We start from the raw sequence: 71311 nt of genomic DNA on the forward strand, positions 1-71311 counted from the left end.
TAGATCCAAGTTAAGTGCACAGTCTTGTCGTACAGACCACTATAGGTGGTTCTGACTCGTAGGTGACCCGTGATCATTCTCACAGTCTTCACGTGGTCATAGCACTTGAGCGTATTTATTTACACCCAATCCTGTCGTACAAACCACTTTAGGTGGTTCCGACTCATGTGTAGACATACTTGTTGAGCTATTGGTTTAATCGTACAGGTGATATTAAGTGACTCCGGCTGACATATCATTTGCATTGATTTATATTACCTAGCTTAAATATTTTATGCTGAGATATTTGACATGGCATATATGTGGATTTTGCTATTCTGAGCATGGTTTTGATATATGTATGTATTCTATTTTCTAAGAAATCATACAGGTTTTACAGTAAGGGGTTATTACCTTTGATAAGTGAAATGGTTTTGAAAGCTTTATTTTTGCCCACTCACACTTTCTGTTTTGCTCTCCTCAAGGTTTTAGGTAAGAGTGCTTGTTGGTGGCTTACGAGGAATTGACGGCAGTTCTGACAAATTATCACTAATGTAGGACCACCTTTGGTATTGTATAATTAATACTTGTCCTGTTGGACTGCACTTAGGCTACCTATGCTCTGATTATGGCGAATCACACTTAAATATCAGGATTTGCACTTATTTTTGCTTTGTGTAAATTAGTTGGCTTGGTTCTTAGTTACTCGCATTTCTTTTTATCAATATCCTTTCCGCATTGCACACATGGCTACGTCACCCTCACGTGACGGCCAACACGCCTTGATTTTAGTCGGGGTGTGTCAACTGCAACTTTATGTGCCAGTTATAGAATTTCATATGAATAAAAGCTTACACATGACATTACATGATTGACACGAAATGCTACAATGACATTGTACTCATGTATATAAGTCCTTATGCGTAGGTGCTCACAAACAAAATGAAGATATACAAAATTGTTAGAGTACTAGTTCTATGTCCAACGTCTAATAGGTCTTCAATACAAGTAAGGTTAGAATTCAATTAAGAACTATTGCTTTGTCACTAAGAAAAACTAATATCTGGCTGCTTAAGAATTAAGGGCTTTTAATACTATCTTATTCGTGACTAGACATTAATGGATTAATCTTAACCCTAATGACATTATGATAGGAAGACTCATTAGAGTTAAGCTAAATACAAGACTAAAGTCTCTACACACACCATGAAATATAACTCAAAATACCGCCCCATTAAATTCAGTGCTACCGAGCAGTGAATGCGCATAACAACTTGGCCAATTAACATGTTTTCAGGACTATGATCTGTTTTGCATCTTCTAACCAGCCTGCACTAGTTTGAGCAGAATAGGAATTCCTATCCGGATCCTCATTGTGAGGATCCTAAGGATCAATTCAACTTCATCATATCCGTTTATAAGTCATTATGCGGCTAGAAATTATTTTGAATTTCTTTTATTTAAAATTGAACATAAACAATGCCCAACAAAAAATTGTTGCATGATGTACGATAAACGGCTAAGATGAACTGATCCCTAAGATCCTCACAAAAGGATCCTCATCCAGTTTGAGCCTATGCCGCATAATTATCTTTTTCTCATGCCATGTCGACGTCAAAAACATAATCTATAAATGTCTAGCAAAAATGACAAGGATCTGAAAAGTAGGATACCGAATTTTGTATTGAAAACCCTAATGATATGGCAAAGCAAAAGTTGAAAACCCTAATGGCTAATGTGATGAAAGACCTTGGGTTAGGCCGGTAGAAAATTCAGCGGTCACAATCCATATAAAGTCACGAGCGGAATGAAATCAGGTGGATTCACCTCTCAAGTTGTTTCAGTTTTTCAGATGGGACCAATAGTTTGGTCACAGTACTCGATTCTCATAGGTGGAGCTGAAAGTGACGTTGCATTGCATGCCAAAATACTTTCTGGCTATCACACCATCACCAAACATTGAATGATTCGAAAAATAAATGATTCAGTTTTATGGATAAATAAAATTAACGGTTAAGTTTTACACAAATTAACGGTTAAGTTTTATGTGAAAATAGAATTTAATGAATTTTTACAATGGTTAATCTTGCATCGTACAACCAACCATTTGTATATATGAGTATGAACGGGAGGAGAAGCTTGACCAAGTGAAAAACGAAATGATAAAAGAAAATGATGGAAACACCTGGAATTTGAAAAGCCATTTGAGATATTAATATCTCCATAGATGCCCAGATAGTAATGTGCACTTGCGGTCGGTTGGCTGTTCATCAACTTTTTATATCTGTTTTTTCTATACGTTTCCTTCAATATCTGTAATTCAACCAAAACAAATCTAATAATATTAAAATTGGTGATAGGATTGGAGATATATTTTTAATATGCACATAACACTGCAGATACATCATGTGTTATTATACAAGTGGAGGAAAATTTCTTTTTTTACCAATGTTCTTCTACTTGTATAATGACATATAACGTATATGTTGTGTTCCAAGCACACTGAAAAACCTCTTGTAAGATTGTACGCAAGAATTGGTGGTCAAATTAAATTCTTAACTTTTAACTCGGTTTTCCTTTTCTTTTTTTTCTTTTTTTCCCTTCTTCATGGCAGCTCAAATAATGTACTCTTAACAAAATGTAGTTGATTGCAATATGTTCAGAAATTGAATTTTGGAAAAAAGTTTTGTTTCTACCAGTTGCTCGGCCGGAGTCGGCCAGCGTTAATGGTCGGTTGGAGTTGGCCGGGAATGGTGGTCATTGAAGGAGAATCTCGTCAGAGTTGTTGTTTATATATTGTTCGAGTTGCAAATATATAATAAAATTAAACTACGTTTACATGAATGAGTGAGTTGATTTTTTTCATTAATATCTAAAATCAAAATATATGATTTTTTTTTTTTTTTGAAAAACAAATATATGATATTTTAGTGAAAACTTTCAAGACTCTGGTATAACTCAAACCCCACTCTATAATACTGGCATGTAAAATTACAATTTCAAAGCATATTTTATGTTTGTGCTTCAAGTTGAATGGCACGTTTTGCCATATACATAGATTCTTAATTAGGTATTCGAATGATCATGGCGGTCTCTGAGATTTTGAAGGTTTTGTGCAAAATTTATCTCCTTAAGATAATTTTTCAAAAAATAGTTGGAAAATGTATTGATGTTAGACAGTAATAACTTGAATCAAAACAAATTTTAGGATTCACTGATTGTAAGCGTATAAATATTATTAAATAATAAATAAAAAGAGCTACAAACGTAACCTTAACTAAATAATCAAAAGTAATTCAATCTTAAACAATCAAACAATCAAACAAACAAAAAAACTTCAAAAACTCTAACTTTAAAGTTTCACTTGAATATATAGCATTTTATATAATAAAATTGAAAAAAAAAAACTTTTTTAAGGTGTTGTTATTGGCACTTCAAATATCTCATTATGCACTCCAATTTTTTATATTTAGAAAGGAAAAAATTTACACTTGTAACTTGTAAGGAGTACACAATAAGATTTTAAAATGTTAATAAAAGCAATTTTTTAATATATAGCATTAGTACCTATAAACATTAGATGGCAACATTTTTTGAGAACCCTTTCAAATTTGGATCCTGTGCGATAGCACATCTCGCTTCCCTTCAAAGCCGCCTCTGCGAATGATGAGTTAGACATGAGTTGGGTTTCATTTTTCTTGGTTAAACTTGGTGTGTCATTATTTACTATTTGGGAAGAGTTTTGAGAGGAATATTTACCCAACTCTTCCATAGCCATGCTATAGTTTATAAAAGGGTAAATAGGAGGACACACCATTAAATGATAAGATTATTGTTTGCACAAAGAATAACTTTCCAAAAATGATAATTACGCATTCTTGTTTAATATTATTCGACGTTTTTATTTGATTTAATAGATATAACTTTAATATTTATGCGTGGGGCCGGTATGTTCTTAATAAAAATATAAAGAAAATCAATGAAAATAGTTTGAAAACTTTGAGTTTTAACGATAATGACATAATAAAAGGTAAAGTAAATAATACTAAATTTGACTTTTTAATATAAAAATATAATTTTTCATTAAAATAAAAAGTACCTTGAATTTTTCATTAAAATTTACAAAAATATATGCTGAAGAATAAAAACTCACTTTGTGTCGACCAAATAGTACCACTAACGTAGTATTTAATATATTATTTTTTGTAAAAGATGAGTTTATTTGGCCTTGTTAATTTGCACGTAGCATAAAAGGCCAAAAAAGGTAAAGGAAAAAGGCAAAGATAATTAAATGGGTATATGTCTAAATCAAGGCATGTCACGTAGGTTCGTCATCGATTATATATCACTGCTGACAATATGACTCGTATCTGATTGGACATGCACAGGTCAGAGATGCTCCAAAATCCATAAGATTTTGACCTAAACTACCCAAATCTCAGTAAATATCCCAATGAAAATCTAAATTCGTGCCTTTTGTTAGTGCATTATTACATCTCACTTTCATATTTGCCATCATGATTGTGACATCTAAATCATGAGTCATCACCTTGGATTCATCTCACCCTTCTAATTGATATCTTAGTTATACTAGTATCTGGGGGTGAAGACGTAGATAAAAGCGTAAAGCTATACGAGAGTTATTATGGTTTGAATTGTTGTATTGTATTTATTTTTATATGAGAGTTTTTACATTGAATCCTTCTTATGGGAATATTGAATTTCTATCTTAGTACATTAACTCAAGCCAAAACACGTTGAATTTATATGGTACATTGACTCACGTCAACATACATTGAATATCTTATGATACGTTGGCACCCACGCCAACACTACCCTTAAATCTGGTGTGTAAATGTCTCCTAAGCCCAACTTGCCAAGTGAGTCATGAAACAATTTTGCAGACACCACATGTGTTAAAACATCTATGAGTTGTTGGTGTGTCCTCACAAATGGAATGTCTACTAACTAAACATCTAGCTTCTCCTTGATTTTTCATTGGTACCTAAACTTAAAATATGATATTTTAGCTAAAACATCTTTTTTAAAAGAAAAATAAATTGGTATTTAAACTAAAAGATCTCTAAATATAACAAGGAGAGTTTAAGCACATAAATTAAGCTACTATTGTATGGGTATTATTTCTATTCATGTGTTTACTGACAACAAAATGAATGTAAAAATAGGTGGATTCCATATTTTGGGTATAGCATACCTCAAAAATGATGTTATTCCAATTAGGAGAATGTTTATCTCATTCCTCATTCCTTTAAATACCCATTCCTTCTCATATCCAAGATTAATTTGATATCTCTTATGAGAGAGCTATAAAGCTTATGTAGTAAAACCTCAAAAGTAGTATTCTATAAAGGAATAATCTTTTAAGTCATAAAAAATTTTGACCCCAACTTGAGTCAATTTATTTATAGGAATAAATTTCACATTGTAACAAGTTATAATTCTTGTTGGTCCCATATTAAGGAAACACACATTCATATAGCAGTAACGGTCAATTAGTACAAAAAATGTAACAGTACAAGTAAAAGTTTAAGATGAGTTAAAATATTTCTCTAAAGTTGTTTGAGACAATGTTGTAGTTTCTAAAGTTAATGTCACATCTTCAAGGTTGCTCATATATATGTGCAAGAAATAAAATGCTTGGCACCCCAAGGAATCGTATATAGAAAATACAAGATTCATTAAGGATAAATAAGTAATATTTTTTAACTACGCCTCTATTAAGTAATTGGTCCCAACTTTATGACTTTATAAAGGTTTTATTGTATTAGTGATGACCTTATATACATTATCAACTTGTTTAATTTTCTTTTTGCCATGACTAATGTATAACTAAAATCTTCTCATTGTTTTTATAGCACATGACGTTACATGCATTTATGCTAAGAATTTTGAGAGAGACTTTAACGAAGGAAAAAAATAAAAATAAAAATTGGGCAATGGAAGTATTGAAACTATATGAGACATATGAATGGGTGTTTTCCGAATGCATGGTTTGCTTTACTTATAAATTTTGTTTACTATACTCGTTACAACTGCACCTGTAGAAATAAGTTTTTCAAAATTAAAGTTGATCAAATCTTATCTTCGATCAACCATGTCACAAGAAAGATTGAATGAGTGTTATTTCATCAACTGAAAAAAAAAATGGTAGAAAAATTAGATTTTGTAAACTTAATTAGTATATTTGCATCTAGAAACACGGAAAATGCGAGATGTATGATATTTAAGTAATGTTTGCACATCTTTTTTTTATTATTATTAATAAATAATGATATTTGATGTAGAAATAGACTTTTTCATATATTGAGCGAATTTGTTTTTGTATATATCAATGTGCAAAAGGTTGAGAGTCAGAGAACTCTAGGTCCTGACTTCAAAAGCTTGACTAGGGTCCCAAATTCTCAAGGGCGGCCCTGCATGTATAGCATTTTTTCTTGATCTTTTTCTTATTCTTATTAGTTTATGTTAAAGATGGTTCCATTTATGTTTAAATGAATAACATGTAAGTATGGTTTTCGGCCGTTAGATGTAGCCAAATTTGACTATGACATCATGGAAAAAGTTGAGATTTAAATTTGATCGGGAACAATGTCTCAACTTCTTATAAACTCTAGTCAGATTTCTTAACCTTCTAACTTGAGAATTCTTCGCATTTTCAATAATAATAATAATAAAAAACAAGTCCATCTCTTTGACAAAAAACTTAAAAAAATAAAAATAAAAATCCATCGATCACATATCTTCTGTTTGCTACAATGTGATTTCTATAATTGACAACTGTAATATCCTACTAGAGAGAAAAAAAAAAGTTTGCTTATTATATTATTCATTTCAATTTTTTTTTCAAAACGTGACACTAAGACCTGGTTTGGTATTGAGGTGATTCTGAAAAAAAACTGCTATAAAAAAAAGCTGGGAGCTGTTTTTGTGTTTGGTAAACACTCAGCTTCAGCTTTTTTTCACAGTTTTGGATGAAAAAAAGCCAAAAACAAGAAGCTGCAAAACCCAGCTTTGAAAAACCGGCTTTTTTTCACATCTGTTTTACATAAAAGTTTACCAAACATTCGAATACTGTTTTTTTTTTTTTTTTTCAAAAGCACTTTTACAAAAAAGTTTACCAAACACTATGCTACTTTATTTCACAGCTGCTTATTCTCACAGCACAGCAGAATTAGTTTTTTTTTCAAAACACAGCAATACCAAACCAACCCTAATACTTGTTCACATATTGTATTTAATTTGGTTGATCGAATTTTATTTATAAGTTAATAAAAATAATAAATAAATAAATAAAAGGTTTTGGGCAGAGAAACAAAAATATATAGATATATAATACAATACAGCACAGGATTATGGGGAAAAGGGTGAGGAAGTACTTGTTGTATGTGGCAGCTTTACAGCGAGGCTAGCTGGGTCTTAGCGGGAGCCAGCTGGCGAGTGTACGGCGGCGCATACGCAGCTACCGTCGCCGTTTCCCTCTTTTCGGAACGCAGCTGTCATCGAATATGGAATTGCCAACCCCCACGCCCCACACTTTTGACGAAAAAAAAAAAACACCCCACGCCCCACGCAACAAAAAAAACCCCAGCTTTTTTATTTTAAAATTTAAAATTATTTGATTGGGGAGAGAGAGGCCAAAAGCCCAAAACCCCTCCTTACACAGCTTTTTGTTCCGGTTTTGCCCTTTTTGGTACAGGCATGGATCCATCTCGCACCTCAATTGTGGAGTGTAGTCAGTGCTGAAAATCATGAAACCCCCAACCTTTTCCATTTTTTTTTTTTTTTTGTTTTTTTTTTTTTTTGTTCAGTGATTTGTTAGATACTATTATTTTGATACGACTCAAAGTATTTTATAGCGGCCTCTAATGGCACACTAAGGTCTTTTTCTCATTTAGAAAAATCTTCATTGGTCATGTTGTTAAAATATACAATTAAAGTATTCTATAGCAGCCTCTAATCTTCATTTTAAAGTTAAACAGTAAAAAATGTTTGCTAAAAATAAAATATCCCATTTATTTTAATAGCAACAACATCTAGACAGCATATTTTAAAAGTGGCTTGTATGTTATTTTTTAAAGCTGCTTTAATAACAAGATGAGTTGAGTCTTTAATGAATATTTTTAATTGATGCAATACGTTAATTAATTAAAAAATGACATTATTTATCCTTCTAAACACATTTTTTCCCTGAGTACAAAGTGACAACCACCACCTACCCTTACAAACTCTAACCTCTTACACCACCACTGCCATTACTACCACTATTGTTGCCACCACCAACATTACAACCATACCCGTCACCACTACCACCAGAATTGCCACTACCATCGTTGTTGGCACCACCACCACCACCATAAACACAACCACCACCATTGCCATCACAACCACAACGGTCACCATCACTGTTGTCGCTGCCCTTACCACCATTGTTACCTCTACAGCCCAACCACCACACCCCTTTATTGGCACCATCACAACATTACCTTCACCATCGTTGTTGTCGCCGTCACCCACACTATTACGTCCATTTTTACAATTATATACATTGCTATCATTTTTACATTAAAATTTACCAAACGCTTTTACATTGCTTTTCAAGCTAACACTTTTAAAATATAGTTTATTAAACGCTCAACTGCTTTATCTTGCAACTGATTCTTCTTAAAATACAACATAAGCAGTTTTTCAAAAAAGCACATCAATCCCAAATTGGCCCATAATAATACAAAAGTAATTCATGTGGAGCCAAAAAATAATCGCAAAAATCCAAAAGGCGACGCGTAGACCTTTTCTTAAGAAAGACAATATTGCTTTTATTAAATGGGCACGCTTATAATATTCCTCGCTAGGGGTGGGTTCGGTTTCATTCGGTTCGGTTTAATTTTCTTTTGATTTTTTTTGGTTCGGTTTTTTTTCAATTTGGTTTTGTTCGGTTCAGTTTCAATACGGTTTTGGTTTTTATTTTATTTTATAAAACTTGATACTTTTTTAATATGGAACTTAGAAAAGGCTTGCATTGGTAGACTATGAACAAGTGGAAAGTGGAAGGTAGTTGTATATATACAAGATCATATAAACCAATCCTATTATATTAACAACCTTAATTGCAAAGAAAAATGATCACCATATCCATTCAAAAAGAAAACAAACAAAGAAACTCTTTCAAGTTCCAAAGCCTTCCAAAACTTCCTCTATAACCAATAAAATATACTCCCTAATTGAACCAAGTATGCTTCTTGAAAAAGCCCTAGGTTAGTTTCAAACTTGGCAACAAAGTTTCACAAAAGAAACACCATGGGCATACATTCATAAAGTGTAAAGGGATTCGGTTTGATTCGGTTCAGTTCGGTTTCCGAACCTCCAAAACCGAAACCAAACCAATAAGGTTCAGTTATGTTCAGTTTTTTCTTTTTCGGTTCGATTTTTTTTCGATTTTCGGTTTTTCTGTTTCGGTTCGATGTTCGATCCAGTTTTGTTCGATTTTTTGAACCCACCTTTATTCCTCGCGCAGCTCAGCATCCCTAAAGGTCTAAGCAGCTGACAATGACTGCTCAAAGCTCCTTTGCTCGTGGCATGGAAAAGTCAAAGGTATTAACAATAAGGTTAATTACTAAATCCTATCTGCTAGTACATTCTAATTGAAGATCACCTTTATTAAGTAAGGAATTCCTATCACTATCAATCGGAGATATTCCTATCACCATTCTAAGATATTATCTCCTAATTGATATCTTGGGAATATTAATTCCTCGCGCATCTTACAGATGACATACCTTGGCCAATAGGATGCCGTCATGTGTAGTGCAAAACCTGAACCCCATGGTTGGCAACATTCTCCTATAAATACCTCAATCTCCACTAAATTTCAGTAAACTTTTTGCTACGCATACAAGCCCTAAACAATCACTCTTTTAAAAAAAACTAACTTAAGCATCAGAAATCTATTGGGTGAATCCCCCACTTGATGGGCATGTGAGGCTTTAGTCTTTAATGTGTTGATTGTTTTGTAAGTATATATTTGTCAAGACGGAATACAATGGATTATTGCTACCACAATTTCCACTTGTGGAAAATGAGTTGCATACTTATTCCAAATACGAAGACTACGAAAGCATCACTTAGTCTTTAGTTAACCCCCAATTGGAAGTCTCATAATCTTCCAGACAAAATAAAACTAATTATTATCCCACAATCACAAATCATGACAAATTTTACCACACACGAGTATAAAATCTTGGATTTCTCTTTAACCTCCACAAAATCTTCCCCCACAAGGGTGAAAAAATCGCCGCAGATACTGGGACAAATCCGCCATTTGGACGAATTCAAGGGCAATTGTGTCATTTTGACCACTATTTAAGTACCCACCAATTCGCATTCCTGCAACACTGGCTTCACAACGCCTCTCTCTGTAGCGCCTTTTCTCGAGCGGGTCACCCGCACCACTTTCCGGCCACTATCGCCGGAAATAGTACCGGAGATCAAACTCCGACCAGTCTCCGTCGATAGACTCAAACTGTTGGAACCATCTGAACGCCTCTTTCGACCGTTGGAGGGTGTGAGAGTGACAGAGAGAGAGCTCTCACAAAATCACAATCAAACGCCACAAACCACATAAGCCGGACCGCGTTCATGGTGACACGGTGTCGTTTCACTAGTAGGCCAACGAGACGACGCCGTTTGGCGGTGAGATTTTGAATTGGGAACAGGAGGCGTGGATAAGTCAGGGGTATGGGGAAGGTAGCGGTGGGATTGGCGGTTGGGGTGGCGGTGGCGGCGTGTGCGGTGGCGACGATGGTGGTGGGTCGGAGGATAAGGAGCAGAAGGAAGTGGGGAAGAGTGTTTGGGGTCTTGAAGGACCTGGAGCTAAGCTGTGAAACCACAGTGGGGAGGTTGAGGCAGGTGGTGGACGCCATGGCGGTGGAGATGCACGCCGGCTTGGCCTCTGACGGTGGCTCCAAGCTCAAAATGCTGCTCACTTTTGTGGATAAACTACCCGATGGGTAATAGTTTTGAATGCTCCACTTGATTTTCTTCTTCCATGGGTATTTTCTTTTATCTGTTTAATCAATTGGGTTTTGGTTTTTTGGTGGTTTTAGATGGTAATGTTGTGTTTGATGAAAATTTGGGTGGTTCTGTTAATCGAGTATTTTTTTTATTTTTTATTTTTATTTTCCCTAATTGGATTTTAATGGGTTTATCGTTTATGTTTTGTTGCGTTTCTTTGATTATTTGGGGCAAGAAAGTAACTTTATTTTAAAGTTTTGGTATTTAGGGATGTATTTGATTGGAGATGACATGGTTTGATGATTTATTATTTTGTTACAATTCTCTTACTGTCATGGTTCTTTTTCAATTTATCTTGTTACTGTAGTTTCGTTCCCCCCACTTTTGTATGCATTTCTATTGCTATCTGATGTGTGTCGTCGAATAGTTCTCTCGTTTATATTTCTTAGCGAAGGTGCTATTTTGGAATTGTTGGATATTGGTCTTCTTTCTGCCTTTCGTCTCAGTTGAACTGATATTCAAGCTCTTCGATTGGTATGATTGAACTGACATTCAAGTTCTTCAATTGGGATGTTGGTTTTCTTATTTTTTTAATTTTATAGTCGTCCTTGATGTTTTGACGTTCGACACTAATTGATCAATCCAATCGGTATTGTGCTGGGCATAAGTTTGTTTCTTGAAAATTTACCAATATGACTTCGAGAATTGAAAGGGTTCTTTCTTCCATTTCCTTCTGTTCTCACGCTGATATAGTAAAAGTCTTTATGAGTGTGGTTTTAAGATTCAATGTATTGCTCATCTAGAAGTATTTGACTTTTCATTTTGTATTATCCTAAAATCTATTGCACAGTACTTTCACATTCAGTTATGTTATGTTTGGATGAAAATTTCATCTAACTTTGGACTCGATTGTTAAATACGCACTACAAGAACTACTCAAGCGCTACAAAACACTACAAATGCAGTACAAAGACACTAAATAAAGGACTTACAAATGTCATTTCAAAGTTCCCTCTATTGTATTGCATCTAGTCATTTCCAGGTCCTTCTCGCTAACTTTTGTACTGCGTTCCTAACAATTTTAGCCTAAGTTACATGGAACTCTAAAGTCCCTCATTTAAACACACTATCATAGTTTCAACTAGGACATGATTGTGCCATTTATTGGTGATACTGTTGGCCATCAGCTTAGACATAAATATAGTTGATAAGTCATTATTTACTTAGAAATATGTACTATCCGGTTTTACGTCCATATCAATTATCCGTCCAGCTTGCCAATGATTGATGCAATGTCTTGTTGTCAATAAAAGGACCTATTGCCGCTGAATCTATAATTTGAAAATGTGTTTCAGTATTTGATGTTTGTAATGGTGATGATTTTGTGTACAATAATAGTGTGAAAGTCTTGCGTGACTGTTGTGATGGCTGTATTTTGGGTGGTGTGGATAACCAAATAGAAGATTTTTTTTTTTTTTGTACAAATATGGTGGGGTGGGGATGGAGCTTTTGTTGGATACAGTTTGATTTTGGACTTCTTTATATAGGCTTTGGTTTCTGTTGAGTTTCAAGATGTACTATTCTTCTTGATGATGCAAATTGGCAGGATGTTGTCATTTAATATTATGTTTAGATTAGCTTTGGTGATAGGTTTCCTGTTATCTTATTGACAGTGCTTAAAGTTTCTCTATTACTGGACAGTTTGTTGATTCTGCATGTGCATAGTCTTTTAGTTCTTTATAAGTATTGTTTCTTGTTAAAAATGAAAATGAAATTGATTAGTTTTATTTTTTATCATTTGGGTCAGGAGCGAAAAAGGAACTTATTATGCACTAGATCTTGGCGGTACTAACTTTAGGGTCTTGCGGGTTAAGCTTGGAGGTACAAGGTCCTCTACCTTGGAACATGATGTATATCGACAAGCTATTCCTCAAAATTTGATGACTGGGACAGGCGAGGTAACTGAATTTGTACATTCAGATATCTATAACTGCTTAGCATATACTTGACAACTCTCAACGTTCTACTGTCAGTGTCATTAAGCTGATATATCTCAATTGCCTGCAGGTTCTATTTGATTTTATTGCTTCATCAGTAAAGGAGTTTGTTGAAAGAGAAACAGACGATTCTAAGCTTTCGCTGGACAGAAGAAGGGAGCTTGGATTTACGTTCTCTTTTCCAGTGAAACAAACCTCTGTTTCATCAGGCACTTTATTAAAATGGACAAAAGGGTTTGCGATTGAAGATATGGTTAGTTGCATGGTGTCCAGTATATTGTACTTCAACAAAACTCAACTATTATAGAGAACTTTGCGAAGGCAAGAGCATAGTTGCTTGAAAAAATATCTTATTGCTGATGCATAACAAGTCTTACGTGGATCACTATTTTAATCAGTTTGAGGTTCATTTTTAAGGTTGACTTTTGATTTGTGCATGATCCAGAAAGCTGATTCCACGTGGTCCAAACCAAATACCAAAAAAGAAAAAAAAAAAAAAAAAAAAACCAAATAATCATCCTGATTTTGTTTAATTGTATCAACTAAGACATGTCGTAAAAAGGATTTGATGATTTTGCAATTTTCTTAATAAGTTGTTTTTTAGTAAAGTACGTGTGCAGGAGCTTCCCCCCTTCTCACCTGGATATATGCGTGCTTTAAAATGTTTTGTTAGATTGGAAAAGAGGTTGCAGGATGCTTGGAGAAAGCAATGACCAAGAAGGGTCTAAATATGAGGGTGGCAGCACTTGTAAGATTGCTGTTTCTCATCTTTAAGTAATTTTACTTTTTGTAAATTCCTACTAGATTAAATTTGTGCTAACATGGGGTTTGTTTTAAGTGGAAAAAATGTTCTAGAAATTTTATCTTTTAAATAGAAAATATTGTTTTAAGGGGAAAATTCTTAATATTGTCTCTGCTACATATACTGCAGTCCCTAAATCACATTGGAGGCTAGTTGATCACTGTAATAAATTCACTATATGTTTGGTGGTATTATTGTATTGCCTATACGTTTTTTATCGAATTGAAAATTATGCCTGGACTCTTGAATTTCTTTTGTATAGACGACTCTTCTTTGGAAAAACAATTCATTGAACGAAAACTATTAAGTAGTTTTTATAAAAGGAAAGGGTATCGGCTTCTGATGTGGAACCCTAAATTCAGTATTTTGCATTGTAATTTGTGAACATAAAAATATCCTTGTATTTTATCAGTTATGTAACTTTTGCGGGCAGTGCCCCTGTACAATTATTTGTGTGATTCTGATTACTGCTTTGGATGTAAAATCTGTAAACATAGTTCTTCTTTTCCTTTAACCAGGTCAATGACTCTGTGGGAACATTATCACTTGGACATTATCACGACACAGACACTGTTGCTGCAGTAATAATTGGAACCGGCACTAATGCCTGTTATTTGGAAAGGACAGAAGCTATAATTAAGTCTCAAGGACTACTTACAGCATCTGGAGGCATGGTATCTATTATCTTGTATCCCTTCTTATATACATGCATTTGTTTATATAATTTATTCGTTTACCTTGATGAGATGGTGCTTTTTTTAACCATCTGTTCACATGAAATCGTTGTTTTGAAATAATATTTAATTGTTCTTTATTAGGTTGTCAACATGGAATGGGGAAATTTTTGGTCTTCTCATTTACCAAGAACTGTGTATGATACTGAATTAGATGCTGATAGCCCTAATCCAAATGATCAGGTAAGATTTATTTTATTACTCGTTTTATTATTGATTTTGCAGTTGTTGAATCAAATATGATGTTTTAGAATCTCATTTAGTCAAAGAACTTTTCAACAGGGTTTTGAAAAATTGATATCGGGAATGTACCTGGGCGATGTTGTTAGGAGAGTGATTGTCAGAATGTCACAGGAGTCAGATATTTTTGAGCCTATATCTTCCAAGTTATCTATGCCATTCATTTTGAGGTATTCTCTCTCTGCTCCATTTGCTGATACAGTTTGGTTTTATTGGCTGAATTGCAAAATGCCATTAGAATAATTAGTTAATATTGATATGATCATTGTTCTAAAATCCCCGCCTAGGCGCTTAGCGGTTGGTCACCGCCACAATTAGCCCCTAGGCGTTTAAAGAAAAATAAGAAAGGGCGCCTAGACCTGCCTAGACGCCAGCCTAGCCTGACTAAACCCGCCTAGATTGCCTAGGTCGCATCTCTCACTTATACAAAAAATAGATAACTTCTTCTAGGCAGCCGCCTAGCCTGCCTAAACCCACCTAGACCGCCTAGGTCGTGACTCTCACTTAGACAAAAAATAGATAACTTCCATTTTACATTTTATTTTTTTTCAATAAATTCTAAGAGACTTGTTGGATACTTGGATGAACACATTATATATGATTGTTCTCCGTATTTTCAATTTGTTCCAGTACTTTATAATTTATGTCATTCTATTTTGCAATTTATGTATTCCAATACAATTATATTTTTCTCTAGTATAAGTAGGCATATTTTTATATGTTTATGTTATATACAACTTCTTCTGAGAACATTAGAAAAATTTGATTGTGGCAAGTTTCGGTAATGTTATCATGCATTGAAGGCTTAATGTGAAAATACCATGCAATATCAATTAATGTGATTTCTCCATCTTCACAAAAGCATTTAAAATTGAACTTATATTATGCTCAGGACGATCAAGCTTGTAATGTTGTTTGTAAACGTTAGAAGTCCGAAGTGAAGTGATGAGAAATTAGAGATGTATTGCAAGATAGTTTATCCCCTGTTATATGTGACAAACTCCCTATTGGTAATTGTTGTGGATCTCTTCTGCATGTTTCCCAAGCCCCGTTACATATTGTAAGCATCTGTGGCATTAGGGCATTTCCCACAATTTGCTCCTAAGTAAAATGTTGGAAAATTCTATTATACAACCGGAGTCAATTGTCTTCTTTTAAAAAAATACTATTCTTCGGTGTATATTTTCCAGGACACCGTTGATTGCTGAAATGCACGAGGATGACTCTCCAGACTTGGAAAAAGTAGGAAGCATTTTAAGAGAGAACCTGGAGGTAGACGAGACACAATCTATTCATATTGATTCTTTGTCCATCAAGAATTTCTAGTTTCTAACAGAATATTGTTTGGTGATCTGGCCATTTCAGATTCCGGATGCCCCTCTGAAGGTCCGAAGGCTCATAGTCAAGGTGTGTGACGTTGTGACCCGCAGGGCTGCTCGATTGGCAGCTGCTGGTATTGTGGGGATCTTAAAGAAGATTGGCCGGGATGGGAGTGGTGGAATCACAGGCGGAAGAAGTAGAAGCGATCACAAAATGAGGAGAACGGTTGTGGCAATGGAGGGGGGTTTGTATACAGGCTATACAATGTTTAGAGAGTACTTACATGAAGCGTTGACGGAAATATTAGGCGAAGATATTGCGAAACATGTCGTACTTAAGGTCACGGAGGACGGATCGGCCATGGGAGCAGCTCTGCTGGCTGCTGCACATTCATCCGACCCAGTGGATAACGTACAGTTGCTATGATTATATATATATATATATACGTATACCCCCTGCAATTGTAGATTTCATTTTCCATAGGTGATATCTGTTTGTGTAAAAGGAAAGTTTGTCCATATTTTCCTTATTTTAATTTTTTTTGTAAATGCGTATGCTTATGCTGCCAATGGAAATGGAAATCAATGTAATTCTTTGAAATGGCAGGACTAATGCAAGTGTCGCGTATTTTTGTTTGTGAACAAATTCAACGCAAAAACTTGTTTGGATGACAGACTTTCGGAAAATTCTAAGAATTTTAGACTGGGTCGTTAAAAAGCGCTACAAGAAAATTACCGAAGAATTACTCAAACACTACGAAGCTAATACGAAAACGCTACAAATCCAACAAAGTATAAATAAAAAATGTCTGGATTTGTTGCACCTTCTATATGATAGCATGCAAAACCCTAAAACCCTATTCTATACAATCGTAATGATGACACCGCCTGCAGAGAAACCGTTGAAGAATAAGATTCCGGTGAAGGAAGCATGGCGACAAAACCCGTCAAGCCCTCCATCACCACCAAAGCTGGTGCTCGGACGACCCCACTCCACCACCACCATCACCAACCCTCAAACCTCAAGCTCATCTTTAACCTTCTAGACAGTCGAATCCTGTTGCAAAGATAAGCATGGTGACGCAGCCTTCTACACAGCAGCGTACTGACTCCGCCGGATCCACCCCAACCCCCCTCCCTTCCAAGCTCCTCCCACTGACAACTCCTGGGCAATTTAGACAATATTCTCGAGACCCTCAGTGGCGTTTGCCTTCTCGAACTCAAGAGAGGAAGCTGCCAATACAACCACAAGGCGGTTGTGGAGTATTATCACTTGTTACACGAGCAGATTTCCCACATTTTTGCGCGCTGCCTCAAGTCTGATGCTTACAACTTGGAGAACCACTTCAATAGCTTGAACAATGATGATCCCAACATACAAGAACACTTTCAGTTGGAGATAACTGATGCTACCGATTATTTCCATTCCATGGGCGGCTCGATGGACCGCACAACTTTGGTGTGTGAAAGCATTGGAAGGAAGATTTTCCCGCGAGAATTGTACCTAGGGCTCGAGATCCAACAGTGGCCTTCAAATGTGCTCATAGAACTGACATTGAGGCCAATTGAGCGAGAGCCCTGCTCCTGCTTCGCTGAGAAGTATTTGAAGGACTTGAAAGCCTCGGGTGGCAACTCCTCAACTCCAAGATGATATATCCGCTGGTGCCCTGCTCACACGATATCACGCACTATGTGACAGATTATGACTTGCGTCAAGTGGCTGAGCTTCAGTGGCAGGCAGTGGTTGAGCACATGTATTTGAAGCAGGGGAAATTAAAAAACTACCTGGCTGTGTATGACAGGCAATCTTGACTGACCAAGCCAATGATGTGGCATTGGCTTTGGCTTTGACAGTGTTGGTGTTCGATCCGGGCGGGGCACCATGGAAAGGAAAGGCCATCACTTTTGGTCGAAACCCTCGGCTGTTTACCATACAAGACCGTGATCTCAGGTCCAAGAGCGCCTTTGTGAGGAGAATGGACGAAATGGTTGATGTGACGTGAAGGCTGATTTGAAGCTCGAGCGATGATCAAAAGGGTGTTCGTGTCTCCTACGCCCTAAGGCCATCTCTGCCAAATAGTATCAAGATCTTGTTGTCTCCTACTGCCTTTAATTTTCCTTCGATTAAACCTCTTCAGCATTCAACTCGCTGCTGGGAAGCTGAATAACTGCTGGCGAGAAGACAGAATATATCCCAGCTTCTTCATGGGAAAACCGGCAGACATTGTCAAGCAAAGATTACTGATCAAAGGGGTCAGTGGAGATTTACAATCGAAACGACCTCTTCTCTTGGTGATGTATTGTTTTCCAGCAACTGGAGAAAGATTGTTCAAGATTAGTCCTGTGCTTCGTGGACTACCAACGAAGCTGGTTAATTTGATGGAGAATGGTGAATTATAACAGCAAAACAAAAACTTGTTAAAATGATTAACTTGTTATTTTGAATGTTTTCGAAGAGGAGAAAGAACATGATTCGTAAAGGAAATAACAGATTGAGTTATGCAAACATCAGGTTATATATCATTTGAAGCTACCACGGAGAGTTAAAACTAAGACAATTAAGCAACTGAGATCAAAACGAAACACTTTGTATGAGGAAAATTGAACAAATTCCCAGGCTCTGTGGCCTTCTTTGAGCATCATAAATCTTCGTCCTAAATAAGTAAATGAAGAACTGCAACGGGCCTCCTAGGATGAATCTGTTACGTCCTTTTTGTAATTCAGGATCACCTAGTGTACAAGTTTGGCCTTACGATTCTCACCTTTTGTACAACGAATACATGTCACTGCCAACCAACTGCCCCGACAGCCATTTGTGCCAATCCTGATCTTGCTATGACTCGGGGCTTCTCAGTTACAGATTTGCTGACTTGTTGATGACTCCCACATCTGCTTACATTTTATCCTCGAGTTACTGCCGCTGTAGGCTACTGCATTTTTGCTGCAAGTTATTATTTTCCCTTATGTGGTGACTTGCAACAAGACAATTTAATTTTATACGCATTCATAGTTATACAAGATCCAGTATCTATCGACACCATAAGCATGTCTAATTGAAAAATAATAATTAAGGCCATGCAAAATGCATGATTTTTCCATGCCTTTTGTTTTTTTTTGAACAAAATGAAGTTTTACTCAAATAACTCCCCTGACCTACAAATCCCAATCACAAAAAATCACTTGAACCAAACATTCATACAATAAAACAAAATAAATTGCCCGGAAAGTAGGATTACTCAAAAGAACTTTCTGGCTAGATTTCTAGATATGAGTTTATCCCAAGATAACCTAGTGATTTGTTTACCTTGACCAGTAATTTGTTTATCCAGTTTTAAATCTTAGTCAGGGATATGCTTAAGAAATGTTTTTATTTGATTTCAAATTTTCCCATCTAAAATAAAATGATATTAAGTGTTGGTAAATTATAAAACAACGGTAAAGATTTTGTCTCTTATACACCAATTAGGCAGTAAATTACTTGATAAAATAACAAAAACAACCCGCAATCAAAAGAGTAAGACACTGAGACAAATTTAAAACCACAAACCCATTCAAGGTCATTTCTTTGCCTCCATTTCCTTAGCAACCAAAGACAAAATAACGGAACACCAAACAAAGACAACGGAGCTGAATTTAATGAAACAATAGACTTGGTTTTACCTTTAACATACTTATGGTGCACAAGATACTGATGAAGCCTCAAAGAATTTGGAAGATATTTAAACTTTTTGGATATTGCTTTAATACTTTCTCGTGAACCAAGTGGTAATATTCAAGCTATACCCTGCAAAACAAATCTAGGGATCAGAATGTTTAGCTCCAGGTGTATATATATTATACATACATACATGTGCATGTGTGTGCCTGCACATGTGTACTAGCAGGCTCTAGTCCAAACTCAAGATTGTTCACAAGGAAATGTGCCAGATAATATATGTATGAATGGGAAAAAGAAAAGTGTGTAGATGGGTATATCCATTTCAGAAACAGATAAAATTTACACCTTGAATGAATTAGCCATATGATGCATGGATTTGTGTTAGGGAACACATCAATAAATGATAGGATATCTAACAAAATGAATCTGAGATTTTAGATACAAACTTGCCTTATGATCTTCACAAATGCTTGTAAACTTTGTGTAAGCACTGAAGCTACAATCAGCTTACGGAATATCCTTAATTAGGATCAGTGCTGAAGCTACAGAGCACAACATCATAACCTTATTTTCTAAGGCTTGTTGTGTGACAAAAACATCCAATTATTATTCTGGTACAAGTGATAATGGTGGAGGGAGGGGATTCAATCAGAATATCTCAGGTGCAGGGGGTCAACGCTCTAACCCACTTGAGCTACAAGCCCCTTGCGACATCCAATTCTTTTTTAAAAACAACATAGAGGATCAGTATCATGTCCCATTAAGTCCCTCAGTCAACATTCTATTTGTCTCAGGATGAAGCTGGCAACCCATTTTCTCCATGACTGTTAGCAGCTCTGATCCTCTATTTAAATGGCCCCTCTTAATCAAACCATCAAGGAGAAGTTTCCAAGCTACTTCATCATAGTTATACCCACAGCGAAGCATGCTACAAAAAACTTCCTTAGCCTTCTCGTCATTCTCTTCATCAAAAAGGCCACATACAAGCAACTTGCACGACTCCAATGCTGGTAAATAACCATGCTCAATCATAGTGTGCACTAGAATTGCTGCCTCTCCATACACATGCATCTCACAGCAACAATTAACAAGAGAATTATAAATATCTTCGTTGGGAGAAATACCCATATCTCTCATATGATCATATAACCTCTGGGCCACTTCTAAGTTTCTCTCTTTGCAAAGTCTTACTATAAGCTCGCCATAGGCGTTCATATTGGGAGCACAACCATGTCCAACCATCTTCTCAAATAGCTCCAAAGCAATTTCAAAATCCATGGTCTTCCATATATCAGTGATATTTCCAGAGACATTCAACATTATATCGAGACCCACTGCTTTGCTGTTTGTCATGACCAACTTCTGATTTGAGAGATGTTTGATTAGAAAGGAATAGGTACGATGACAAGGCTCACAACCAGAATCAAACATGCGCTTAAGAACATCAAACGCACAATCAATTAATCCCATACGGACATATCCATCAATTAAAAATGTGTAAGTCAACGAATCTGCAGAAATTCCTTCTCCATTCATCTTACTCATCAGCTTCTCCACTTCATTTATATTCCCTAACGCACAATATGCCTGAATTAATGTGTTGTAAGTAATTAGAGTAGGCTTGTTACCGACAGAGACCATTTTATTGAGAAGCTGATGAGCACGATCAAAGTCACCTTCTTTCAGAACATGATTAATTAAAATATTATAATGAGGGACTGTAGGCTTCACACCTATACTTAACATCTTTTCCATGACTGAGTATGCTTCTATCATTTTTTTCTCTTTGAATAGCCCATGTATCAAGGCATTGATAGCATATGAATTTGGCAAACAATCCTCAACAAGCATAGTATCAAATAGAGAAAGGGCGTCATCGATTTTCCCAATCTTGCAGTAACCATCAATTAAAGCAGTAAACATCTCTGTACTTGACTTGATGCCATTCTTCTTGAGAGTATCAAACATGGTTTGAGCTTCCTGTAATCTCTTCCACTTACAGAGACCGTCGATGAAAATACAGTAAGTAATCTGGTCAGGAGCCAGACCACTATGAGTCATCAAATTAAGCAACCTATAAGCACTATCGAAATGACCTCCTTTACACTGGCCACGGAGTAATGAGTTATATGTAACCAAGTTTGGTGAGAGCTTCCGTTCAAGCATTTTGTTAAGCAGTGCCATTGCCTGGTGCACATTATTCCTTTTACACAACCCGTCAATCAATACACTGAATGTGTGAACATCTGGACAACAAACATTTGATTCCATCAAAGCCAAAATCTCGAGTGCAGCCTCAACTGTTCCCTCCTTGCAATACCCATTTATTAATGCATTGTATGTGACGACATTAGGACTCAATCCTTTCTCCAGCATCTGATTTAGCACCTTTCTAGCATAATCAAGCTTATTTTCCTTACACATGCTATCAATGAGCACACAATAAGTATATACATTAGGTTCACAACCCTTCTCTATCATCTCTTTAAATAGATTAATTGCTTCTAGTTTCCTTCTTGATCCACACAATGCATGAATAAGAACTGTATATGTTCTCACATTAGGAAAACAATTATCGCCCCCCTGCCCCAAGTGAGAGAACAACTTGAGTGCCTCATCAATGCGATGAGCCTCACAAAACCCCCGAATTAAATAATTATACGAAACCACGTCTCTTGGACAGCCCTTATCCGGCATTACCTCAAAAATCTTAAAAGCATTATCCACATCCTTGTTCCTACAATGCCCCATTATCAATGAACTGTATGTAAAACTAGTGGGGCTAAAACCTGCCTGCACTATCTTACTGACATACAAATTGGCCCCGGCCACATTTCCCAATTTACAATAAGCAACCACCATGGTATTCAACGTAACTATATCCGGCGGAATCTTGTCGGCCAACATTTCCAAATACACAGTTTTCACATCATCAATTAGTAAAAACTTAGACACAGATATTAGGAGCCAGTTGTAGGACCTGAGAGTGAGCTTGAACTCGACGAAACCAGAACCGCCATTGTTCATCCGGCGCAACAGGTCGAGCACAAAGCGGGCGTCGTCAGGCGAATCGCAGGCCTTGAGCATCGAAATCCGGATCTTCTCGGCAGCATCGAGCCAGCAATTGGGAAGCAGAATGTTGAGGAGCAAAGAGGAATGGGAGTGGACGGTGTGCTTGTATCGGGGGATTCCGGCGATCCAGCGGAAGAAGGAGAGGGCAATTTGGGGGTGGAGGTTGCGTGCGAAGAGGGAAGAGACATGGGAAGGGGATATGGAGGGGATTAGGTTTCTGAGGGAAGGGTGTTTCTGCCAATTCCGGTGAGAGAGGACGGCGAAGAGCTCGGAAGAGATATCGGGCGGCGGTGTTGCGGTGGCGAGGGAAGACAAGGGTTTGAGGAGGAGGAGGAGGGTTTGGCGCGTGGTGATCACCGCCGTCAGTTCTCTTCTCATCATAATATTCGTGAGTTTTCCACTAGTAGCTTCCGCTGTATGAAGTTTCCGCTATATTAAGCTTTGTACCAGCATCCTCAGCGAATTGGGTCCTCAGTATCTTTGATTTCTATTTTTACTTTATTCTTAAAATTTATAAAAGTGTTGGACGACATGTCGAAAGATAAATGTAAAATATTAATTTGTTAGCTCACATGACAATGTCAGATTTTTCCTTCTTCTAACTCATATATATTTTTGTTATAAATAACATTAGTTGGACTCATTCTTAAAAAGAAATCAATTAAAATAATTTTTCATGATTAATTGGTGCATTAATGAAACACATACAAATAATTACAGAATTAATTAACATCACCTTTTTTATATGTCAAATTTGACAGCAAAAGACTCATATGTCAAACCACGTAAAATTGATCTATCGGTCAGAGTTTCTTTCTACCTTCAAATTTGATCACGTGATATTTCACTTAGTATATGACATATCCACCGGAGATGGTCTAAGTTATCATTTTGCTCCCTAAAATTTGATTTTAATTCTATTTTGCATCCTAAAATTCAAAAGTCACCTCACTGCTTTACTTCTTAGAACTCGATTTTGATCGCATTGTATCTCCTGAAGCTCAAATCATTTTACATTTTGAAGCTCAGTATTCACTCCAGACAATACAAATGTATCATAATTAGGACCCACTTATGACTGACATGACTCAAATCTACCTCACATATCCAATCATATAACACCATGTGGATTGAAAAAAAAAAAAAAAAAAAATTAATTTCCAGACCTTATATAACATATTAAAAAGAAAAGAAAAGTAAAAAAAATAATAAAAACAATTCATGGACTTCATCTAACCAACTCTTGTGTCTACCCTATCTCTCTCTAATAGTTGTCCATACATTCATTCCTTCTCCCTCCATCGCCAGCCATCTTATCATTAGTTCTATTGATTTCATTATTTCTTATGCACGTAATGGAGGTGGCTAGTGAAGGGAGAAGATAGTTCTTTTACCATTTATTTATTTCAGAGAGAAATTTGGTATATTATCAATTATAAACTTTGAATGGATGCACCTATTCTAAGAAATAGAAACAAAAGCAATGTAAAACGAATTTTGAGTTTCAAGGAGTAAAGTGACAAATTTTGATTTTCATGGAGCAAAATGGGATCAAAATCGAGTTACAGGGAATAAAGTGGCGACTTTTGAGCTTCAGGTGCAAAATTGGATCAAACTCGAGTTCCAGTGAGTAAGTGTCGAGTTTTGAGCTTCAGGAAGCAATGTGGGATCCAAATCGAGTTCTAATGACTAAAATGATGACTTTTGAGTTTCAGATGGCAAAATAGGATCGAAATCGAGTTCCATAGAACGTAGCTAAGGTAAGCCAAGTTCTAAAATATGGTTGTTAAAATAGTCATGTTTGAATGAAAATTAGAGATTTGCTAGTGAGACTCGCCAAAAAAGTGATTATGTCAAGACTCGCTGCTAGCCATGCAGCTTTTTAACCCCTTACTGAATTTTAGCTAGGGTCCATGTCTTAAACAAAACAAAAAAGTACAAATTGTTCATTAATTTTGCAATGAGAATTCAAATGGCAATAGACATTTTACCTCTAATGTCTCATCAAATTTAAATTCCTATTTCATCCTCACATTACATATCTCTCATTAGTCGTGCTCCCCTTTTTATTTATTTTTTATTTTTTTGGTCAAAGATATTCATTGAAAAAGGAGATGGAGCTCCAAAAGGACAATAAACGACCCAAACAGCACACGGCTGAGGCCAGCAACGACAAAAGAAAAATATAGCATACCATAGACAGGGAGAGCTAAAACATGACTTAAAGCGAAGCTTTAGTCACCCTCTTTGACCATGCCAGCCCCGAGCCGAGTGAGGATAGGGGAGGCCGTCGATAGATAGAATATGAACTAGAGTGGATCGGGGTTTGGTTACCCAGACATCTGGAAACATCCCTCTTTTACAGTGTGATGCAACCCAATCAACTGCAGAGTTTACTTGGCGAGGTATCCATGACCACTTTAGGAATTGAAACTTGTGACTTAAATTTCGAATTTGGTTAATGATAGGAAAAATAGCCTAATGAGAGAGTTTTTTGGAACCATTAATACTCTAAACACGTTCCGCCGAATTAGATTCGAAGAAAAAAATCCTCTAGAAACGTGATTTTGAATAGCCAAATCCATAGCCAGAAGGGCTCCTTTAACCTTGGCTTCCAAAGAGGAGGTTGCAATACCTATAATTCCAGAACCAGATATTAAAACCCCTATCTCATTTCTAGCCACCACTCTTAGACTCATGGAAAATGAAGCTTTAGACCACGAAGCATCACAGTTGACTTTCACAAAGTTTGGTAGGGGAGAGATCCACTAGGGTTGGTGTGGAGGGGAAACCTGTAGCATGGCAAAGATTGAGGTGGCCTTGAGAAATTCCCTAATGGCATCAGTGGCGAGTTTCATGGTTTTGAAAGGTGAGGGAAGGATGTTGTTGAAGGTTGTATAGCATTTAGCTTTCCAAATTTCCCAGCGGAGAAAGGAGATCGATGATAACACATTAGATAGGGACATTTCCCCACCTTCCACCACCTTGGATAAAGCCAATAACCATCTATCAAAGGTAGTAATAGCTTAGTGGTCCACGTGGTAATTTAAGTCCGAGGCAAACCAAACCGCAGAGGTCCAGGGGCAGAGAAAAAGGATGTGTTTAGTAGTCTCTGGCGAAAACTTGCAAATGGTACAGAGAGGGTCAGTCTTAGCCCAGCGATGGTAGAGGCCCTCCATAGTGGGAAGACAATTATTGGCTGTCATCCAGAAGAAAATTTTAATTTTTGGGATAATCTTCATACCCCATATTAGCTTTCAAAAGACCGGATCCACAAAAATATAATGGCTAGCACTCGGAGTAGCAAACAAATGGTTGTTCAAAGAGAAAGCATGGCAAAAAGCATAACATGATTTAATTGAGTAGTCTCCATTAAGAGACCAAGGCCAATTAAGGCGATCCAGATGTGAAAGATCCCCAAGGAAGGTAGCTTCCATAGGAGAAGATTCCAGCTGCGATCAGCAGTCGAAATGATATCCCTAGCCTTTTTAGCCACAAAATCTGGTACATGAATAAACGAGTGAAGAAGACCATCGGAAGTGGAATAAGCCATTTATCTTGCCAAATACAAACAATTTTTCCATCACTAATTTGCCATTTAGCCCCATTCATAATGAGGGCCTGGCCCTACAAGAGACTACTCCAAGCCCAGGATGCACACCCACCCTTGGAAGCATTAAGAGAGTCTCTCGAAGGGAAGTAGCGGCCACGAAGAACTCTAGCCCAGGAAGCAATTAAGAGAGTCTCTCGAAGGCAGTATTATAGTTAATAAGACTCTTGAAGCGAAGCCAAGCCCGCCCACACTTTTAGAAGCATAAACCGCCGGCCAATTTCGCCAGTGAATCTTACGTTTGTTCTCCTTTTGGCCCCAACAAAATCGAGCCTGAAGGCCATCAATGTCATGGCAGAAAGTAGTCGGAAATAAAACAATGGGTAAGTAGGGATAACTATCGCAACTGCCTTTATTAAGATTTCACACCCTGCTATAGATAAATAAATGATTTCCAACTTTGCATTTTTTGAGAAATCCGATCTTTCACAAAAGATAGAGCTTCTCTTTTAGAACGACCCCATATCGTAAGAAAACCAAGGTATTTACCTGACCCGGAGGTCTAGGGTACTGAAAATAGTGCAAGCTTTCTGTGATGATATTTTGGGGAGAGTTGGCTGAGAACAAAATAGAAGATTTATGCAGATTGTTAGTTTGGCAAGATGCCACACAATAAATATCCAATAACTTTATGAGGGCCATACAATTATCCCTATCAACCTAAATAAAGAAAAGAGAGTCATCAACAAAGAACATATGGGAAATCATCGGGCATGATGGAGCCAGAAGAATACCAGAGAGAACATCCACCTCACAATAGTCACTAATCAAAGAAGAGAAGGCCTTCCTTATGAAAAGGAACAGGAAGGGAGATAGCGAGTCTTCCTGGCAAAGGTCCTTGGAATGGATAAATTTTTCCCCACTTTTACCTTTGAAAGTGATGGAAAAGGAGAATTTTGACACACATCATAACCATCGAGACCCATGTTGTAAGAAAAACCCAACTAGAGGAGGACAAGTTCGAGAAAATCCCACTCAACATGATCATAAGCCTTGTTTATATCAACCTTAAAACCCAACTCAAAGTCGCGTTTTTATTTTTTGTGCTTCAAGTAATGAAAAGCTTCATGTGCAATGAAAATATTATCTTGGATCTAATGCCCTGGAACAAATGCACTTTGATAGTGGGAAATAAGACCCACGAGATGAGTTTTCAATCTACTAGCCATCAGTTTCGAAAAGATCTTGTATGCAAACTTGCATAAACTGATAGAACATAATTGGGAGATAGACTCAGGCGCCCTAATTTTTGTAATGAGAACGATGTTCATAGGGTTCATATCAGGATGGGGGTACCTAAGAGAGGAGAACTCTGAGATAGCCCCAGAAATAATTTTGTTGACAATCTCCCAACAAGAGTGGTAGAAATTCCCATGAAAACCATTAGGCCCCGTAGCTTTTAGACCCCTCATTTGGAGCACTGCACACTTGATGTCCTCTAAAGTAAAGGGTTTTAGGAGATCATCATTAATCTGTTCAGATACCACATGTTTCAAACCCGACAAAGCAACCCGAAGATCTCTTGTTTGAGAAGTAAAAAAAAAAAAAGACCTGAAATAGTCATCAATGTTGCTTCGAATTAGACCTTTATCTTCTAACCATACGTCATTCTCAATTTTCAACTTTAGAATACGATTTCTTTGTCTCCTAAGAATCGTAGATTGATAGGAAAAGGTCGTATTTTTGTTTCCCTCCTGAAGCCAATTAATACGAGATCTTTGAAGCCAATAAAGTTCCTCATTTCTCCAAACCTCAACCAGCCTTTAAGAATTAGACAAGTGCACTTCACGCTTAGTAGTAGAATTAGGTTGAGATTCATGTTCTTTGATGATTTTGAGCAGATTGTTGATTATCTTTCTATTGTTAGAGAATTTCTTACTGCAAGATGACAACAAATTAGAACAGTGAAGTAAATTGTTAGACAAAGCATACCATATGAATTATTTATACCATCATTCCAAGCTTTTATGACAACTTTAAGAAACATAGGATCCCTGAGCCAAAAAGCTTCAAATGAAAAAGGCCTGGGGCCAAGAATAATAGGAAGAGAAGAGTGAATAATTAAGGGGCGATGGTTAGAGTTGATCAATGGACTATGAGAGATCATCGTATGAGGCCAGCATTTCGTCCGATGTAAGTGAGCAATAGCTCTGTCCAGACATTCCTCAAATTTTCCCCAATTCTCACAGTCACGTTCTCAGGTATAGATTGGGCCGCAGTACCCAAGGTCAATGAGAGCTCTTTGGTGCATAAAGTCCTTTAAGAATCTCGTACGATTATGATCCTAATCTCTTCCTCCCTTCTTTTCATGTGGCCACAAGAGCTCATTAAAGTCACCAACACACAACCACGGGAGGCCGAGGTCATAGAGGTAAGAGGCAACATTCCCCTAAAATGAGCCTTTTTGGTGACAATAGGGAGGACCATAAAACCAAGAGATATGTATGGAAGAGGACCCATATTGCTCCTGGACACAAGTGTCAATAACAAAACTATTTGCAGATAAAATTTGGATAGAAGTACCATATTTCAACCACAAACATAACCCACTAGACCTGCCAACTGCAGGAATAAAAAATGCATTGCAAAGACCCAGGGAACGGTTGACCTTATGAACTACATCAGTCTTACATTTAGTTCATATATAAAAAAAAAAACAAACAAATGCTTATTTAATCTTACTTGCTCACGAAAAGCATCCACTGTCAAGTCTTGCCCAATCCATTGACAGTTCCAAGCAAGGTAGATTACTTATCCCCCGTGGCTGGATTAGGCTAGTCATGCCCTGGAGAATTATGGGGTTCTCCACACCCTTGATAGTACCACTATCGACCTCATCCGGTGAGTAGGGAGAGGCGGTGCTATCCATGTCATTTGAATCTTCAACAGAGATAATTGGTTTGGTTATCACCAGACATTCCTCAAATTTTCCCCAATTCTCCCAGTCACGTTCTCAGGTATAGATTGGGCCGCAGTACCCAAGGTCAATGAGAGCTCTTTGGTGCATAAAGTCCTTTAAGAATCTCGTACGATTATGATCCTAATCTCTTCCTCCCTTCTTTTCATGTGGCCACAAGAGCTCATTAAAGTCACCAACACACAACCACGGGAGGTCGAGGTCATAGAGGTAAGAGGCAACATTCCCCTAAAATGAGCCTTTTTTGTGACAATAGGGAGGACCATAAAACCAAGAGATATGTATGGAAGAGGACCCATATTGCTCCTGGACACAAGTGTCAATAACAAAACTATTTGCAGATAAAATTTGGATAGAAGTACCATATTTCAACCACAAACATAACCCACTAGACCTGCCAACTGCAGGAATAAAAAATGCATTGCAAAGACCCAGGGAACGGTTGACCTTATGAACTACATCAGTCTTACATTTAGTTCATATATAAAAAAAAAACAAACAAATGCTTATTTAATCTTACTTGCTCACGAAAAGCATCCACTGTCAAGTCTTGCCCAATCCATTGACAGTTCCAAGCAAGGTAGATTACTTATCCCCCGTGGCTGGATTAGGCTAGCCATGCCCTGGAGAATTATGGAGTTCTCCACACCCTTGATAGTACCACTATCGACCTTATCCGGTGAGTAGGGAGAGGCGGTGCTATCCATGTCATTTGAATCTTCAACAGAGATAATTGGTTTGGTTATCACCATGTAGGAGAGACCTAATTTGTCGTGATAGGAGTAGGACAGGCCACAAGTGCGAGTATAGGTTGTCATGGTCCCACATCAGTTTCACAATTGGGAACTTCCCGCTTCTGAGCACTCCAAATGGGCAGAGAATCCAAGGGAGGTTTCCTCAAGTTTCCCAACAGAAGGCTTTGAGTGATACTAGACATGGTGAGACTGATGTTAGCATGATTAGTAGCCCCAGGTAGTGACTGAGATTGAGGGGTATTGCTGACGGAGAGTCTCATTAAGCTTGAAATGGTGGAAAGGGCTCCAAATGAGTATGATGGGAGAGAAAATGATCTCCATCCTGAAAACACGTGATTAGATTAGAGGCGTTAACGGTATAAGGGGAAAAAGCAGTTGACTTCGAAGGTGATAGGAAAGTCAAAGTTGATTGGGAGGATTTCGTAAGCCAGCTGGCAGTAGAAGCGTCTGTAGATGTTGGAATTTTTTTTCTGGAAAAGGTCAAAGGTGGACAAGTTGAGAGATAGGTTGGAGTTGGTTTCCACATAAGTAGCCATACATAACATTGGTAGAGTAGAGGACACTTGTGGCTCCGTAAGAGACAGGCTAAGGGATAAAGATAGTCCTCCCTCAAAAACTCTCTGTGCGTTCTGGTAAAGATGACAGTGGCCGAGGCATTTCTCACTGGCGGTTTTGGTAGAGCGGTTCCAAGAACCTAGGGAAGACCTTGCGTATCTGGGGGAAGGAGAGTTCCACCTATTTCCTCATAAACTAGAACTATGGTTAGAACAGGAAGCCGGAGTGATTCGGGGCAGATAGATTTGTTCCCCAATCATGGCAGTAGAGTAAGGATAGTCATTGCACACATTTGACATTTCATGGTCATAGTTTTTGTCAGAGTGACCGAGTCTTGCACATCTAAAACAAAAATTGGAGAGGCATTCATATTTGAACATCACCTTGGATCTTTCTTCATCTAGGTGCTGCAGCCAAAATCCATTAAATAATGGTTTCTTAGCATCAACGGTAAGACAAACATAGATAAAGTCACAAACACCCTCTAGGCAAGCTAGAGGGTCATCAACATCTATGACTTCACCAAATGGGTTCCCAAACGTACATGCATTTTGAGAAGAGAAGTCTACTAGAGGCACCCCATGCATTTGAACGTAGTAGTAAATCCAATGAGCTAGGATTTCCTCAAAAGTGAGATACAGTGGCCACTTATGAATAACAAGACAGTCCCCCGCAATGTTCCATGGACCATCATCGAGAACATGATCGGCTGCAGATTCCGTTGGTGCAGTGATAATGGAGTGTCCGTGTGAGCTAAAACTTTGAAGTCGCTGTAGAGGTCTCAAAAGCTTTGGATTAAACCCATGGTAATACTTGAAGAGTGTGGGCACTCAGCAATCAGGAAACCCGCCAAGCAGGTACCAGTGTTGGTGATGAAGTGTTCAAGTTTTCTATCTAGATTAACTAGAAATTTGTTGGTATGGGTAGTATTTTCCTCCATGTTTGCAACTTGGGGTTGAGAGATTAAGTAGGTATGGGATGTAGGGTTTAAAAAGGAAAGGTTTCGATGGGAACATAATGGGAATGACAGAAAAAGAGAAAGGAGTAAAGGAATATTCCTTAACATAGGTAGCAAGCCACCAACTAGGGCTGCAAATTGGATATTGTAGGGAGCATTGACATGAGAGGGATTAAATTCTCCAAAAGAAGGTCTACATGTCTGAGATTTGTGGTTTTGGGAACAAGAAAGTCAAACCCCCAAAATGAGATAAATCACCCACGGGAATCTATCTTGATCATACCACCAAGAACTGTGAAATAGAGAACAGATTAAGAAAGTAAAATAATAGATTTTAGAAGATTTGAACTGGTATAAGGAGGGTGCAACGACAAGAAGGAAATAAAAGCAGTGGGTGGAAGGAATTAATGGTGAGAGGTTTTAATATATGTGATGAGTGAGATATTGAAGGGAAGGCTAAAATATCTTTTACAACCAGTGGTTGGTGGTAAACATGGTGTTATTAGGATCAAAGGGCAAGGAACAAAGTGAGAACTAGATGGAACTGGTGGGAACCCTAAGTAAACAGGGATGAGCTCTTAGGGACGAGATGGGAAGGATAATATATAGTAATTAGCCATGCTCTCGTCTTAAAATTTGCGTTAATTTGGAAGTGGGCTTTGAATAATTGGTCTTATCTATCATCAATTTTTTTTTTTATTTGCTTTGGTTGGAGTTGGGTCTTGAGGTAGTGAAGAAAAGAGAGAAAGATATAGAAGGTTTAGAGCCGTAATTTTTACCGATGGTGGGAAGATAAAGGTTGCAGACGACGGTGTGAGGTGGCTCACGGGATTACGTCGTCTCTTGGTTTTTCTTCTTAGCTACTCATATTTTTGCTTCCTATGCTTACATGGGGGTTGAATATAAGATTTAAATTTGATGACATAATAGATGAAAATTGCCACTGTTTGCATTTCCAAGGCATGAATGGTTACTGAACATTTGTGTTTTTCTTGTGTTGTTTAAGATGTAGGGCCCAACTAGAATTCAATGAGGGGTTGAAATGCTATGTGACTAGGGAATTTTGACGGAATCGCTTTTTGGGTGAGTCTCGTTAACACATCCCTAAAAATTACTCAAATGGTTTCAAATGTGAAAAGTCTATATTTTCCCAAAATCCTTACTCTACAAAAGATGAAGAACAACATCAAGGATGTGCAAATGAAATGAAATTTCATGTAATAACTGAAAATCATGTTTATGCACACTGACGTAGGTTTGATCCTATCGATTTTCTTCTTTTTGACAACTAACTATTTAACTATTAATGATATCACTATATATATATATATATATATGTATAAATCATCAACAACGTGAACAATGCCTCTATTTGTGTGATTTCTGGATTCCTTTATGCTCGCTCTGTTAGACGTTTCCCTTCTTGTAGCACACATATTATGGCCAAAATTCTCAGTTCTCATTGCACAAAACATATGGCCACATTGAATTCTGCATCGTTATTCAGTGACGCGCTTGCCTGATTATGGCCATTCTATTATGAAAATCCTTCATTTTAAAACCAACTTGATGGTAACCCCCTACTTTATCAACCATATAATCAGATACATGGCATCTTTTAAAACATGCTTTGTGCATTTTCATTGCCTGTGCTAGATTTGCATATGAAATTTTCAATGTGATATTGGATATGCCACATAAGAGGGAATAGCTGACTCATGACTATGGTATGATTTGAACTGCATCACAATATAGCAACCTTTTTTTGCAATAGCTTACTACAAAACACCCAAGGTAGTTCTCTCTTGTCCATTTTTGGGTGTATGTTGTCCGTTTTCATGTTTGAACCACTTTTTCTTCCTTATTATCTGCTTCGAACATAGCCATTATCTTGTTGACATTTTACCCTTTTTTTCTATGTATGCCTTGTCTATTCTACCACTGAACTCCATGTTCTTGGCATACTTCTTGTAAAATTCCTTAACATCTTCTATCAAGCCACACTCCTTACTTTCTACATCCTGTTCCCTCAACTCAGGACAACCTTTGCCCTTAAATAAGTAGGGGCTGATAAAACTTCACGTTGTTGTTATGTGTGGAACCATTAGTTCCGGATGTAATTGATTCAGTAAGCAACTCTGCATATATTTGAACAATGTTCAGCATAATTTCATCTATTGATTCACCTTCCACGTAATTCATTCATGTATAATGTTTGAATAATACAATCATGTACAGTACGAAATAAAATGCATTTAAACTACACACGTTCAGTTCGTTTGCAGTACAATACAATTGTTTGAAACCCTCATTTTCAATGACAAATGTCCATTACATTGTACAAGTCATTCTCACTTGAAAATTAACATTTCCAGAAACAAATTTAGATCTTAAAATTTATTCGCTTTACTATACCAAAATTAGTTTACCTCAAGTGTAATAGCTATAGTGTCATAAGATGGTGACACTTGTCATCATCAGTTAGTTAAGTTTGTTAAAAGAGCAAAGTTAGTTAGAAGGTATTGTAGTAATTGTTGATGTAAGAAGAGTCTCGATAAAACTATGTGTGTAATATTCATTTACTACAATGTGAAATGTACAAGCTTTACATTTCTAAAATCTCTCTCTCTCTTCTTCCCGCCTTTTATTTTTTTCTTCCTTAGTTCATTTGCTCTTTTCAATTGCATAGTTATCATGGTATCCTCACCAGCCATGCCTTGAGGCAATGTCTGATCCTGTGTCTTCAGTTGAATATAAACGATTGTTTGTGTTTGCTCTTTTAAGTTGAAGTTGTGATTGGTGATTGTTTGGTGATCTTGCAGAAGTTGGTGATGTGAAATTCTTAATGTTGTTGATGTTTCTAGGACTTCATTGATAGTGTTCGTTTCGTATCTTCATGTGATATCGTTTTTCTCGTAGTGTTTTCAACTCTTAAAGAAGTATAAGTTTTTTGATTGGTGAATTCCGTGATTGAGATTACTTTGTGATTGGATCCGGAAATTTGGAGTATTCTTTTTTTATATTTTGAGGAAATTTTATGTGTCGATCATGAAATCTGTGAGTTCTTGATTTGGGAATAGTTTTTGTCAAGAAAGTTTCATTCTTTCTTGATTCGGAAGAAAATGTCATTCTTTCATCTAAGTTGCTGATATTTCTTGATTGCAATTCTTGATAGTTCTATATTAGTCATGACTACTGTAGTTGTGAAAATTAAGAGTCTTCTAGGTATGCTTACCATTAAACTATGTGATGATAACTTTGCCAAATGGGCATTTCAATTTAAAGCTGTTTTGAAGGGATATAAATTGTTTGAGCACTTTGATGGTACAAATTTGTGTCCACCAAAGTTTGTAATTCATACTGAAACTAGGATTACTAAGGAAGTTACTGTTGCTTATGTAGAATGGGAATCTATTGATATGGCTTTGCTAAGTTTGCTTCTAGCAACATTGTCTGATGAAGAAATGGAGTATGTAATTAGTTATAGAACTGCTAGTGAAGTTTGGTCTAATCTTGTTGAGAGATATACTTCTGTCTCTAAGTTTGGGTCAATCACCTTAAGATAGAACTTCACACCATTCATAAAGGGTATGATAATATTGATAAGTATTTGTTGAGGCTCAAGAACATAAGGGAACAACTTAGTGCTACATGAGAATTTGTTTCAAATAATGATGTAATGATTGTTGGTCTTGCTGGATTGCCAAAAAAGTATGCCATAATTAGAACAATAATTCTAGCTAGAGAATCTTCAATTACATTAAAAGAATTTCAAGCTCAATTACTTGGTGCTGAGAAAGAGATTGAATGGGATATTACAATGTTAACTCAGAACATGTCTGCACTATATAGTTAGGGTTCTAGTTCTAACAATGGTTTTAGTCAAAGTTCTGGTTCTACCCCAAACCCTCAAGGCCATAGTCATATTCTAGCCACAATTGGTGGTGTAATTACTCATGGACCATATAACTTGCCCTTAATTTATTATCCTATTGATCCATATATTCCACCTCCTGGATATCCACTAATTCCTCTACCTGTATATTTTCCTACATTGCCTTTTGGCTTTGGTTTTGTAGGCAATGCAAATAATGGGTCAAGGTCTGGTTACAAGGGAAATAACAACTTCAAGTCTAATGGTGGTTACAAAGGCAAGAACTTTAATTCTGGAGCATCAAGACAGAACAATAATGGTAGCTAGTTTGTTAATACTCAAAGCAGGACAAATGTTGTTATAGAATGTCAAATTTGTAACAAGAGGGGTCACATTGTTGCATACTGCTTTTAGAGGAATAAAATGCTCATTCTTATGGGTTTATGGTTGAATGTCAAATCTGTGGTGAGAGAGGCCATGTAGCTTTGGAATACGTTCATAGGGGAAATTATGCTTATCAAGGTCAACCTTCACCACCATCTTTGAATGTTATGACAGCCTAACAAACAAATCAATTCAGTCTTAATGCCTTGCCTGAACTGTCTTCACTGCAATTATTGGATTATGTTGATGATTCAAATGTTATATCCAACTGTGAAGGTTTTTTACTTTTAGCCAATGCTCATGATATTGAGGAACCTAAACATTTTAAGGCAGCTTCTTCAAATATCCAACGGCAAATGGTAATGCAAGAGGAATTTGACTCTCTTAAAGCTTAGGGAACTTGGCTTTTGGTTCCATCACCATTTGATAGGGCTATCATTGGCAGTAAGTAGGTTTACAAAGTGAAAAAGAACCCTGATGACACTATATCCAGATACAAAACAAGATTTGTAGCTCAAGGTTTCATTCAAAAACATGGATTGGATTTCTCAGAAACCTTCAATCCAGTAGTGAGACATACTGCTGTGAGATACTTGCTTTGGTAGCACAATATGGTTGGTGTTTTAAACAATTCGATGTGATAAATGCATTTTCGCATGGTGATCTTGAAGAAGAGGTATATATGAAGCAGCCACAAGCTTTCTTAGATTCTGAGCATTCAGATTATATTTGCAAACTTGCGAAATCATTGTATAGACTGAAACAAGCTCATAGAGCTTTGAATTTGAAGTTTACAAGTTTTTTACCAGCTCTTGGGTTCACAACTTCATTGTTCAACGCAAGTTTATTTGTTAAGGTTGAAGATGGAGATGTTATCCTTCTTTTATTGTATGTTGATGACGTCATACTTACTTATTCTAATCCAACTAAAGTGCAATTAGTTATTTCAAGCATGGTATAAGTATTTGATCTCAAGGACATGGGAAAACTCACATATTTTTTGGGATTACAAATGCAGTACTTAGAGGATGGCTCATTGTTCATTAATCAATCTAAATATACTAATGAGTTACTAAATAAAGCTAGAATGGAGATATGTAAACCAACCTCTACACCATCAAAACCACACTCAATTGCTTATGACTAAAGAAACACCATTTTCAAACCCTGCACATTACAGAAACATTGTGGGTGCTCTTCAATACCTAGCCTTTACAAGACCTGATATTGCATATTATGTTAACATGGTTTGTCAGTTTATGATAAATCCTATAAACTCTCATTTTCATTTGGTAAAGAGAATTTTAAAGTATTTGCAAGGAACTGTTACCAGTGGACTAAGATATACAAGATCTTCTGATTTTCATATTTCTACATACTCAGATTCTGATTAGGCAGCATATATCAATACTAGAAGGTCTATTACAGGCTATATGGTGTACTTAGGGTCAAATCCAGTTTCTTGGCAATCAAAGAAGCAATCTATTGTTTCTAGAAGTTCAACTGATGCTGAATATAAAGCCTTAGCATATTGTGCTGCAGATGTCTGTTAGATTCGAACTCTACAAAATGATATTCATCAAGTTATACCTACGCCTGCTTACTTGCATTGTGATAATCTCTCTACCTTAGCACTTACCTTGAATCCTATTTTTCACTCTCGAATAAAACATTTAGACACTGTCTGTCATTTTGTCAGAGAAAAGGTTCAAAAAGGTGATCTGGTGGTTTAATACATTCCCACAGATGAACAATTACAGATGTTTTTACCAAAGGCTTACATAGTCCCTTTTTTTTTTCCGACACTGTCACAAATTGAACTTGGGATCTCCTAGTTTAAGTTTTTTTTTTTTTTTTTTTTTTTGGTGCGGGGGGCCAAGGGGGGGGCGAGTAATAACTATAGTGCCATAAGATTGTGACATTTGTCAATCATCAGTTAGTTAAGTTTGTTAAAAGAGCAAAGTTAGTTAGGGGGTATTGTAGCAATTGTTGGTATAAGAAGAGTCTCTATATAACCATGTGTGTAATATTCATTTACTACAATGTAAAATATACAAGCTTTACATTTCTAAAATCTCTCTCTCTTCTTCCCGCCTTTCATCTTCTTCTTCCTTGGTTCATTTGTTCTTTCCAATTGCATAGTTATCAAAGTGAATGTGAAATCTTTCCTCCGCGAATGCGCCTCAAAAGATCATGTCTGTTATTGTGTTATAGTAGTTCAAACCTCGCGTACTTCAAACACAAGCTGTCACATCTTGATGCCACTTTAAATAGTTGCGATGTCCTTCGCAACCTACCCACCCTTGCCAGATTCAATAAATTTGATGACAAATTTCCAAAGTGTTTCGAATTCGCAACATAATCTCGTATCTTTCTTCACTATATCAGATTTGATATGCTGCAATTGTCCAAATCTAGTTCAAAGTTGCTTAATTTTTGGATTTCCCAATTGTGAAGAGTGAAATGGCGTCCTATTTTCATATCTCCTTTGTCCTAGATCTTCATCCCTAACGACATGGTGCGTGTTTCACTTCTCTCTCTGCCTTATGTGAAAAATTAATGTTCAAAGCTTATGGAATTACTCCAATTACTACTAACGTGATCTAAGGCTACGTCACATCACTCCGGTTTTTCCACCATCATAAGTGCCAATTTACATGTAGCCGTTGGATGAGATTTTAAAGCCCATCAACTGTCCATTGCCCGTATCATCTAGTGATATACGTAACGTTTAAGAAATTTCACATATAATAGGGAGATATCTATCTCATCTCCTAAGGCTCACGATATCAAATACAAGAAGATATCATCTCCCAAGCTTAATTCTTTGGTTATATCATTTTATTTTGTTAATCCAAATTGTTGACTTAACAAAACACCGCTTGCAATTTTCTTTTGGGTGGTGAATTTTCATGCACTCCATTGTACCATCCACACACATTTTTTATTTTTTAATATTCATTTTCTTTTCTTCAAACCCTAAGATAAAGATAAAAGGATGGAAGATCAAACAAATATTAAAAAATCAAAAGATGTGTGAAAATCAACAATATTTCCTTTTGAGATGCTTTGGGGCACTGTTTTAAAAATCTCCACCTAGCGCCGCCTACACCCCGCCTAGGCGTTAGGCGGCTGACCACTGCCTCGATTAATGCCTAGGCGTTTGAAAATTAAGAAATGGCACATAGACCTGTTGAGGCACCCGCCTAGACCACCTAGGCACCCGCCTAGACCGCCTAGGCACTCGCCCAGACCTGCCTAGGTTGCGACTCACTTAGGTAAAAAATAGATAACTTTCATTTTCATTTTATTTTTTCAATGAATCGTAAGAGACTTGTTAAATACTTAAATGAGCACACATTATATGCTTGTTCCCCATGTTTTTATTATGTTCCATGCACAAAAGAAATTCCCTGAAACTGATAGTACTCTTGGTTAGTAATATATAGCTTTTTGGGGTGTCATAATGTATGTTCATCAACAGTTTTAAAAACAATTTAAACTATTCAGGGTGTCACAATAGATCTTATTTCGAAACCAAACTTTAAATATTTGTTGTTTATACGAGCCTTAAGAGGAACACTGACAACAGCCATTTAAGTATATTAGTATTAAACAATTGATACACGTGTTATAACATAACGGTAAGACAACATGCTTTTCTGAAAAATTTCTCACAAGCAGGATACATGCCTGAACTCTAATTTATAGAGTAAAATTCATGAACTGTGCGCTTGTAACCATGTAACTAATTGAAGAACTTTAGTTTAATTCATATACGTATTGCACATTAATTTACATATATACTGTTGATGGTTAAGTTTTTTTTCCTCATTCCTTATTTACAGAAACACTGAAGCTTTCTTTGTTCTCCTTCAATCCAAAATACAAACTAGAAATTGATAACTAAAATATAAACTTCAACATATACATGGTGTGCAGAAGCATGCAGTTAAGAACACATGATGACATAGATGGTAAGACGCATGCATGGTAGACGAGTAAGACATGCAGCATATATGTCAACCAGAAATTAGGGCTGTGGGAGGCTTAAAGCCAATATGGATACAAGAGATGACATAAATAGCAAGCTTGTTTTTAAACCTCCTCAACACCAGCACCTTCCCTGCACCCCAATGAAACACTGACAGGATTATCTTTCGGATCATCGGCTTCTCTGATCTGCCGCTGCTGCAGTCGTCCTTACCGGTCCTCATGGACCTCATCTTATCTGTTGAACCACCACCACCAGAGGCGGCAGCTTCTTTATGATTTTTATCATCTCCACCTAATTCCCAGTCAAGAGGATAGCTCCGCAGAAACACTCTCCTGTTGGTATAGTCCTCATCACGAAAGCTTCTTGTTCTCATTCCATTATTTCCTTGAAATTCTTTGGCTTTGGAATCCATAACTAAAAAAACAAGTAGCTAATTAAGCTTTTATAAATATATACAGATTAGGCTACAAAGTGACATAGCAAAAGATCACCGGGGGAAAAGACAATATTGTTTAGATTATTAAAAAATGATTGGTTAGTTTGTTTTTTCTGGCTTTTCCAATGTTCCAAATGATCATTGTACCTCTTCAATCTTATATAATTAGGATATTATTATATTTTCATGAACCCCCCTGCGTACTCTATGCGTTGTTATACGTGTTATTGGGGGGCTGATATTCCGATGATGTTTATATAAATTATCAATACACACTTGTTTTTCCTCTTTTTTAATAAAAAATAATAATAAAAGTGTGTATTGAGAATATATACACGAGTAATGCTAGAGGGACAAAATTTAGAGACAAAATTTGCAAACTAAATAATGTGCCACCAATTGGAATAAGCAAGTTTATCAACGTTTAAGTAATAAACTAATTATCAACTTCCATGGCCTTTAGTTTCTAAGATTTTGTCTACAAATTTAGTCTTCCTATCATTATCCTTTATACACCTTTCTTTTATGGCATTCCATATGTTTAAATTTTATTGGTTGTTATCTAATTATGTTTTTTTCTTCTGTGAATTAGATTGGTATCTGTCTAAATTGTTTTGTTTATGTTTTCTTCCCTAAATAATTATTTTTTCTTTTTGTCAAAAAAATAATTATGTAGTTAACTTTGTTGAATATGCTTTTTAATTCTCACACAGAGCTAAGTACATAGCATCAAACTCACGTAAATGTCACAACAAAATACATATCATATTCTTAAAATATAAGCGGATACTAATATGAGTCACCTAATAGAAACTTTCATTAATTATTTACTTTTTCATTTATTTTCTTCCTTATTTTTGTTTCATGAAGATTCTGCCACTTCCCATTTAGATTGAGCTAAATTAAGTTCTAGTACTTCACTTTGGAGCGAGGTTACAATCTTTTAATATCACAAACAATATGATTAGGATACTAAATTCATCTAAATACGGAGATAAATTGACCATTCGCATGGTCTCCCCTAAGACTGACCTCTTTTCCAAATGAACTGAACCTCGATACCACATTCATCAAAGAGATATGGCCATCTCTCTAGGTTGCGCACCCCCTTCACGATCGTTCTATTCGTGCTTGAAAAACAACCCCATCGGCTCGCTCCTTTTAATGGACATTCTTAGCGGCCATAGATCAGATCGTGAAGTCTTTCAGACCCTTAGTTTCACTTGGTTAGGGCAAAGTTTCAACCTGCCTTCCACCGAATATAAACAAAAATCTTACAGCTGCCTAACCTGTTGACATCCCAGAAAAGAGAGTCATTATTTGTCACATCTTCAAATTTGAGAGAAAGCTTTCCTCTTATGTCTCAAATTATAGGCATTGAAGCAATCAAGCAAGAGAAAGAAAGAAAACTATTGCACACGCCCCTCATTCGCCCTAATCGAAGGTAAGGCCCAAATTAGTGAAGCACACTGCTCTAACTAATTTGACTAAATTCATGCTTACATGTAGTACAATTTCTATTATGAAATTAAATTCATGAACATATAATAGAAATAAATAAATTTATGTCCTCAAGTTTGTATACTTTCCTCAGTTGTAAAGTTATTGAAATAGAGAAACTATGTATGGAAGACAAAAAGAAGTGTTGTGCCGTTGAGGATGAATCCTACTTTCTGCACTCGCTTAATACAAAATTAAAACTTACAAGCCACAAGGGAAAGGGCACGTAAAAACGGAGTGGGTGGAATTGGTGCGGTCATTCGCAATGACAAAAAGAAAGTTACGGTGGCAACTGCCCTTCCTCTTACAGCAACTCTACCCGTTCCTCCTAGGCGAGGAGGTGGAAGGCCTAGGCAGTCACTATTATTGGATGAATAGTAATTGCTCTAATGCCATTTGCCTGGGCAATCACTATTCATAAAACATATAGGGCGGGATGAAGAGGAAGGTTCCGGCTCCGGGCGCGTTATCTCCTTTATTGTCCCTTATGGAAGAGTAATGCTAGGTAAACCAAATATTTTAAATCAAATTTACAAACTAAATGATTTAGTTATAGATGATTGAATTATTAATTAAGTGTCGATTAACGTATTTGTTTCTTATTGGTGACACATTATTTAGTTTAAAAAATTTGGTCTCCCTAGCATTATTACTCTTTATAGAATACTCTTAGGTTTTACATAAATCTTAGATATATATATATATATATATATGTTCAATTTTGTGTGCAATTGTTAGGTATTGCCAACACATAGATGAATTTGTCTTTGAAAGCTGGCTTCTCTTCTATTTGATTGGAATGAGATGCACAAACAGTCATTCAGCAGCTTCAAAAAGATGAAGAGGATTTAATTTTGGGTGGTCATCTATATGATGAAGTCAAGGAGTGATTCAGAAGTTTAGAGAGATTTCTGTGTCCTATATATACCAAAGGAGTTGTAATAATGTTGTACATAATTTAGCTAAATATTCATAACTGAGATGCCATGATGACGTAATTTGGATTGAAGATGTTTCTCCTTGGTAGGAGTCATCTCTTCAGGTTGATGCGTTTATTGCTCCCTTAATTTGTTAATTTCCTTAAGCTAGGAGGATACAAACATATCATCATCACTGAAATCCCCAAACTATTTCCCCCAACCCCACAAGTTTTTCAAAAATTTACTCCATCCTCCCCATCAATCCAATGTCCCAACCAAAACCCTCTTCCCCAACTGCCCTGTACCCAAAACTGAAAGTTCTAGGATGGTACTAGTTTAACCTAGAGGGGGGTGAATAGGTTCCAATTTAAAAATCCAATTCAATTTTCAGTTCTCAAATTAAATCCACATTCACATCACATATCAAACTATCATACTCAAATAATGTGTACACAAGATGTATGATTTAATGAGGCAAATCACACCACTAGGAAAATCCTCGGGCTCCCAAGCCAGGACAAACACTAAGAAAAATGAGTACAAAAAGACTTACAAAACTCATCAACTAGACATGCATACTAGTAGGTAGTTTTGCCTCTGTGTTTTGCAACTTGATCTCTCTTCAGCGTTCAAGTGAAAGTGGCACGACACCAACGCTTCTCCTCGAACTTTGTAGGATAATCATGCAAAATGAATAAAACGAAATGATTTTGAAAATCACAAGGCACATTTTCATAATTGCTTTCTAATTGAAGCAAAAACAAAACAACATGCTAATTGATTTTGAAAATCACATGGCACATCTTAAAAATACATGCTGTCAAAAATCCAAAGCATTAGAATCAAAATCATTTTCTTCCGTGAAAAACGAAACCAACGAAACCTTTCTTTTGTTTTTCACGGAAACTCAACACTGCAACCAACCCCTTTATGATTCTTAAAACGAAAAATGGCAGCCGCAAGGTAATCAATCTATATAAGGCATCTAGCTGATGCAGGCTATCATATATGACTTAAACAATGGAAGTGTGGCAGCAACTAAAACTCAAGAAAAACTATTCTGATATATGCAGCAGCCTAAAACTCAACTCATGCATATGCGACGCCACTTTAAAACCTAACCTGATGAACCTGTAAATATGTGTCTGTTAGATTAAAGATATCAATCAGGTGGCCAAAGAAACGGAAAGATCAGACTCGTCAACCTAATTGATTAAAACAACTAATCAAATAGAGTTTGAAGTGATCACTAAGTGAAGAGATAAAAACTAAAAGGGAAATTATATTTGAACCTTGATTTTGTATCTCTACACCCAACTTAAAAATTTATCTGTGGAATATCCAATTTTACCCTCAAATAAATAAATTAAAATCAATAATTTTAGAACCCTAAACCCACTCTAAAAGAAACACTTTTTTTTTTTCTTTTTTCTTTTTTTTTTTTAAATTTTATCTCTACACCCATTCGTATTTTCAGGTAATCCAAAGCGTTGGGACATTCCTGATGACTTCAATGACCACCATTCCATCTTCTCTTTACCTCTCGAATAAATAGGAACCACCACAACACTCTGCCTATGCCACCATCAAAACTACCGCCGCTCTATTCTTTTCCATCAATTACCCTCCTCGCCGGCGTCTCTCTCTTTACCAATCGATTGGAGCCTATAATTCTTTTATCTTTCTATCATCATCAGTGTTGGTGGCGAAGCTGATGAAGCATTGTTCCCAATCCATCAATGTCAACGGTTTGTAATTTCCATAACATAATTGTATTCTATCTGGTTTCTATGCAGAGGATAAAAGATCCAATAGTAAACTTTCATATTATGAATTAGGATGAACATAATTATAAAAATAATATGGAGTACATTAAGTTTTAGTGGTAATTCTTCCTAATGGATTCAATTCATTTGGATCGTACTATGGATGAGATTTTTGAGTATTTTTCTCATTACCCTAATTTGTGGAGGCCATTGTCTACGACGACAACGGCACATTGGGTTCATTGAAAAGAAAAAGTGAGGGGTGTAGAGATAGAATAGTGTTGTTGCTCTTCAGGTGAGTTTTGAGTTCTAATATTATTAGTTTTCATTTATTTATTTAAGGATAAATTTGGGTGTTTGATGGACAAATTTTATAAGTTGGGTGTAGAGATACAAAATCAAGTTTCAAATAAAATTTCTCAAACTGAAACCATTTGAATTTATCCTCATTTTAAAAGCATAACATCCGACTCCAAATAGATCTTATATTAATATGTGGGCCTTTAATTAAGCTAAACGAACTCGTAGCAAATTAATTAACATGTAAAGCCCATATCTCAGTTGTTAAACTTAAAAGTAAACAGCCCATTGAACATAAACCAATATCATATGCATGCCGAACTTACTTGAGTGGATGTCTCTGAAATGATTGCTAGTTTAGTGATTGAGAGTACGAGGAGCAAATTTAGACTAAAATAATTATAACGGAAAACATGTACTAGTCTAAGACATTACAGACTCCGGCGTTTTGTTTATGAATAGCCAATTTTACTCTAACAAAAACCCTTCAAGAGTTTTACAGAATTATGCATTTTCAACTCAATCCTCCAAGTTTCCAGAGTATGACATGCCCTCCGTTACTTGAGGCGTCGCCCAAGGTAGAAAAGCGAAGCTTGTCTCTCGGGTCATCATTGTTTGAAGAACTTAGACATTGTTCTTGATGGATTGGAAAACTTAGAGCTGCCTTCTACTGATGAAGTCATGAGGGAGAGAGTAGAGTTCCTTCAGAAACTGCGATAGTCCGTTGACGACATTAATGAGTCCCCGTTAATGCTCGGATATGGCGTGAGAAAATATATGATACCTGTGTTGGCTTACTTGGAGAAAATTGGGATTCCAAGGTCGAAACTTGGTGAATACGTTCAGAATTAGCCACAAGTTGATATTTACACACTTTTTAGTATTTTTATTTACTTCTAATCATTGAATTGAACAAAGTAAAGAAAACAATGGACATAAATAAACAAAAAAGTGTTTAAAAAGAAAAATGGCATGTGATTCTCATTTCTCAGCCATTTAAGAATTGAAAAAAATGAAATTAAATTTAAAATTCTATGAACGATGGCTATATGCTGGAGAAGCTTTGCTCATATGCACATTTTATTCACATGTGAATGTAACCACAATTGATTAGTTAAATTTCAACAATTCACCCGTGAATAAAAAAAAGCGGGAGAGAATACAGTGTAATCGAATGGTTTGGCCCACAAAGATGAAAGAAGTCCAATCCGGTGTTATTGTAGTCCAGCAAAACAAAAGGCCCTCAAGGCCCAGCGTTGTGGACTTAGTCACTCAGCCAATAAAGGAAGTATCAACTGCTCAACTGCAACTGCAACTGCTGTCGCCGCGCCTCCCCGTCTTTTGCCTTCGTCTTCTCTCAAACTGCTACTGAAACTCACAAATGGCGACGGACAACAAATCCACCAAGTCCAAGAAGGGGAAGCAGCGCTATCTCCCTTACAACGTCAGTTTTCTTTCTCTCTCTCTCAATTTCTCTGAGATAATTAGACAGAGTTGAATTGTTAGTTAAGTGAGAAGTTAAATGTTGTTAAATTGTAATGATGTACAGAAAGCGGTGAAGAAGAAAGGCGCGTACCCATTACACCCAGGAGTGGAAGGATTCTTCATCACTTGCGATGGCGGAAGGGAACGCCAAGCCTCGCAGGAGGCCATTAATGTTATTGACTCTGTAAGCTCTCTCTTCTTTTCTCTTTTCTTCAAATCCCATATTTCTTTCCCAATTTTCTATCTGGGTTTTCACTTGTTCTACCATTTTCATACTCTACTTGCTGATATGGGAGGTGCTATTTTCCCAAATTTCTGCTTTTTTTGCTACTAATCTGTTTGGGGTTTCTTTTTTGTTGCTACTTTTCTGCTTTTGGGTTGGATTTCTCGTCTAGCTTAATTGTGTTTGTACATGGATTGGCCCGAATTTGGCGTAACCATCTTTTTAAGCTGCTTCTTAGAGACCTACTACTATCTGTGTTTCGTTTCAATGGCCAAAAGGTGAATAATAATATCAATACCATGTAATGTACCGTTCATCCACTAGCCATAAGATTTGCGGTGCTTCCTAGAGTAGTCCTTCCACATCCACCCATGGACTATCCCCGTTTATCCCTTTGGGAGAAGTAACAGTTCATACTGAATATGGGCAACTGATAGTGACAGGGCCAAGAGAAGAGGGTATCATTTAAAATCCGTTGGTTCCCCCTTATTAACTTTGTTTTCATCTTTAAATGTGCGCCACCAAGTTTGAAGAATTAATAGTTAAGGGCCATAAGAAAACTCTTTGCATACGTATTGGTACAGGTAAATAAATAAGAGCACTATTTGTATACGTATTGGTTTATGTGTATATGTATCTTCTTTTAAGAGAATTCATAACATATTGAGAGAGTGTATCTTAGTTTCTACTTTTAGTTCTTCTTTCCCATAAATCAAAATGCCGAGTGCTCTTAAACTTATAAGATGGTGTCCTAGACCTTTTTTTTTTTTTTTTTTTTTTTTTTTTTTTTTTTTTTTTCTCTTGGCTGTTTTAGGTGAGAAACTAATCTATTTGGTTGTTTTGGTTTGTTTTGCAGTTTTATGAAGAGCTAGTCAGTGGAAAGGATTCGGGTTTAAACCTTTCTGAGACACCCTCTAAATCTTCAAATAAGAAAATAGTGTTCTCGTATTCTGATTCTTCCAGTAGTGAGGGTGAGGATGATGAAAAGAAACAAGAAGGAGATGAAAAGAAACAAGGAGAGGACAAGAAACAAGGAGGAGAGGACAAGGAAACAGAAGAAGAGGGTGAAGTGGGTGAAGAGAGCAAAGGTGATTCTCGTAGTGATGGTGCCAGTCATAATAATGCAACAAGTGAGAAATCAGAACACCAGAAGAAAAATGACAAGAAAGAGGATAATTTAAGTAAGGAAATTTGTGCAAATGAAGCTGAGGAGCCACCAGCAAAGAAACAATGTCTAGGAACAGATTCATCAGAATGTACAATCCCATACAAAGTGGAAGACAAGTCCATTGATAAGCTAATTGAAGCCGAGCTTCAAGAACTGGGAGATAAGAACAAGGTGAGCTTCTATAATGTGCTAATATGTTAGTGTGTGTCACAATCTTTCCCTTTTATGTATCAAGATTGCATGGATTTGTGTCCGAAATAAAGAGAAAAACATTTGTGAGGAATACTAGATGCCTAACCTTATTTTGTCTGTATTATAATTTTAGCTAGCAAGCTCTGCTTCTTCTCAGTTTTGTTTGCATCATGACCCTTATGCTGGGTAGGATTATTTTGGCTTGTGGTTCATATGGTTTTGAATCATTTTGTTTAACTTCTCATCTCTTTTGCATTCATATGCTGGATTTTTTTCCAACAATTTAAAAATAGACAAGTGTATCGCACATTGTTATATAATCACTTACCATTAATTGTTCATGCATCTATTTGTTTTCTTTTTGCAAATTGTATGTCATAGACTACCCTATTGTCGTGTTTAGAATTTTTATTTAGATTAGTTTTTTTTTTTTACATTCTTGTACTTGCCTGAGTTTCATCTTGTGATGCTGATTTCTCTCTTTTTTGGTACTAGCATTACCGTTCTGAATTTTAACCGTTCACTAGCTTGCTTAGTATGACCATCTCCTCTTTCATTTCCTAGGATTTCTCCTACTTCAGGTTAGTTCTTTTGAAGGGCATGTATAGTTGAACACCTTACTTTATTGAATTTAGTGTCTAAGGAGTAATTTTCTGTTCTAGCCTGTCTTACAGATCCAGTTTTCATCCCATGTCCCTCGTATTTTTCAGTACTAGCTCTAGCATACTGAATTCTAATAGTTCATTACCCTTGCTTAGCTTGATCATCTTTTTCCTTGATTTCCCAGTGGTTTTGAATGCGAAATAGGTTTTTTTCTGGGTGGTTTTAAGTTAGTTGCATATCTCTTCAGATATCTTGGTGTGTGTGCTACATGATTAATCCTTCCAACTTTCCTTGCAATCAATTTAAGGGAATGGTTTCTTATGCTGATGTTGGATTATTTTATAGAGACGCTTTTTCACCCTTGAATCGGGTTGCAACGGTGTTGTCTTTGTTCAAATGCGGAAGAGAGAGGGAGATCCTAGCCCTAACGCAATTGTGCAGCATATGATGACATCTGCTGCTGCAACGAAGAAACACATGTCAAGGTTTATTATTTTGCTTGTTATGTTATTTTTACAAAGAATATGTATGGAAGAGAGATCTCAATTCTCAAACTGGCTGTTATTACTTGCATATTATAGGTTTATCCTAAGAGTATTACCCGTTGAAGTAGCATGCTATTCTTCAGAAGAGGAAATTTCAAGAGCAATCAAACCACTTCTTGAACAGCACTTTCCAGTGGAAACTCAGAATCCTCAGAAGGTAAGATATGTCATTAATCCTAGTCTGCCTTTTGTTATTAACAAAAAAGATATCCACATCTCTCTTATCATTACAAACCGATTTTAATTTGTTTTGACTGCCTTAAGAGATCGTTTCACCATAAGACACAAAAGTCTGTGATGGAAAAGCTGCCTCTACTTGCTGAATGTAGCCAGTGGGAGATTTATTAATGAACTGGAAATAAATCTGATGAGCTTTTTCTGACATTTTTTTTACTTTTTGTGATTTGTTTTTAACACTCATAGTTCGGAGTTATTTGAGTATAAACAAAATTTTAATCTACTAGATACTTGAGATGGTTTCTGATTTTATTATATCTTCCATTCAGTTTGCAGTCCTGTATGAAGCCCGTGCAAACACCGGTATTGACAGGATGAAAATCATAAATGCAGTGGCAAAATCTGTGCCTGCCCCGCACAAAGTTGACCTCAGCAATCCTGATAAGACCATTGTTGTAGAAATTTGCAGGGTAAGAAAGTTTCTTTTCCTTGTGCGCCTATTTCTTTTTTGTCACGCCACCATTCGAAAGAAGAATTATGGTAAAAAGATACTCGTGTTTGAACTGTTGATTTCTTTTTAGCTTAAGATCCCATTTTGTTTTGATTGACAGACTATTTGCTTGATCGGTGTTGTTGACAAGTACAAGCAGTTGGCCAAGTACAATTTGCGGCAGCTCACATCATCAAAGCCATAGGATTTTTGTACCTTCAGTCAAGCTTGTAATCTGGGTTGAACTCAAAGAAGTAATTTGGGTTTACGAATGAGAACAGGCGGTGACGGTGAAAATATTGCGCGACAGTGTAGAAGCTTAGACGCCTGTTGTTGATTTTACGTAGTATTTGAGATTTAGATCCCTGTTAATCGTAATGATTGCATATATGGTTTTATAAGTTTGGTTTATTCCTACACTGCGATTGAGAGTTTTGTTCGCCATGGTATTGTTCGAATTGATCATAAATCTAGTTCTGCTGCTTCTTAAATCACCACAAGATTTCTGCCCTACAGCAAAACCCCAATTGTTGGTTGAAGTTGCCATTTGTTTCCTGATGTCAAGATCATCTTTAGAAATATTCATTCGATTCGAAGATTGTTTGGTCATCATCTATACGAATCAAACAAATTGATGATTTATTGTAAGAATGTTGCTTGTTAACATAACAATTGACTTATCCAACACCTAAATCTGAACAAACAGAGAGAACAGCCAAGAAGAGAGGGAGCGAAACACAGGACAATTTTTAACTCAGAATTTTGATGAACATTGTCTAAATATCTCATCTGGAAAACAAGAGAGCGAAACACAAGAACAATAACAAATCAAGGAATTACTAAAAAAACCTCCTAACAATCCAATCTAATCCAATCCATGCTCTCTAATCCAAGTTAGAGAGGCTTGGATTCTATAGTAATCACTCAACTCTCTCTAATCTAACACAACTTCTTTGCCATCGTCTCGATTATTAAGCCTTCGGAGCTTTGTACAACTTCTCCACCATCTTCCTATATTCTGCAAAACACACGCACAGAAAGCATTACTCAGTCAGACACTTCTCATGGTAACAAAGCTTTTTTGTTTCTTCCGAAAATTAGTAAAAGGAAATTCAATTCAAACGCGTTGTTACCTTCTTGGTTGCTCCACAGTTGTGCTGCTTGAGCGTTCAAAGGAGAGCTGATGTTCGGTTCTGCAATACACATAAACAAAGATTGAAATTCGGTACGCACTCAACCTTCGTTTCGATTCAGATCTTATCCAATTCGATAAGCAAACGTGTTAGAGAAAATTGATTACCTCCTAGAAGACTCTGGATGGATAAGAGTATGGTTCTCACATCATAAGCAGATGACCATTTATCCTGCAACCAATTGATTTAGATACATAGGACAAACGATATTATAATTGAGAGTGTGAATTGGACTAGTACAAGTTTGAGGAAGTTACCTGAAGGATATCCAGGCAAATGTTGCCGACGAGATCGACATTGGGATGAAAGAGGAGAGTCTCAAACTTGACCTTCGGAGGCTTGAAGGGATAGTCATTGGGGAAGGTGAGGGAGAGTCTGTATTCCGTTCCTTCGAACACGGTCTCTTTGCTTCCAATGATTGTCCCTTTCCAGCAGAATATGTTGTCTTCCTCAGGGAAAGCAGATATCCCAGAATCCCCACTCATCTACAATATCCAATCCAATCCAATCCGATCCAATGTTATCTAACAAGCATCAAAATTACTATCTCGAAACATATTCAATCAAATTCTAATAAGGATCCAAACGGAAGATAAGGAGAAAAGATCGAGTCTTGGGGGAGGTCCTACCATTAAGGCCATCAACTCAGATTGCAGCCTGTTCGATTAAACACAACAATAAAGGGTTAGATTATTTATAAACCTCGAAAACCTCCAATTATCAAAACAAATTTAGTGAATTTAAACCCTAATCCATTATTCAAATAGCTCATCTGACAAAGAGAATCCCCCAAAAAACCCAGAAATCCCATTAATCATTCTTCACCAGTAAAGTAGGATGAAGATGGTACCTTTTGAGAACGGACTGCGAATCAACGGTCTTCGGGCGAGGCTGAGATTGCTTTGAGTTCGAGGGGGCAGTGGCTCCGGCCACTACTAGACTGTTATCTTGGTTCACGGCAGCCATAATCCCTCTTTCTTTCTCTTCGTTTTCCTAAAACAGAAATCGAAAACGGAAATCAACCGGAGACTCGGCTTTTCAAACGCACAGAGAGAGAAGGGCCTTCTTTCCTTCCTTCTTTCCCTCTTCTGAGTGACGAGTTAGAGAGAGAGAGAGAGAGAGAGAGAGAGAGAGAGATGTGGAAGAAGATGGGTTCGCAGAGTTTGGTTTAAAACGCTGATGGGGTGGGACTTAAACGACGTCGGACAGAGCGGCGTAAAGGTATTCAAAATTTTCCGAACGTTGCAAATGCAGCTGGTGTCTTATTGTAATATATTCTTTCCTTTCTTTATCGTCAACGGCTACTTATTTGGTTTCCATTTTTTACTTTCCTTTTTTTCCGGGCCAATTTTTATTGTGATCTGTAAAACGTAGGGATACCCATTTTTACATGTGAGTTCGTGATAACTTTACTTTAAATACTTCAAAAAGTAAGAGATTTGGGCTAAATATAATAAATTGATATCGAATTGTTATTAACTAAAATCGAATAGTTTTAAAAAAAAATTTGTATGAAAGTCAAATATTGTGGTTTTACAATTGATAAATATGCATAAAAACAAATTAAGAAATCTAATTTCTAAAATAGGTCTCAGTCTCAAGTGAGAGTAGGGATCACACATATTTTATTTTCCATCTACACTAAGAGGGTGAAGGTTGGGTCAAGCCTGACAATAGGTCGGCCATATAATGTGGTTCAAATCCCCCTTTAAAGAAAATCGAACTTAAGACCCCTCACTTATAAGATTTATTGAATAATACTTAAAATGAGACATTAATTTGGGAGCCATAGGGCTTAAATAGACTTAACTCGATCCTTGGGAAGTTTAGGGGTGTCTTAAGGATGTAAAAGAAGTAAATTAAAACGAAAAGTCTGATTTTAATTACAAACTTTAAAACGATGTTTTGGAAATCAAAACCATCGTTTTTGGCCTTAAACTCTACGGGTTCATGGTATACTATGAGTCTTGTTTTGATAGTGATGTGCTTTAAAATAACATATTATATGCTCAATTATGACACCAGAATATTTCTTGCTACATTTTCTATCACCACGTCGACTAACTCCAATATTTCTCAACTTTAATTCATCATTTCCATAATTTGAAATATTTTATTTGCTTTATCTTTCTTCGTCAGAATTTACTCATACCTTGTTTACATCAGGCTCCACTTGAAGGGAACTTGACCTCGAGTTTGTCTTAAAATTGACTGTGACACTAGAAATCACGAAGCTAGAAAAGCACATATAACCCTTAACATGAGCAGCCAAAACTTCTTCAAACCTGGATGGTATAACTATGTGGTCGATTCCATAAATAAGATTTGAATATGTAGTTCACTCATCTTGTTGTCCAGGTTCACATGCTAGGCAGTTCATGTTCGCGTTTGAAAATGGCTTATCTCCTACAGCCATATCGACCACAATAGTTTGAGTTTCACCAATATCTTGTTCGTCATGGATGCCAACTTGATCATTGTCTTCTTCTTTTTATGGCTTCCCCTTCAATCACAACATCATTTTGAATTGGCGATTCAACTTCCATGCCAGAATTCGTTGTCGACTCCTCAAATACGATCTCATCATTCGGCTCTCCAATCACCTTCATTCGAGACTCTTCCCCCTTCTCTGCTTCGACAATTGGCTGAGCTTGTTTGCGATTTGGATATTCCCTTTTGGAAGCTATCTTCACGATCTTCTCGTTTGGAATCTTCATAATTTCAAAGAACAACTTGACATCTTCAATCCATAGGTGAAATCCTTCAATACATTCACAATCTTTGAAAGAATGAATATCCTTAATGAAAATTTGATGAGGTTGGCTATAAGCGAATCCCATAACGTGTTCCTACTCAATATTCGGTACTTCCCTTACGAACAACGTCGCTTAGAGTTTTGCTTTTCCCACGATCGATTGTCATTAGAACAGGGAGTCTTAGGGAATGTAAAAGAAGTAAAATCGAACGTAAAACGACAAGTTCGTTTTTCATCTGGAAATCAAAACCATCTTATTTTGCCTTAAACACGACAAACTCATGGTTAATCATGAGTCTTATTCTGCTCACGATTTTCTATAAAACAACATGTTAGAAGTCCAATTACGACTCCCGAATATTTCTTACTGCCTTTTCAGTCGCCATATCATTTGAATCCAATATCTCGCAACTTTAATTCATCTTTCCCAAAATTTGAAACATTTTATTTTCTTTGTCTTGCTTCGTCTGAATTGAATCATATCTTGTCCTACATCAATTTCCTATTCTCCCAAGGAATCCTAAAGATTCCCGATTGCTTAAAGGCCATGGTCGGGCTTGTGATGGATGAATATATAAAGGGATTTCATATCAGTTAACATCAAGAAACTATCTAAACTCTAAGCTCTCATTAAGATTCAAGATCAAACAAATACGATGAGTACTCCTAGATTTGAAGCTGCTGATTCTCATGTTATCATTAGTCCAAACTTGACACAGTTGCTCTAATCGCGGATCCGGGTGAAAACGAAGAAGTTGCTGATATTACTATGCAGTCTGCTGTGGAAAAGAAGAAGAGAGAAGGAGAAGGAGAAAAGTTATCAGCGGCAGCAGGTGACGGTAAAAGCGGCCGCGGACAAGAAAGTGCCGAAGCATGTCAGATAGAAGCAAGAGGCCCTGCTCGACGGAAAAAAGAGGAAGAGAGGAGGAAAAAGGAGGAAGAACAGAGACTAAGGAAATAAAAAAGAGAGGCTCAGGGAGGAGCAACTCGAGAGGGAAAAGGAGGAGGTCCGACATCACAAAAGGAAAGGGAAAAGGAGAAGTTACTACAGCGACACAACAAGGCAAGATTTTTAGTGCAAAGGAAAAAGAAGCAGCTTGCTGGTGGGCGGCAACGAGAAACCAGATACTTGCCAATGTATCGTCCTGGGGTTGCCTATCCCTACTACCACCGATGAGAACCCGACTAAAAGGCCCTTGCATGATTGCATCAGAAAAGGAAGTCAAAACGAGCAGCGGCCCATCTAAATGGCGCACTGGAGATGGATAATGTGGAATGTGACAAGGCTGTAGATTTAGAGGTGGAATATTCAATGCGTGTAGAGGAAAGATCTTGCAAAGTGACAATGACGATGTTGAATGGGATGCAAAGAGCTGGGATGATGCTCTTAAACATGGATCTTCTTATATGAGCCTGAACCTCGTGCAGAAAAAGATGTAAAGAATGCAGACACCAAGACAGCAGTTACCACTCGTTCTCAATCAATAAAAAGACGTACTAGTTAACCGTATGCTTCCCAAAGGTGATCAAATTGTTGTTTGCGACATGCATGGCCTATCCTTACTTCAATTCGAGCTTTGATGACACCAAAATCGATGAATGAACTTCGTGTGAAGGGAACAGATTATCAAGATCATAGTGAAATCGAGGCTGCACAGTTCATCAAGATTGTAGATGTGGAGGGTCTTGAACATGCTATTGCCGGCACTTCTTGGTCTGTGGTAGGGCCTCATGACGACATGGAAGCAGTCAAGAACTTAGCCGTTATGGAGTTAGGCTTCAGCATGTTTGACAAAAGCACTAGTCAGGGAGTTTGGGTACAAGCATCTACCGTCGGCTCCTTGGAAGCATTGTTAGAGTTTCTCAAGGCCCCAAAAGTTACTATTCCGGTTAGCGGTACTAGCTTAGGCCTCGTACATGAAAAGGATGTCAAAAGGCCAGTAAAATGATCGAAAAGAAGAAAGAATTTGCAGCCATTTTGGCATTCGATGTCAAAGTGACGCAGGGCGCCAAGAAATTTGCCAGTAACTTGGGCATCAAGATATTTATCGACGATGTCATCTATCGTTTATCTGCTCATTTTAAGGCCTGTATCAACAAAATCAAGGAAAAGAAGAAAGAATTTGCTGACGAAGCGGTCTATCCTTGCGTGCTCAATATTTTACCTAATTATGTTTTCAACAAGAAGGATCTGATTGCGGTGGGGGTTAAGGTTCTTAATAGCACTGCCAAGGTTGGAACTCCATCGTGTATTCCTGAGAGGAATTTTGTTAGCACCCGAAGCATTGAATCCATACGGGAAACTAACAAAGAATCTGTTGCTAAAGCAAGCGAGGGGGGCACAGGTATCCATTCCATGTGAGTAGTTTTTGCTCATATTTTTTCAACAAATAACGTGACAAATTTACAGCATAACTATACATCCAGTTAGGTCCGTTGACGATGTAGTTCAACTTGAACATGCAGTATACACACTAATATAGGCAATAGCTGTCATATCGTGGCTCATGCGGTCATGTGGTCGACCATTTCTCAAATAAATGCTCTTAATTTCTTTTCAAATGCAAAGGATCACGTGAGATTTAGTCAAATTTCAACCCTTCAATTGTAAGAAAAATATGCAATTCAGACTTTCCAATATATATAACCTACTAGCAGAACTATACATCCAGTTGGGTGCGGGGGGCGGGGGGTACTACTAGGAGTGCAGCTTGACAACACGAGATAACCTTTCAAAGAAGATAGGGCACATGTTTGGGCTTAACACTATGTCATCCTTCATCCATTCTGGTGCTACCCTCTCAAGCGTTCCCAAGGATGAGGTGCGGTAAAGAAGCTCTACTTCTTTACCTGCAGCTCTGTTCATCCATGTAAGATTGAAGGCGTAACCTGTTACAACCATAGATAATCATCAAATGTTGATACCAACAACTAATTCACGAGTCGCCATGATATCCATATCAGTGTAGGAACATGCAAGCATAAAACTTCAATTCCAATGCTTCGGGCAAGAAAATAATTACAGAGAGGATATGCTTTACATTACACTAGCAGGTAGTCAGACTCCAGCCTAACATCAACTTGTTTGTTCAGTTCGGTAATTTGGGCAAATCTATTAGCTAGCTCAGCATGTGAGAAATGGATTGCCATTCTAGCACTTCGCTTGAATGTTGATGTTTCAGTTTTTTCCAACATGTTTTGCATGATTTCGTTGGAGCTTAGGAGGCTAAGCCAAAATTTTGAACATACTCATGGACTTATCTACAAGCCTGCCTCTGATACTCAATTGTAATATTGTCAAATGACAAAATTTTCCACTTAAATGAGAAATTAAACCTACAATGTGACACATTGATGTTCATAAGGTATTAGGCTCAATTGGCATTGTCAGAAAATCAGAATTGTTAAAGCCCAAAGCTTGAGTAGTCTGAAAGTGGCTTGGTTCACTAGCAGCTCTTACTCAATTCCAATATCCATCTATGTTGCCTCTGAGAAGTGCTCACTAACCCAGGCAGTTACCAATTCATAGGATTCTTTTTTAAACTAAAATAACAAATATTGGGTTTATTATACGGAATTAGAGAATATATACCAAATGATGAAAAATTAGAATGCTAGCACTTATCAGACTAGAGGAGAAAAACAGTGACAAATTTGAGGGAAAAATTCAAGCTGGAATGTAGAGTCTGCTCAAACTCTAAGAATTACCACTTGATTGATGCACAGCTGAGATGCATATTTCTTCGGCTTGACTAACAGTCGAGAACTTTAAATCCACCATATACTCAACAAGCACTTGAAACACGCAGTTCACTTGGCCAATTGGTTTTACACAACCTGGAAACAACATACAACGCCTAAAATAACCCAATACCATGTGAAAAAATACCATACCAAAAACCTCAGTTTCAGAGATGGAGACACATACCTTGTCTTTCAATCGTTCTACACCATTGTGGCTGAAAGATTACATTAGTCAGTGAAAAAAGAGGAGCCAATAAGTTTCTGCTCAAATATATTTTTTATAGGATTATCAGAAATACCTCTGGAACAGTTATAACAGCCCCACTAGAAGGCATAACTATATCCTCTGTCTCAGAGTGGGAATTCTTCCTATGTTTACTTGTCCTTCTTCTCTTTGAGAGATTTCCTGCTGCTCTGGATACTTGACCACTAGCAGGTGTACACAGTCCACCATTGTCTGTGTTGCTATCATTCGATAGATTTCCCACTTGTTGCAGCTTTCGGAGCCTCTCCACTTCTTCAGAAAGTTCTTTATCTGCCAAAAATATGAGTCATCAATAAACAGAAAGAGGTATTAGATGACCACCACAGGTTAAGCAAAAGAAAACTAAAGAAGCTCATAAATGCTTTCCAAATTTAAGGAATCCTATACACAGGCGAAAATGATTTTCCATTTTGTTTCTCTTTTTGGTGATTTGTCTTTCTTCCACATTTGATGTCCATCTAACACCCTCTTCGTTTTTTTGGGCTTTTTAAAGAGCATCATGATTATATTCATTCGCATTAAAATAGGGACAGGTGAACTCTCGTAACATCACTAGAGTTCTTTAAATCCAGGTGATGGCAGCAGACCTGCACTAATTTGTAAGTTGCAACCAGAACAAGAATTTCAGAACAAGACTTACATGTTTAATGATAACTATTAACAACAATCTTTATTCTATACATGAGTGACATTTTAGCTTCTAACAATATATGCAAAACCAGTCATTCAATTTCCAAAAACCTATAAAATAATGACATTTTAATTCCTATCAGAAAATAAATACGGGGTTCACCGAGATCACACTGCATAGTATACGTGAATAGAAAATTCGTATAAGCTCAGTTAGAATAAAGAAAGAAACTCAGGATCCAGATGCTTTCACATGGACTATAGTAGTTACAGCATTGTCTTACTTGTCCTGTTCTCTTCCATCAAAAGATTCTGGTACTCGGTACATTGTTCATCTTTGGTGGACCTGCATTCCACGTGATACATTTTTCATAGCCTGTTAGGTGTAAAATTTGACTAATCGGAATTCTAATGGATCCAACAGAACTTAGAATTTCATGCCTAATAGAAGCCACTTCACTTCTCAGCTCATCAACTTCCAAGCGCAACCTCTCATTTTGATTTCGCAAATGTTGTATATACTCCTCTGCAACTGCAAGATAGTAAATAAACAACAAAGTTGGGCCAAAGAGAGGCAGTAGAGTTTGAGCCATAGTCACAATTATGGAAAATAATCATGTTTTTAAAAGACGTGAGAAAGGAGATCAAACATGATAATTCTAACAAATCCTAAGATGGAAAAATAAATACCAGATACATAATGCTTGAACTTTCCTTCTTGTTCTCTACCAATTTCATCCAACTCCGACCATTTCTTCATCTGCCATGGCATAACAACCACCGTGGATTAGGAAAAAAAGGGCGACACAACAGATTAGATTAAATAGATATATCCAATTCCGAGTATAGGCAGCACGTAGGTCCTTACAAATACGTTTACAATATACCCAAAATTCAGAAGTACAAAAAGACAATTACTTTCTATTTCCCCAACCTCAAATTTCTCCTGAGCAAATTTAACATACAATTAACTGATTAAGCAAAAAAATGAATGAGAAAAACAAATGGTAAAAAAATGGGAAAGAACACGGAACACCTTGATTTTTGTGTACTTTTCGTAGAGTTTGGAGTAGAGAGCTTCCGTCTGCGAACGAACAAAATCCCAGAAAAATGAAATATAGAAAAACAGTAGAAGTAATTTAGGAATGTAAAAATGGAGGGGAATCCTACCGTCGACATTTCTCAGAAACCCTAACCAATTCTTCCTTTCGATGACGAGTACGATCGCTGTTCCCTGAGGCCTCTCCTAGGTAAAAAACCCTAACCCTAACCCTAATCGCTCTGCTACTTGCAAACCGAGGAGGATGACGACTGACTGTGATAGAGAGCAGGAAGACCAGAAGGAAAATCGAACGAGAGCAGGCGGGAAAATTGGGAATTTCAAAAAGGAGAGGGAGGGGAAGAGGCTTTCAGTCTCCGATCGAGACAGAGAGAGAGGAGTGGGAGAGAGAAAAAACAGGATAAAGCGGGTCAACAAGTAATGCGACGTCGTACGTGGAGGGTTAAATGACTTTACAGGAAGGGTTAGTTTCACATGCACTCCTGAGATTTTTCGTATTTAAGGAATACCCTTCTTAGGTTTTTAAAATTACACAAAAATCCCCTGATGTTATTCAATTCAAATTCTATCACAAAATCTCTCACATCTTTTACCTCTCCTCTAAGACATTCTCTCTCCTTCGTGAGAGCGCACCCCCCTCTCCACTGTGAGCCTTCTCCCTCACTTGTACTCTGTCTAGGTGAGACCCTATCCCTTTCTTTTCTTCTCATCTAGATTTGCCCTCACGTTCTTTCCTCTCATAGTATTACCCATTTTAACCCATTCTCCCCCTCTAAATCCTAGACTCTGATTGGCTGATTACTATACAGTGTTCTTGTCCCTTTTAGAAATATCATACCCAGTTTCCAGTCAAATCAATTATCTTTTCCATTATATTAAGCAAGCCTTCATAATTTCTCTCTCTTTTGGCTTATGGAGCTTAATTTTTGAAACCCAATTTTTCCATTCTTTTATTCTCTCTTCGATTTATTCCCTATCAAAATTGAAGTCCCTTTATCTCACTTTATCCCTTCCCGGTGTTCTTCTATAGCCTTTTTGTCCTTTATCCATAAGTTCCCAAGATCCAAAATATCTTCCCCTCTTCAATCGGTCCTGAGTTTCATTTACTCATCACCAGCAGTTCAATTATGGTTCCCTTGTTTAATTCTCATCAGTTCAGTGTCCCCTCTCCCCCAATGAAGTCTCAGTGTTTATCTCACTAAGTTAAGTATCACATACATCACTAGGTGTCCCAATATCACTTTTTTTGTGGGAAAATCATCCAGACTTCCCAAACAAAAGCTTAACCTCTCACTATAAGAGCCCAGCAACCCCAGAGCCATTAATCGTCCAAATCTCAACCTTCACTCTTATTCCCCACCACAAAGTGCTAATTACAAAAACCCATTTTCAAAACCATCTGAGACACACCAAGATGGAAGAGAACCAACGAGATACTAACAATCTCATCTTTCAATTGGAAAGAAATCTGGATCTCTCAAGCACAAGAGGAGGGACATGCATGGCTGCTTTCTTAATAACAGAATTTCCGGCCTCGTAGGGGCAACACCATGATAGGAGCATATTCATGCGACTTAAATGGCTTGTTCTCGTGCATTTACGTTATGTTTCTCTAGTTATTTTAGTCCTTTATGCTTCTTTTGTGTGTTTTCAGGTTCTAAGGGCAAGGTATGCAAAAGGATGCCTTTTGGAGCCTTTTGGAGCAAATTAGAGATTGGAATGGATATCATATGCTTGGAGCCAAGAGGATGGACGAAATTAAAGACTTGAAGTAGGAAAATTAAATCCTAAAAGACCTCATGTTTAAGCATCATTGAAGACTCCTACGCATTTTAGAACACAAAAACAACATTCCTTGCAACCTTAGGACATTATCGTGTGTTTCCTTGTGTCTCCCTTCCTTGCCATGCAAGGAAGGGCTTTGTTCCCTATTTTAAACACTTAAAGCATTCACTTATCATATCATTCACTTATCATATCATTCACTTATTATAAGCATTCACTTATCATATCATTCACTTATCAAACCATTCACTTATCACTTCCATTCACTTATCACTCACCACATATCATTCATTTATCACTTAACATATCATTCATTTATCACTTAATACATCATTCACTTATCACTTATCATACTCATAATCATCTACACATTTCAACCATTTAAACATATGCATTTCAACTCACATGCATCATCATCATGCAACCAACCTTGCCACATGCTTTCCAAGCTTTCCCCCTTCATCATTAAGCCACATTCACTCCCATTTCTCTCCCCTTAACAGCCCTAAACCGTGCATAATTAAAGGACACCATTCAACACACACATGCACCAAAAGACAACATTGGCATGCATCACATGCATTTCCAACACTTCCCCCTTTGTGCCGTGCCTTCCCTTCCACTTTCCAACCACATTCTTTCAATTCCCACTTCATCATTACACCACCTAAGCCACATGCACTCCCATTCTTTAATTCAGCCACTTAATCATTCAAACACAAAACAATCACACAACACACCAACACACATGCATCCTGAAATTCTTTGCCGTGCAATCACATGCATTTCCCTTGACATTTTCAGCCATCACACTTCATCATTACACCACCATTCACTCTTTAACCCACACACACTTCACACAAACAACATTCACATGCATTCACATGCATTTCCAACACAAAACACACTCAAAACCGTGGCCACCTTTGCATTTCAGCATTCCCATTTGCATTTTCAGATTTCCAGCTTTCCAACCTAGCCACATTCACATGCATTCACTCATAATCATTCACCAAACTTGCAGCCACATTTCCACCCACCTCCTAGCTGTCATGTTCCCTCCATTACTCCTATAAATACCCTTGCATTCATTCATTCAATAACATCTCATTTCATACACAACACCACTCCACAAACACATCCACTTCTTCCTAGCCGTGAGTCCCATCTCTCCCTTATAATCCAAACACCATTCCTCTTCCATTTCAATCATTCCCCAATCCATTCAACACACCAACAACATCCCTTAGACCTTATGCTACAATAAAGAGGAAGAGAAGAGGGCCTAAACGTTCATACAATTCAAGTTTGAGTTGTTGGAATGTTTAGGTGTTTCTTTGATTTCAATGTTTAATTTTAATTCTCTTTGTTTTGTATGAGGAACTAAACCCCCCCCCTTAGCTAGGGGGGGATTCTAAATATATGTTTATGCTTGTATTTTGATTTGATTACTTCCAATTGCGTTTCATAAGTTGTGGATTCAATTCGTTTAACCGTTTGATTGATAACTTATTTATGTACGTTTATTAAGAATGCGCGCTTAATTTTCATGCATGAATATGACGCTAGAATATAAGTGAGTTTCACCTAATCGTTATGAACTTATATTCACAAGTAGTGGAGGTTGCTTATAAACAATCGCGTTAAATGAATTCTTGGCACGAGTTTCATGCTCATCATAGTAACGAATGCCTCGTCAACACTTATAGTTTTCATGATGCTTAATGATCTTTGATTGTATCTTTATTGTGCTTTTCACGTAAAGGACTTTTGGAGAATGTTGTGAATTGCGTTGCGCTAACCCATCCAATTCATTAACTTAAGGAAAACTTGACGGTTAATTTAAGCGGACCTAATTGACCCGGGGCGTTGAGTTTCATGGTTTATTGAAATGCAATTGGAAATCATTTTATTATGCAAGTGTAACATATGTGAAGATGAACCCCTTAGCTAGCATTCATTCATTTCAATTCCATTCATTCTATTTCAATTTCATATTTACATTCTGTCTAGTTTATTAACTTGTTTATGTTTTCATGTTTAATTTAACTTGTTGTTCAATTATGTTAGACATGTGAAACTAATTTCTTTTTAGTTAGAGGAGAATTTGAAGCCATGGACATATGTTGGTTATGATTTGATTTACTCCAGTTATGAATTCATGAACTTTAGATGTGGGTTACTTTTCTGTTTTGATTAAGAACTTGTTTATGTATGTGGGTTGAGGGTCGACACTTAATTTGCATGCCTAAAACTTGATGCTAGGATATAAGGGAGTTTCACCTAATCGTTATGAACTTATATTCATGAGTAGTAAAGATCGCTAGTCACGATTGTGTTTAGTAAACCCTAGGCGGGATTAACATGCGTATTCCATAGTTATGAATGCCTAGTCGATGTTTATGATTTCCGTTGAACTTAATGATCTTTGTTGAATGTCTCTATCATGCGTATTCCATAGTTAGGGACTTTGATTAAGAATAATTTGGTTGTAATGCGTATCCCATTCAATCCAATGAATCTAGGGAAATCTGAAAGTTAGTTTAAGCGAACCTAATTAACTTGGAACATTGTCATTCATCGTTTGTTGAAGTCATAACTGGGAGTCAAATTATATGCTTATGTTCATGTGTGGATAAGGAACCCTCTAACTAGTTTTTCATCATTCTATTTCATTAATTTCGTTTTTAGAATCTGTTTTAATTCCAAGTTTCTGTTTTAGTTTAAATTCATCCAAAACCAATCCCCCATTTATTTTAAAGTGTTAGATTAGTTAGAAATACATTTAGTTTGTGTTTATAAGTGCTTTGGGTACTGTTTGAGTCTTTTGGTTTGTTTGAGTGTTTTAAAGTTTAGTTTTGCAATTCTTTGAGTCTAGTATAGTGTTTCATATTGTTATTTTACGTTTTTGAGTCAAATCCAAGTGATTAACAATCCCTCCTAATCCCCGGTCCAGAACGATCCCTACTTATACATATACTACAATTTGACGAAAAGAGGGTTTAATTTGTGTGCGCATAAATCACGCATCACACCACTGGTTTGATAAAAAGGCTTTTGTACGAGGACTTCAAAATCGTGGCTTGTCGACTCCATGTTCACAATCACGGCCCTTCTGAGAACGTTGCGAGCCAAGTTAATGAAGGTGGTCATTGGAATGTGGTGGGGGACTGCGTAGTGGTTCAATGTTAGCCGCCTCATTTATCTTTTGATGAGATCCCCTTCCACTAGGTCTCTTAGTGGGTTCAATGCATGGCCTTCCTTTGGAAGATTTCTTTGTTGAAAATGCCCGAGACTTTGGTCAACCTTTTGGAGAATTGCTGGCGATGGAAGACCTATTCGATGGCCCAGAAAGAATCAGAGACTGCCTTCAGGTCCGTTTACAATTGAATGCTAGGAACCCTCTTCACAATGATTTCTGGCTAGAATGACGTGATGAGGGGATGACCAGAGTGGTCTTCAAATTTGAACACCCCTCCAACTTCTGCTTTAGGTGTGGCAAGTTAGGTCATCTGGATAAGTACTATGCTTTTGAGGTAAGTAATCGCAATACTGAGTTTTCTTGCAAAACTAACATGGTCGGCCAACAAGTTAGGGTGCAAAAGTTTCAATCAACCAACCTCTAAGTTGGTAGCAGCAGTGATAGAAACTTTCGACGGTGGAATGGGCCAACACTAGGCGTGGCTCAACAGATGCCATGGATGCAGAATCAATCAAGGTTTTAAACTCTCTATGCAGATGTGTTGTCCATGCATCAGCCATGCAAACTGAAGGGCCATCATTGGAACTCTAATTGTCTACCACTGGGGCCACTCCCACTGTCAAGTTAGCCCAGCAAACTCCAAGCCACTTGTCCAACAACATGACACAAAATATCTAATTTTGACTTTCTCTAGAGAAACTTTCTGATCTATAATTCTAGGACTTATTCCTTTTGTCCTAATAGACCCATCCCCAATCAACCATTGCAAAATTCCATACCCAATCTTGTCGGCCATTTGCCATCACTCATCAAATATCCTTCCCCATCACATCACCTCTTTCACCAAACTTCCCTTATCCTTTAACCCGAAAAGTGGAAACAAACCTACTGTGTCAACTACTTACTTCTCCAATGAGGCTCTTGCGGGCATGCCAAAAATGAATCCCCCTATCCAAGTTAACTGACCTACTATCACACAAATTCCCCAACTAGCATTATGTCTCATCCCCCTCCAGTACCTACAATGACAAATTCTGCCCCAAACCTTCATTATAATACGGTAGGGATTCTGGTGGGCTCTTCCCCTGCAAAAATCATTCTAAAAAGGCCATTGGCAAAGTTGGTCATTTTAGAGTCTAATGAGACTCATGCTGTAACGACGATTCAATCGAATGAAACTTCTTATCAAGGTGGAGCCCTAGTTCGTAAACTGTATGCTAGCCGTCGTATCGGCTTCTCGCCGTTAGCAACAATGTGGGATTCCCAGCAGAAAGATAAGGTGGTGGACTCAAGTAGTTATGTATCTTCTATTTCCCTGCAAAACAAGATAAAGGTAAAGCTCTGATGGTGGTGGAAGACCAAGAAAACCTCCAGGGTGGTGGTGGTTCACCCGATGCAACCGCAGGGCCCGAATGATCTACGTCACTTAGACTTGTCAAGGATTGAGCAAGACTTGACAGATGATGCCCTTAGAGAGAAAGTAAGATTAAATAAGCCCTTGTTTATGTCTTTATCTGAAACTAAGTGTAAAGATGCAGGTATAGTTCATACTGCTCGTTCCTTGGGTTTCAACATCTATTTTGTGCCAGCTTCTGGAAGATCTGGTGGCATGTGCCTTTGGTGGAAAGACCATATTATTGTTCAAGTTATAACTGCTGTTAACTTCATTTGGATACCATTGTGCAATATTCTGCTGTTGATTCCATCACCCATGTCTTTTGGTTTTGCGGTTCTTTTCATAGCCATAAAAAAAAGCATTTTTGGGAGACTTACGACTTGTCTCTTTCTGTGGGGGGTTGACCTTGGATTTGCATGAGGGATTTTAATGAACTTTTAGGGCCGCATGAAAAATCCAATGGCAGAGAGTGGGAGTCTAATAGACATCGTTACCTTAGGGAGTTTATTTAAGCTAAAGCCCTGGTGGATATCGATTTTTTGGGTCCAAAGTTCACTTAGGAGAGGGACTGAGATGATTTGGGTAGGATTGAAGAGGGGCTGGACAGAGTGCTCACAAATGACTCATAGCTATAGAACTGGCCTGCCACGGCCTTTACGCACGACCCTTTTGTAGCGTACAATCATCGCCCTATAATTCTACATTTTTTTCTTGCTTTATGTATTGGCCCTGGCCTTTTTGTTTGGAATTATCATGGGTTGAGGATCTTGAATTCCCATCCTGAATTTTCATAATGGTTTTCAAATATTGACAATTGTAAGGACAAAATTATGGCCTGAAGCAAAAAATTCTCTAACAATTGACGGGCAATAAATAAGCTGTTATTCGAGCTCAAGTCGAATGAGCACCAGGTTATTTCGTTTGTGAGAAAGGAAGTGGCCAATACCACCACAAACCTGTTGGCCGAGGCATGAATGAGGGAAAAATTATACTGGCTCTAACGTTTGCGAATTTCCTGGCTTAGGGATGGGGCCAAAAATATTTCTTTCTTTCACAAAACTACAATTCAAATATGGCAACATAATAGGATTATGAGCCTCGAGTTTGGGAGAACTCGTGGATTGTCGATGAAATTAAGATATGTTGACGACTTCTTTAAGAATCTATTCAAGTTCGAGGGTCTTCGTCCTCTTAAAGGTGCTTTAGTAGGTCTCTATCCGGTGGTTTCTGAGGCTGTTAATCGTGAAATGCTACAATCATTCACTTTGGAAGATATTAAAGTGGCGGTTCATGAGTTGGGGGGCCTAAAAGCAACTTTTCCATGGCATGATCTATTAGCGTTGTTGGGATACTATTAATGGTGTTTTGGCAGGTCTGGTTTCTAAATTCTTGGATCAAGGTAGCCTCTCCCCATGTTGAATTCTAGTAATCTGGTGTTGGTCCCAAAGGTTCCCAATCCGGAACAAATCTCTCAATTCTGTCCGATCAGTTTGTACAATTTCTCTTGCAAAGTTCTCTCCAAGTTCCTTACGGACAGATTAAAAATCCACCTTCTAAGTCTCATTTCTCAACATCAAAGTGTTGGTCATCAAATTCTAGATAACATCTTTGTGGTGCATGAAGCCTTTCACTACGTCAAAAAATAAGAAAACTAAGCATGGGTTTGAATGGGGCATGATAATCGATATGAATAAAGCCTCTGACTGGGTTGAATGGGATTTTCTTGAGGCAGTGCTTTCTTGCCGAGGCTTCCATAATTGTTGGATCTCATTGGTTATGATTTGTGTCAAGACAGTGTCATTTTCCATTTCCTTTAATGGAAAATTTGGTGTTTCTTTTAATCTCTCCCGTGGGTTACAACAAAGAGACCCTCTGTCACCATATCTATTTCTATTTGTCACAGAAGCTCTTTCTACTTTAATTACCAATAATTGTTTAGATGGGTCATTATCAGGTATTCTTCTGGGCCACACGACTTTTTGGGTTATTGGCCAAACAATTTTAGAGGATTATCACTCATCCCATGACCTTCTGGGCTCGTATCCTTTGTGGGTGTTATTTTCCTAATGGGGATGCCTTCAACGCTTCCAAGGGTTTGCATGCTTCGTGGGCTTAGAACAGCTTGCTTCATGGTAGGGATTTAATTGTCCAGAGAGCCCGATGGCAAGTTGGTAATGGGCATGTGGTAAATATATGGAATGATAAGTGGCTAACTTCCCTTGGAGATGGGCTCCTTCTTCTGACATAATCGGTTCATCCTCTACCCCATCTTTGGTTCATGAGTTTATCAACATCAATAGTGGAGGTTGGAATCTGGATCCGATAAGATCCCTCATTTCAGCTGAGGAAAGTGTGACTATTAAGTGCACCTTTTAGGAAACCTATCTTCTTGTGATCACCTCATTTGGCCTTGGACAAAGAACAGGGAGTACTCGTTCAAATTAAGATATGCCTCGGGGCACTCCATACGAGAGGATTTTCTTTCCTTTAAGGGTAAGGTTCATCAATCACATTATACCCACCCTATTTTTTGGAAGACTGTTTGGGGTCTCAATGTCTTACCAGAGATCAAGTTTTTCTTATAGAGAATTACAAGCAATTGTTTTCCAACAATGTGGGGCTTTTCCAACATTGAGCTCGAGACAGTCCAATGTGCCATTTTTACTTGGATTTCTCGAAAAATGTGGAGCATTGTATCCTCATTTATCCTTGGATTGTGGCGATTTGGTTCGTTTCCCCTCTCAGCTATAAAATCAATGTTCAAGCTATCTCTTCATTTGACGTTAGTTCCTAGCATTGTCTTCTTTCTTTAATGGCGTTTATAATAATCGTGATTGTTTCTACTCTTTGGTTGCTTTCTTATGTTGGGAAATTTGGAAGACAAGATGTCAGACCAGCTTTAATGGCTCTCTCCCAACTCTCGCTCTTACTATTCAAAAGGCCCTATCGGCGATGGAGGATTTTTGGTCTGCTAACCCTATTTTGGTGTCCTCAGATCCTCCAGGTTTGTCTTTGCCCTCTTCTACCTAGATTCCTCCTTTTGGCCCCATGCTAAAAAATAATTGTGATGCCTCATGGTTGAAAGAATCGAGCTTTGTGGGTTTTGGGGTTATGATCGAGACACCTCTGGCTCTTTAGTGGCTGGGAATTATAGGAATGGTTTATCCTCATATATGCTTTAGGCAGAGGCCAAGGCCACGGTTTTAGTTATGCAAACTGTCATCCAAAATAACATAATGAATGTTATCTTTGAATTTGACTCAGCCTTTATGGTGAGTAGTATTAATGGTGACAAACAGAAGGCCAACTAGTTTATTTTTTCTCTCCTCCGTCAAATCTGAAACCTCCGGCACCATTTTACTACTTTTAAGTGGTGCTGGGTTCCCAGACCTTTATCTGCTCTGGTTCATATCCTTTCCATTGACCGCCTACCATGTCCCCACTTACGCATATTAGGGTTTTTAGTCATTTGGGTGGTTACTTGAGCTTTGCTTTTAGTCTTCTTTATCCATCCTTGGGTCCTCATTCCCTTTTTTAGGAGTATTAACTTGTTGTTGGGTTTCTCAAGTCTTCTTTGGGACCCTTTCCTTATTATAGCTACTACTTTTATTAATCGAATGGCTTTTGTTCAAAAAAAAAAAAAAGGGAAAAAAAAAAGAAAAGATGATTGTCATTTACTTAAGTCTAAAGTTGGGAATTTAATGACACTATTCATCTAGGATTTGATTTTGAATTATTTACAATTTTCCATTTTGTTTATGGGTTTGACCTTTTTTCACAGAAAAAGTGTTTCGGCTAGTGCATTTTAGGCCCGAAGTGGGCTGTCCAGTGGGTAAGTAAAATCACCTAAAGGTCTTCGTTCCCCTCTTTGGGGGGTCTCAACTTGTTGTTGGGTTTCTCAAGTCTTCATTGGGACCTTTTCCTTATTGTAACTATTGCTTTTATTAATCGAATGGCTTCATTCAAAAGAAAAAAGAAAAAAAAAAAAAAAAGATGACTTTCCATTACTTAAGTCTAAAGTTGTGAATTTAATGACATTATTAATCTAGGATTAGATTTTGAATTATTCACAATTTTGCCATGGTGTTTATGGGTTTGGCCTTTCTTCACAGAAAAAAGTGTTTGGGTTGGTGTGTTTTGGGCCTGGAGTGGGCTGTCCAGTGGGTAGGCAAAATTATATTTTTATTTGCTTCAATCTAAATCCAACAAACATAATTTTGGGGCAGTTTGGTCATATTACATTTAGGGTGGGTTTGGGGGTGAGGGGGCGTCTAGCGTTAATAGGGTGTGTGCGCCATTTAGGGGAGAGAATGAGAGAAAGTGTTGATTGCAGTGAGAGGGTAGGGTTGAGGGCTTCACCAGGTAATGCTAGGTAGACCAAAATTTTAAAATAAATTTGCAGACCAAATGATGTGTCACTAATAGGAAATAAGCATGTTAATCAACACTTAAGTGAAAATCCAATCATCAACAACCACATCATTTGGTTTAAAATTTTGGTCTCTTTAGCATTACTTAGGCTTCATGGGGTGTGTGCACGATTTGGGGGAGAGAAAAAAAAGTGATTTGGGTGCACGATTTGAGGGTAGGGTTGAGGGAATGGGTTCTGAGGGAATCAGCGTGTTGGTTGCAGAGAAAGGGTAAGGTATAGGGGTTCATATGGTAGGTGAAGAGGGAATAAGGTTATGAGGGAATGGCTTTTTGTTCCTGAGATTGCTAATCCATAGCTCTGCATCTCTCCCTCACTCTCTCTAGCGTCTTCTTTTGCTTTAAATCTTGGGTAAGATCTCTCCCTCTCACCCTTATCCCTTAATTCCCATACTTTTTCATTCTGATCATATTTTCAATTCGATTCCTGCTTACTTGTATTTCCTTTTGTTTTGATTCTAAGTATCATGTCATGAATACATACATTTTGCAGTAATCATCATTATCATCATTGTGAAGGTCACCATCTCCAAAAAAAAAAAAAAGAAAAAAAAAAAAAATAGAAAGGAAAATGTGAACTCCATATGTTTTATTTATTTCAAAAAGCTCAAAACCATAACCCATTGCATCATAACTATATCCACTATTATGATTTTAAAATTCGATAGAGATGAAATTGAATCTTGATATATAATCAAAATTGATTTCGCTCTTCTGTATGTTGGAGCGAAATTTCCTACACGAAGAAATGCCTCCAGAAATTTGTTTATCATAATCCACACGTTCGTTGAATCCCTCGTCAAAGGCATCCTCGACCGGTCTTTCTCCGAAGCTTCGTTTAGGTAGGGGTACCTGCAAAAGGTACTTTGAAGATCAAGTCAGTCAATTGATTTCGTGTTATCTAGTCAAGGGTTTCAATTGTGTACCTTGTTCTTTGACTCTTCTCCCTATTTATAAGATTCTGATGCTTGGAGAACAAATAGAACAACATGTCCTTCACTCCATTTTCCTTAGTGGTTCTACGTAGTAGAGGTAGTTATCGGCCTCCTTTTACCTTTTCTATAGCCCTTCATGCAAACATATTTTCCTTCCCATGCGCAAGTGAGGAGTCAACATGTTTCTTGTGGGCTATTCCTTTTAGTCTACTTGTCATAACTTGCCTTATGAAA

The 71311-nt window shown here is 37.3% G+C and overlaps 6 protein-coding genes across 11 annotated transcripts; 3 read left to right on the forward strand and 3 right to left on the reverse strand.

The window, feature by feature from the left end:
- Nucleotides 1–10367: 10367 nt before the first annotated feature.
- On the forward strand, nucleotides 10368–16700 carry LOC137715033 (hexokinase-3). Its single transcript, XM_068454245.2, has 9 exons — nucleotides 10368–11003; nucleotides 12815–12965; nucleotides 13075–13257; nucleotides 13678–13752; nucleotides 14325–14480; nucleotides 14625–14723; nucleotides 14823–14950; nucleotides 15971–16052; nucleotides 16146–16700. Exons 1-9 carry the CDS (start codon nucleotides 10732–10734, stop codon nucleotides 16524–16526), a joined length of 1527 nt encoding a protein of 508 aa, XP_068310346.2. The 5' UTR covers nucleotides 10368–10731; the 3' UTR covers nucleotides 16527–16700.
- A 76-nt stretch (nucleotides 16701–16776) lies between these two features.
- On the reverse strand, nucleotides 16777–23301 carry LOC137715032 (uncharacterized). 6 transcript variants are annotated; one of them, XM_088691012.1, is made up of 5 exons: nucleotides 20208–23301; nucleotides 19760–19883; nucleotides 18862–19029; nucleotides 17885–18413; nucleotides 16777–17766 (listed from the first exon to the last, which is right to left on the reverse strand). In XM_088691012.1, the coding sequence occupies exon 1, from the start codon at nucleotides 23208–23210 to the stop codon at nucleotides 20508–20510; it is 2703 nt and encodes a 900-aa protein (XP_088547138.1). In that variant the 5' UTR covers nucleotides 23211–23301; the 3' UTR covers nucleotides 16777–17766; nucleotides 17885–18413; nucleotides 18862–19029; nucleotides 19760–19883; nucleotides 20208–20507. The 6 variants fall into 6 exon arrangements, with proteins under 6 accessions (XP_088547138.1, XP_088547139.1, XP_068310344.2 ...); XM_088691013.1 differs by having other exon boundaries at nucleotides 16777–18413; nucleotides 18862–19026; XM_068454243.2 differs by having other exon boundaries at nucleotides 16777–18413.
- Nucleotides 23302–46061: 22760 nt separating this feature from the next.
- Nucleotides 46062–50178, forward strand: LOC148697934 (uncharacterized). Its single transcript, XM_088691014.1, has 7 exons — nucleotides 46062–46245; nucleotides 46351–46470; nucleotides 47366–47848; nucleotides 48818–48957; nucleotides 49054–49174; nucleotides 49524–49664; nucleotides 49806–50178. The coding sequence occupies exons 1-7, from the start codon at nucleotides 46183–46185 to the stop codon at nucleotides 49887–49889; spliced, it is 1152 nt and encodes a 383-aa protein (XP_088547140.1). The 5' UTR covers nucleotides 46062–46182; the 3' UTR covers nucleotides 49890–50178.
- Nucleotides 50179–50412: 234 nt separating this feature from the next.
- On the reverse strand, nucleotides 50413–52123 carry LOC137715158 (ubiquitin-conjugating enzyme E2 20). Its single transcript, XM_068454394.2, has 6 exons — nucleotides 51728–52123; nucleotides 51507–51534; nucleotides 51135–51362; nucleotides 50985–51048; nucleotides 50818–50877; nucleotides 50413–50702 (listed from the first exon to the last, which is right to left on the reverse strand). The coding sequence occupies exons 1-6, from the start codon at nucleotides 51841–51843 to the stop codon at nucleotides 50656–50658; spliced, it is 543 nt and encodes a 180-aa protein (XP_068310495.1). The 5' UTR covers nucleotides 51844–52123; the 3' UTR covers nucleotides 50413–50655.
- A 3454-nt stretch (nucleotides 52124–55577) lies between these two features.
- Nucleotides 55578–55994, forward strand: LOC137714405 (uncharacterized). Its single transcript, XM_068453630.2, has one exon. The coding sequence runs from the start codon at nucleotides 55578–55580 to the stop codon at nucleotides 55992–55994; it is 417 nt and encodes a 138-aa protein (XP_068309731.2).
- A 166-nt stretch (nucleotides 55995–56160) lies between these two features.
- On the reverse strand, nucleotides 56161–59698 carry LOC137716519 (uncharacterized). The gene is made up of 9 exons (XM_088691015.1): nucleotides 59442–59698; nucleotides 59308–59355; nucleotides 58962–59031; nucleotides 58713–58803; nucleotides 58556–58617; nucleotides 57676–57911; nucleotides 57561–57591; nucleotides 57341–57469; nucleotides 56161–56521 (listed from the first exon to the last, which is right to left on the reverse strand). The coding sequence occupies exons 1-9, from the start codon at nucleotides 59448–59450 to the stop codon at nucleotides 56331–56333; spliced, it is 867 nt and encodes a 288-aa protein (XP_088547141.1). The 5' UTR covers nucleotides 59451–59698; the 3' UTR covers nucleotides 56161–56330.
- Nucleotides 59699–71311: the final 11613 nt, after the last annotated feature.

The sequence above is a fragment of the Pyrus communis genome, chromosome 3 (genome assembly GCF_041283825.1).
Source record: "Pyrus communis isolate YQ-2024b chromosome 3, ASM4128382v1, whole genome shotgun sequence".
Lineage (NCBI taxonomy): Eukaryota > Viridiplantae > Streptophyta > Magnoliopsida > Rosales > Rosaceae > Pyrus > Pyrus communis.

What these genes read in the sequence shown, in the direction of transcription:
- LOC137715033 (XM_068454245.2), top strand. Translation starts at nt 10,732, where the DNA reads ATGGGGAAGGTAGCGGTGGGATTGGCGGTTGGGGTGGCGGTGGCGGCG. An exon ending in GGTTTGCGATTGAAGATATG is followed by an intron (nt 13,258 to 13,677) that starts GTTAGTTGCATG and finishes ATGTTTTGTTAG; the next exon opens with ATTGGAAAAGAGGTTGCAGG. An exon ending in TTACAGCATCTGGAGGCATG is followed by an intron (nt 14,481 to 14,624) that starts GTATCTATTATC and finishes GTTCTTTATTAG; the next exon opens with GTTGTCAACATGGAATGGGG.
- LOC137715032 (XM_088691013.1), bottom strand. Translation starts at nt 23,210, where the DNA reads ATGATGAGAAGAGAACTGACGGCGGTGATCACCACGCGCCAAACCCTC.
- LOC148697934 (XM_088691014.1), top strand. Translation starts at nt 46,183, where the DNA reads ATGGCGACGGACAACAAATCCACCAAGTCCAAGAAGGGGAAGCAGCGC. An exon ending in CCATTAATGTTATTGACTCT is followed by an intron (nt 46,471 to 47,365) that starts GTAAGCTCTCTC and finishes TTTGTTTTGCAG; the next exon opens with TTTTATGAAGAGCTAGTCAG. An exon ending in TTGTTGTAGAAATTTGCAGG is followed by an intron (nt 49,665 to 49,805) that starts GTAAGAAAGTTT and finishes TTTGATTGACAG; the next exon opens with ACTATTTGCTTGATCGGTGT.
- LOC137715158 (XM_068454394.2), bottom strand. Translation starts at nt 51,843, where the DNA reads ATGGCTGCCGTGAACCAAGATAACAGTCTAGTAGTGGCCGGAGCCACT. An exon ending in TTTGCCTGGATATCCTTCAG is followed by an intron (nt 51,049 to 51,134) that starts GTAACTTCCTCA and finishes AATTGGTTGCAG; the next exon opens with GATAAATGGTCATCTGCTTA. An exon ending in ACTGTGGAGCAACCAAGAAG is followed by an intron (nt 50,703 to 50,817) that starts GTAACAACGCGT and finishes TGTGTTTTGCAG; the next exon opens with AATATAGGAAGATGGTGGAG.
- LOC137714405 (XM_068453630.2), top strand. Translation starts at nt 55,578, where the DNA reads ATGATCGAAAAGAAGAAAGAATTTGCAGCCATTTTGGCATTCGATGTC.
- LOC137716519 (XM_088691015.1), bottom strand. An exon ending in CTGTTATAACTGTTCCAGAG is followed by an intron (nt 57,592 to 57,675) that starts GTATTTCTGATA and finishes GTAATCTTTCAG; the next exon opens with CCACAATGGTGTAGAACGAT. An exon ending in TAGAACGATTGAAAGACAAG is followed by an intron (nt 57,470 to 57,560) that starts GTATGTGTCTCC and finishes TGTTGTTTCCAG; the next exon opens with GTTGTGTAAAACCAATTGGC.